We start from the raw sequence: 72,089 nt of genomic DNA on the forward strand, positions 1-72,089 counted from the left end.
GTCAACCACATAGACAGAAGTTTGCGATATCAGCTCTGCTCACATTTGGATCAGGGGCCTGTGCTTAGCAGCATCTTAACTTCTATCTAGTAGATATCAGTAGCAACTCTTTTCCAACCAAAATATCTCCTGACATTTTCAAATATCCTATAGGGAGCAAAACTTCCTCTACTGGAAATGGTTGCCTTGGAAGCTTATTCTGATGCTTTATCACTAAACTTCTCCTCCAAGTCTACTTTTCTCCAATTATGACTAAGCCTTAATAAATAACTAGCATGGCTCGTTAGCTGCATCCAAATCTCCATATAAATGGACACATACATGACTATCTATCTATCTTCCGTCTATTGTTAATTTAACTGAGTTCCTCTTACAGAGATGAATAGATCTTGAGGTGATGTTTATTTTTAAGTTTCTGTATATATAAAACTAAATAAAACTTGTGCCATGAAACTTTGGCTGAAAAATATGAAATGATAACAGAGACTGGCCTACATAGAAAGACATGCAGGGGGAAAAAGATACAAGAGTATCTATATCCATCTAAATTAAAATAGCATACAGTCTGTCCTGACTGCACAGATGTTATTAATTAGCTGATCTGGTACTGGTGAATATGTGAAGGATGTATTACCAATTACAGGCAAGAGGCATAAGTGGAAGCTCTGTTGGCTTGTATGGTTTTCTCCAAGGCCAAGGAAGCCAGAGAGGAGAGAGAAGTAGAATAAAAGTTGCCCGCCACAGGAAAGAACTGGGTGGCAGTAGGAGCCTGTTCGATTCTACTATGTCATGCTGTCCCTGAAAATCCTGTAATCACAGGACCAGGGAATTCTGAAGGACATCTGAGCAGGGTCTGTCCAGGAGGATGAGGACGCGGGATGATGACTCCTCATGAGGTTCCTGGCAGGCGTGAATACCAGTGATTGCCTTTTCATAGTCTTTTCTATTTCGATCATTTAGGATATAAATACAATCCCAGTTATCTTGATTCTCAACAAGTCATGGTTGGTAGGGGGGAAAATGTAACACAATGCTGTCTGAGTAATTAGCAGGGCAAGCACGAACCAATCACTGGGAAATCAGAGCTTCTTTGAGAAAGGCAAGTTGACTCTCTCCTCAGGAGGCAGATATTCTGATGCCGGCAGCTCCCAGGATCACGCTCACAGCAGTTTTACTAAGCATCCTGATGTCTCTGTTCTGTGGCCCAGAGTGTCCAAGACGCTTCCGAGAGTCAACTACAGGCACAATGGAGATGTTTTGGACTAGCCAATAAGGACAGTGTGTCTCAGAGGAAAGATTGTCATTCTTGGTCAATATTAAAGTTCTTTTCAGTGCCTCCCCCCGTCCTGTGCAGTCTTCATTAGCTGACATTCACTTAACCAAATTCTCTATTTACTGTCACTTCTGCTCATCTATTGCCCAAAATTGGATTGATGATTAGAGTGGAGTTGCTGTGGGATTTCAGCACACAGCAAATCACCCACAAAATTCAAATAAGGTTATGAAACTTTTAACCATTAATTAACAAAAAAAACCCTTTCATTTCTTTGTTACTAGAGTCAAAACCTTTGAACATTTGCTCCTCTAGAAGTTCCTGCAGGGCAGATAGGACCCTCTCAGTTATAATAAACTTCCTTTAATTTTCTTATTCATAGGTTTAGAAAGACCAAGATAAAAATCAAGTAACAGAGTTGTAGTAGTAAAGAAATATCTCTTGGTTCCTGTGTTCTCAAGGAGTTTCCTTATTGTCCCCTTCACAACATAATGAAGGGGACAAAGGACAACTGAGGGCCAAAATGACTCAGACCGTACCGCTGAGACAGAATATTAGATTTAAGGGCCTGATGTGCAGATGGAAGCCTTCCATATGCATGTGAGTAATTGTACAAATTTCTTATTGCTTATATTGATTTCAGTATCAGTAAAGAGAAGCTTAACCATAATTCCCAAAATAGATAAGTGGCAAGAATGTGTCCTTCATAACAAGAGTGGATATTAAATAGTAAATGGAAAGTACTGTTATGCTGCTGGCAAGGGAGAGCAAGGAAGAATGATCTATGACCCTCTGGGTTTAGAAGTGTAATCCTGACACATCCTTTACTCTTTTCTCCTGGAAACACTGGGAAACAAATGGGTGCAATAAGATTGGCTATTTGATTCATTTGAAGCTTGTGGCAATTTCTGGAGCTTGCCAAACAGATTAAGGATTAATGAAAGGGATATAGGAATATCTACAGAAGATCCATTTTTCCTTTTGTGCCATTTGAATTGGGGGCTGTACTGAGATTTTGGACACCCTGACTTAAAGAGGTTTCTTGTGAGAGACTTGACTTTCTTTTGGAAAGAAGGATAAACAATACCTTCTTTCACAGAAGAGTTTGGAGGGATGATTAATAATGAGTTGTTAAAGTTAAGCATTAATTGTGTAGTTGCAGCACAGGGTGGGGGAGAGTTTAATAGACATTAGTTCAATAGACATTAGCTTTTTGTTTGTTTGTTTTGGTGCCTGTCCTTTGGGCTTGAACTCAGGGCCTGGGCACTGTCCTTGAGATGTTTTTGATTAAGGCTAGCACGCTTGCACTTGAACCACAGCTCTACACTTGTTTTTTTTGTTTTTGTTTTTGGTGGTGGTTAACTGGAGATGAGAGTCTCACAGACTTACCTACCAGAGCTGGTTTTGAACTTCAATCCTTAGAACTTAACCTCCTGAATAGCTAGGATTACAACCACAGGTGCTTGGTCAGGTAGGCATTAGCTTTGAATACACACTTTCAGTGAATAATGAGAAATGTGTCACATTGTTATCATGTTGTTTACAAGAAGAAAACATGAATTTGATAATATGAAATAGAGGCATTTTCTTTGGCAAGAGATTCTCCAAAAATATGTTTTTGAAACAATCAGCCAGGCCATGCTTATTATACCTCTAATCCTGGCTACTTGGGAGGCTTAGATCTGAGGATTGTGGTTCAAAACCGGCCTAGGCAGGAAAGTCTATGAGACTCATATACCCAATTAACCACAAGAAAATCGGATCATGGAAGTATGCATACTGAACTGTAGCACAAAGTGGTAGAGTGCCAGTCTTGCTCAAAAGAACTCAGGAATAGAGTCTAGGCCCTGAGTTCAAGCTCCACAACCAACAAAAGAAAAACAACAACAACAACAACAAAACAAAAGAGAGACAGACACCAGAAATGAGTTAGCTGGAGGAAGCACAGTGTGCCTGTTTCTGTCAGTGAATGTGGCTTTCTGAACTCTGGAGCTTGGAAAGAAGGCAATGAAGGGTGAATTGTGATTGCTGCACAGCAAGAACTCAGGGAAGATTCACCATTAAATGCTGATCTAAAGAGGAAAAACGTTCAAGTCATTAATCTACATTATCTCTTTAGGACAGTAAGAGCAGACTAGAAATAAATAAGAAAGAAAATAATAAAAAGCAGAATCAGTGAAATTGAAAGAAAAAAATAAGGAAAATCTTGTTTTATTTTTTAAGTAATAAAATAAGCCCTATGCAAAAATGATGAAAAAGACAGAAAGAAGAAAGAATTGGAAGGAAGGAAGGAATGAAAGAAGGGAGAAAAGTAGAAACAAATCACTACTATCATAAATTAAAATAGAAAATTTGTACAAACTCTATAGACATTTAAAGAATAAGAGGACAGATAAGTAATGACTTTACATATATAAATCCAAACCCACAGAATTAATTGAATAATCTTTCAAGAATCACAAACTGATAAACTCATCCATGATGAAGTAAATAACCCACTCTCTTCATAGAACATAAGGAGAAGACATTTTATGTCTTTTTATGAAGCCAGCATTATGTTGATACAAGAAGCATGCAAAAACAATTTGATCAATTAGATCCACACACTTCATGGACATAGACCCAAACACTCACAACAAGATATTTCAGTATAATCATCAATAATCTCAAATTCTACACTATGTTAAAAATTGCAGTTTTTTTCTTAAGAATGCAAGATTTTTCCAGTATTATTTTTTTAATCAGTTATCAAATTGACAGGTTAAAAAGGATAAAAAGCACACAATCTTATTAAGTGATTCATTTAACTTTACAAGATTTTATAATTTTCAACACGTATTCGTAGTGAAAGCTTTCAAGATAAGAATCAAAGAGACTTCCTCAGACTGATAAAAGGTATCTAGCTAACATCCTACTCCAGGATGAAAATGTGCATACTTTCTGCTAAAGTAGGAGCAAGACAAAGACAATCAATTAATGAATAAACACAGATAGTGTTTATTCACTCAGCCATAAAAAGGAATAATTCAGTAATGTGAATGAATCTCAAATATGTTACATTTAGTGAAAGTTTGCCTTGAAAGTTTTCATATGTATACTATATTCAATGAATATTCAGATTTAATAAAAAGACAAACTGAAATAGATTGTCAGAGGTTATATATTGGATGACCACAAGGAATATAGCAAGAGGTAGTTTATTGTAGTACTAATTACATGAAATTGTACACCTGCTAAACATTACAGAAATGTACAATGTAAAGTAAATAAGTAGATAAATGTTTAAATCCTTGATAAATCTCATAGGCCCCCTGAATATTTTCCAGTGAATGATGGGAATTAACTCAGTTCAAATGCTTTGCAGAGAAGGAATCTCTCTCTCTCTCTCGCTCTCTCTCTCTCTCTCTCTCTCTCTCTCTCTCTCTCTCTCTCTCACACACACACACACACACACACACACACACACACACACACACACACTTTCTCTTCCCCTGTCAACCTGTTACTTGGAAATACTCTGTCAACCACTAGATGTGACTCTGTAAATTACCCATTTCCCGATGTTTGCATTCTAAGTCTTCATACTGAACTCAGGTGTCCTTCTCCTTTAAGGAAATTTCAGGCATCGAGGAGCAGGTGAAACTGTTTGGGGAACTCCTTCTAGTAGCTTTGAAATCATTTATTTAGGCAGCTGCTTATTTGCCCATGAACAACACAGCACCCATGGATGTCTGTTCAGAAACCTTCTGTTGTTCTTTGAATTGGCTTCAAAGCTCAGCTTTTACCCCCATGTCACAAAATGGCAGCTGGCAGAAAGCAGGGTTCCAGGTTTCCTTGCTCAAATGCTGCAGTGATGGATCCTCTATAAAAAACAACTCATTCTTTGAGAATATCCTAGAGTGGAAAAATGGTCATTTCTAAGCCAATAGAAGTTTCCAAGGGGAAGTGTGGAGGTGATTGCTGAACCAAACCATAGGGGGAAAAAATCATCTCCTATAATGTCTGCCTCAGAAGACATGGCCATGCAGGCAGTGGCCCACAAGTGTAATCGTAGCTACCTAGGGAGCTGACAGATGGAGACTGGTTTGAAGCCAGCCTGGTAAAGTCTGTTATACTCTTATCTCCAATTAATCACCCAAAACAAAACATTTTTTTTAAAGGAACAGACATGGAATTGTGGCTCAAGTGGTAGAGTGCTAGCCTTGAGGAAAAACAAAAACAAAAACAATCTCAGGGACAGTTTCCAGGCCTGAGTTCAAGCTCCAAGACTGGCACAAGAATAATTGAAATGAAATAAAGAAAAAGAAGACATGGTCATGATTTTAGAGCCTGCTAGAATATCTAATCTTTGTTCTAATCTAGCTAGTTTAAACTGGATGCTTTTCTATTTAAAATAGAGTTTTAGAAGTTACACAATTTGGTCTCTGGAAAGCACTATATAAATTGAGCTATTAAAATTAGAATGATTGCGGGACTGTCATTGACGGTGGGTGACAGTGCTGAGAAGATCTCGCTGAGAAGAAGAAAAAGAAGATAGGACGATTTCTAAACTCAGCCCTTAGTCTCTGGTCTTAGATCCTAGAATTAGCATTTCAGACAGAGACCAGGGGCAAGAGATTAAGGGCAAAAAGGAAGATGTAGCTCTCAGGGTGAGGCAGGGACTTACAGGGAAAAATGTGAATGGGTTGGTTTACAGGTATAAATGCTAAAGCAGATGAGATAGGGGATCCTGATAAAATTACCTTCAGATCAAAACTCCCCTTAGTTCTAATCTCCTGGGGTTTCTCAGCCATCCCTGCCATCATAATGTTCTGCTATCAGTGTCTCTGCTGGAGACAAGAGGTCTGAAACAATTACTGGTGGTCCTAGCAACATAGATTCCTCTTGGGGACTGTTTTCAGTGGTGGTGTTAGGCAAGACAGGGATTGTTGCTTTCTAGGAAGGCCCTCTACAACCTGATCCATGCCTCCAGCCCTTTTTTTGTACTGGCTGTATTTGAGAAAAGATCTTCCTTTTTGAACAGGCCGGCTTGGACCACAAATCTCCAATTTATGCTTGTCATTAAACTGGAATGACTGGCATACCATGCCATACCAAATTACTAGTTGACATGGGGGCCTGTAAAGCAGTCCCCACTTTCCCTGTCACTTGGACGACAGGTGTATCATTGTAACCAGCTTTTTAAAGACTTTTTTGTATATTTTTTTTGCACTACTTGGGATTGAACTCAAGCCTGCGTTGGGCTTGCTAGGCAGGTATTCTATCACTTAAGTCATATCCTTTAAACCTTTTTGTGACTTCTAATGATGACCCTCCAGGCAGTGTCAGGAGTGGGTAGGCCAGGCAGTTCCCTCTAAGTGTGTGCTTGATCCCAGGAGCACCATACCATAGTTCTGGAGCAAAGGAAAATGGGAAGAGAGGAGGTCATGCTTCTATTGTTCAATCAGGTGAATGAAAGTGGCATTTGCTCATTTCCAATGCAATATTTATTTCCAAATTCCTGGTTTTTGCCTCTCATATCCCACATCCCTGGTTTCTCTTGCCTCAGGACCAACTTAATCAGCTGCTACCATGATCACAAAGTGTATCACAATGATGGAAACATATGCCATGACAAGTGATGCTGCAATATCACATGACAGGGGGAAATGAGGTACTTCAAACTCATTATTTGCTAAAGTGAAACTTCAGTAATAGATTTTTGCTCATTAGATTCTGAAGTTTTAGCAATTCTGAGAGGTTGATAGGTTTTTATTGATTTAACAACTAAAAGGAGAAGTGTGTGTGTGTGTGTGTGTGTGTGTGTGTGTGTGTGTGTACCAGGCCTAGGGCATGAATTCAGGGCCTCGGTGCTGTTCCTAAGCTTTTGTGTTCAAAGCTAATGCTTTATTACTTTAGCCATAACTCCACTTCTGGCTCTTTCTCTTTTGTTTGCTCATTTTGATGGTTAATTGAAGATAAGAGTCTTACAGAATTTCTTGCCCTGTCTAGGTTTGAACCACAAACCTCAAATCTCAGCCTCCTGAGTAGTTAGGATTGCCAACTAGAAAATATTAAATACAGAAAGAATCACAAATCACATAAATAAGGAGACTAGAATATTTCTTGAATATTATGGTGGGGGGAATAAAAACCTTGCACAACAGTGGCTTCCAACCCTGGCAACCTATTAGAATCACCAAGTATGATTATAAAAGGCCTTGAATGTCGGCCTAGAGTCTGGGCCAACCATATAAAATCTTGGCATGGAAAGCAGGAGGCTTCAGTGCTCAGGCAAGGCCAGGGCCTGCCCTCTCCAGGTTGGTGCTGTCTTTTGATGAGCCAGAGAGGCTTCATACAAATGGATCAAATTTTTACAGTCCTCCCACTGAAGTGATGATATATTCTTTTGACTGCTAAAGGTCTATAAACCACATCTTACTGGGATCTAACCAAAGTAGTCCTTAGGTGATCTTGAGGGAGCTGAATTAATGTATTTCTGGTTGGGATGAGTAATTTCATATTTTCTGCCCAGTAGGAATTCCATTACTTCTAACACCCTGTTCGCTACCCATGAAGGAATTTTACATCCCCCAAGTCTAAGGCAAGGAACATCCTGAGAGATGGAGAAATTATGTAGAATAAAACAGAAAGCTTTATGATTCAAATAAAGTTTGGTAAAAGCAAAGAACTAGTGACTCCAGGGACTTGAAAGAAATAGAGTGCGAAAAGCAATTAGTCAACATTTAATTTGAAATTGAGTCTCTCTGTCTAGTTGGAAGAAATGTGCATCTTAAACATCTAAGATAACAGAGTTCTACCTTTGTTATCCTGAGTTTAAATGACCACAGTATCGGCCTGCACTCACCCCCACTCACTTTTGCCCCATCCTGGTCTTCTTAAGGAGTTATTCTTAATTCACTATACTCTACCACTTGAGCCATAGCTCCACTTCCGGCTTTTTGGGTGCTTTCTTGGACATACAAATCTCAAGGACTTTCCTGCCTAGGCTGGCTTCAAACCAGAATGCTCAAATCTCAGCCTCTAGAGTAGCTAAGATTTACAAGCATGAGACACTGGTGCCTGGCTATTTTAACATTATTTATTTATTTATTTATTTATTTATTTATTTATTTATTTATTTAGAGTGTGTGTGTGTGTGTGTGTGTGTGTGTGTGTGTATTTTGTATTGGTTATACTATAATACTTATCTGGCTAGGATATCCTTCAAGCTAAAATATAATTTAAGTTAGGCAAGACCCCATATTTATCACTAGAGGTTTCAATACTTGCAATCTTAGCTGAAACTTAAAACTTTGGAGATATTTCACCTCCCTACTGAACTAAATTATTCAGAATCATTAAGCTAGAGTTAGTGACAAATGGGTCCCCCAAACACCAGGTTCAAAACCACATCAAGAGATTGGCTGCCTCTTGCAGCCTTGTTGCAATCCCAGAAAGATAAATGAATTCAGAGAAAAAGGAGAAATATTAGCTTTCCTGTTTGTATAACATCAGGCTTCGGGCAAAGTGTACTTTCTGGATAATGCCTCATGCCTTCTAAAACAACAAACAAAAATGGTTTAGGACTATTGTGCCAACAGCAAATTCTACTTAAATCCACATAATATGTGATTCCTGAAAGCTCTCAGGTTCCTGAGTATAACCAGGGTTTTGTTTATGGCATCTTTAGTAGTAATGGTTTCTTTTTCTGTTTGTCACAAATTAGTCTCATATGGAAATGTATTTTTGATAAAAGTAAACAAACTATTTCACCCACAGGAAGGCTTTATCAGTGGAGTTAGAATTGCTGAGTGGAACTGAAAAATTACTCATACATAGAACTATCGCATTAGTGTAGCCATAATACAAACCCACTCACCCGGAAAACGGAAATTACTTTGGGCAGAAAGTCCTTCTGCTATGGGTAAAGGATGAACCTTTTTCTCATTTCAGCTTTCTTTTCCATTTGGCTTTAGTGCCCATATCTTTGTAAAGCTCTTCATTTATTTTTAAATCACCAAAATATAATGACTTCAGGTACCGTTTCCCAGAGTGGTTTTGTCCCCTATTCCATAACATTTCTATATGTCTGTACTTTTTGTAATAAAGGGCCAAGTACAAACTGAGTTACAGGGCAGTTTGTGAGACTGCAGGTGAACATTCTGTCCCCATCAACTGAGGAGTTGAGTGCTTTTCTCGTTGTAACGGTGGGTATGAGGTCTCTGGCTTACCACTGTGGATCTTAATTTTAGCCTATAGACTCAGTGTGTCTGACTACCTGAAGTCAGACTCCCCAGAAAAGTCTGGGTAAAGAGGCTATCACGTGGTTGGACATGGTAATACATGCCTGTAACTCCAGCACTATTCCCTACAATGTTTATCTTCTGTTATATAGATTGCCTATATAGAAAAAAGAACTGTTAAATCAAAGTTCAGTTGTTAGTTGGATTCATGCTTCTTGGCTTTTACTTCTGTTTCATTTTTTAAATAAAGAGGAATCTGCATAACACACACACACACACACACACACACACACACACACACACACACAATGGTCTACTTGTTAAAACAAGTCAGAAATCAGCGTGCCTAGAATAATCATTCCTGCACCTTTGAGTTCACTGGTATATAAAGTGGACTAACTTCCATATAATAGCAGGCTATACATTTCACACTGTAGCACATTCCTTTTATCGGAACTTTATGACTGCTTCCTAACCAGTTATAATTCATGTTTATAAAAGAGGTGCATAATGTTCTATCCTCTGGATATAGCCCAACTTATTTACTATTCCTCGTGGTGAGTACTCTGCCTTTACTTTCTTGCCAATATAATCAATATTGAAACAAACATTTCATAGGTATATGTTATATTTTTCTGCTTTTGTTTCTTCTATGTTAGATACTTAAGAATGGAATTGGTGAGACAATAGATATGTTTCCTTTCAATATTGGTAAACATCCCAACATTAATTTCCCCAAACATTGTGGAGATTGACCTCCACTAAGTGGGTTCGCAAAAAAAAAAATTGACGTGCAACATCTGAATATGACAGATACTTGGAAACTGCTCTTGCTGAAAACTACAGACTCTTTACTTGAACCTGCGTATATTACAAGGGGGAACTAAAAGTAGGAGAAAAGTTTAGCATCTCTGTCTTTATTTTCTATATTTGCTAAGAATTATTTTCTCTGTAACCACCTTGTAGACAGGTAGGAATTCAGGAAGGACGAGACTGATCAATAACATGTGACAAGTGTTAGAGCTAGCCCGCAGGCCACAGTGCCTTTCTTAGGGTGACAACATGACACCTGACCACCCTGAGATGACCAACTAGACTACATCTGTGATCAAAACTGCTTCATAAGCCTGAAGCTCATGGTGTGCATGTCCTGAAGATGGGCTGACGTACTGACGTACTGTTCCATGGTGTGCATCTCCCTTCTCTGTTCTTCATCATTATTTGTCTTTTGTTGGTATTTTGGGGGGAGGGATCAAACCTGACATGGTGGAATCCTCAGAGTTGAGCCTTTGGTGGAGAACTCCCAGTTACAGGAACTCATTGTCCAGGTTTGGAACAGGGGATATGTTGAATATACCTGGGACATCTTGCTGTGCAGCACCAAGAGTGCTTTCAGAGGATAATGATGCTATGTTGAAGAGTCACTTAAGTTAGTGTGAAGGATCTTCCACTGGCAAAATTGGGAAAAATTAAGCATCGAGCAAATGAACTGTAATTAACTGGAAGACATACAACTATGGCACACCATATGTAGGTACTGAAAATATGCATACACCTAAATCTAACATCTTATACCATATATATATGTATATACATGATATAATGGCATAAAATCTTCAAATAACCTTCAATTCTTTTTAGCAAAGACTAACAGGAACACTTGCCATTGAGAAAGTTATATTTCTTTTCCTCATTCACTGCAGCAAGAAAGAGGGCACACTGTGTAGAAACAGGACTGATAGGGCCAGGATGTGGGAAGGAGAAGAGATGGATGGTATTGGGATAAGAGGATGTAAGAAGGAACCTACATTTGGACTTGGATTGGATAGTTTGGGAGAAGGAGAATTTTATTTTAGATTAAATATCATCAGAAAGCAGAGACAGTTCTATAATTATTTCAATAAATCTTTTCTACAGAGAGAGCAAATGAGAATAAGGATAAAGCTATAATTTGTAAGGAAGCTGAAGTCACTCGTACTAATAAAGAGAAGGAGGCAATTGAGATTTCCTGGGCTGCATGGTGTCTCCTCTGTCCAACAAGAGAGTATCACCACTTGGCCGGAAGTAAGTGTGAGATGAGTTGGGATCAGAGCCTTCAATGGGAGTGTCAGATAGCTAATACTCTAGAAGAGAGAAAAAATGGAAAAAAAAGAGAAAGAAAAAAGAAGTCATATGAGTCACCAGTGAAGGTGAAAATTGGTTATTCAGCTGAAAGAATAAAGAATCTACCTTGCCTTCCCAGTAGAAGTCTATAACGATCTAATTCAGTAGTCCCAGTGACTGAGGAATAGCTTGTCAGAGAGACAAAAGACAGCAAGCTAATGTGGAACAAATGGCAAAACTAGATGTCCAATGATGGAAAAATAGGATCTGGAAAAGCTTATCAGTGAGCGCTAAAGCAACAAGGGGGAAATGCAGAAGCAGATATTGATAATGACACATCTCAGCCCAGAGACCATGGGGGACATTCCAGTCTAGAAAGTGAGCTCAGGTCAATGACACCTGGGCTGGGCAAGTGAGCCCCTAAGAGCAGATGGACAGACATGACAGACATGCTTCGTGGGGGATGCCTGCCACAGTGTGGAATCAGGTCATGCTTACTTCTAATATAGTTATACTATATATTTAATATTTTATTTCATTTTATTAAGATTTTATTTATAACTATATTTAAAATTATTAATTTATATTTAGCTTATATTAGTTATTTTAATAATATAAATAAATATCTTTTGATTCTTATTTAAGAATATTAGAGTCCATTACTCATGTAATATTTTGTCACTTGATTTTCTAATTAATAAGTCATCTATATTAATTGTGGTGTGTGTGTGTGTGTGTGTGTGTGTGTATTCCCATCCTAGGGCTTGAATTCGGGTCTATGCACGATGCACTATGCTTTTTGCTCAAGGCAAGTGCTCTACACATGAGCCACAGTTCTACCTCTACCTCTTTTGCTGGTTAATTAGAGGTATGAATTATGTGGACTTTCCTTTCTGGGATGGTTTGAACTGTGATCCTCAGCCTTCTGAATAGCTAGGATTTCACATATGAACCACCAGTGTCTAGCTTATTTTGATTTCTTCATATAGTTCTGTGCTTACATGGTACAACTCTACATTTTAAGATTTTTTTTGGTATAATTTGAATATCTTGCATCTCTTTCTCCTAAGTGAAATAGCTCAAGGATTTTCTGTTTCTGTTTTGTCTTTATAAGGTTTTGTTTTCCTTTAGTATATTTTTATTGTAATTATAGAAGGGTTACATTATATTAGCCAGATAGAAGGTGCATTACTTCACAAACATTGCTACCCTTTCTCATGATTTTGTCCCCATTTTCCTCCCTCCACCTTCTTCTCTCATCTTGTTTTCCCCCTTCCCTATCCTATTTCAAATAAACAAATAAACATATATACAATACATCAGATAACAAGGTAAATAACAAGGTAAGTTTATATGGTTTTAGTATAAGACTTTAATGAGATTGTGCTAGCTTCCTTGTGATCTAGAATGATCAGACCTTTAAAGATTAGGTGGAATCCAGTTGTTAAACCATCTGCATCTAGTTTCTTTTTAAAATAAAGGATCATTAATTATTGCTTACACTTTTATTGGTTTCTATTACTTTGTAGTCAATAATACATCTTCCTTTTTTATCGTGTTTCTTGTTATTTCTTTCCGTATCTTCCCTTTTCTTTGTCCTTTGAAAAAGGGCCTTATATGTAGCACAGGCTGGCTTTGAAATCTGCATTCCATCACCTCTTGAGCCTCTCAAGAGCTGAGGTTACAGGTGTGCACCCTCATGCTCAGCTCAATTTTAGTAGATTTGATTAGATTACAGGAGGAGAAAAAAGTCCATTTCCCTAGATTTTAAAATTTGTTACTGTAAACTTACACATTCAATTATCTTTTAATATGCACAATCTCTTCAGGATCCATGCTTCAATATAGTTTCTCCCTTCTCATTTATTATTTTTATTTTAGATTCAGTTACACTGGATAGATTATTTTATTGGTTTTCCCAAAGAATTAATTTTTGGTTTTATTTTTCTTTGTACTATTCTGTTTTCAATTCTATTGACTTGTTTTATTTACATTTATATAATATTTCATGATTGGTAGATTAAATTATCTTTTTCTTTAAAAATTCAGTTCTAAATTTTTCTTTGATTTCAATTTTATAACAGATTTTGTTATGAGATATTTGCACTTCAATTCCTTCTGGATAATGTTTAATCTTAGTTACAAGTTCTTTATTTCTAAGTTAATTTGGAAACACTACTATAGCTTTCATTTCTTCTAATGGATACTTTCAGGATTCAATGTTTATTTCTCTATGAACATACCAAAAATACTCTCTCCAAGATGTTATTAATTTTATGCTGCTCTATAATTTTTCCTCAAGTCAAGTTTGGGCCTCTTTCACTTTTACAAAATGTCTAGCAAAGAACTTAAGTCAGTTTCTTTCCCTTTTTTCCCTCTCTTTTCTCTCCTTCCTTCCTTCCTTCCTTCCTTCCTTCCTTCCTTTCTTCCTTCCTTCCTTCCTTTCTTCCTTCCTTCCTTCTTTCCCTCCTTTCCTTTCCTTTCCTTTCCTTTCCTTTCCTTTCCTTTCCTTTCCTTTCCTTTCTCTTTCTTTTTTGTGCCAGTATTAGCATTTGAACTCAGGACTTGGGTTCTGTACCTTAGCTTTTTCACTCCAGACTGCCACTCTACTACTTGGGCAACATTTCTACTTCTGACATTTTGGTGTAAATAGCCCTCTGCCTACTTGAAAACCCATCCATCACACTATGAATGGCACCACACGAAGTATAAGCAAAGGAAGAGTTAACACTGTTCAAAAAGAAATGTACTCATTACCTGACTTACATAAGTACAACTCCTCTATTCATCGCGTTCACATTACCAATTTAAAAAAAAAGTCAATTAAAACAAAATTCCTCCAAAAAACGTCCTCCTACCCAATGACTTCGCCAATATAGTCTTCCTAATATCCAATGTCTTTTCAACTCCAAGAAAAAGAACACTTTCTAGCAGATAGTATCATGACAGGGAAGTTTTGATATCAAAACCTGACAAGGACACTATGTGAAAGAAAATCACATGCCAATCTTGTGCATGAACTACATAAAAGAAATTTTATAAAAGCAGTAAGTTAAGTCCATTGGTAAAAAAAAGTGATTATGACATCAAGAAAAAGTGACATTTATCCCAGGGAGACAGGTATCTGAAATCACATTATCATGTCAATAGAGGCAAAAAGTGTTTTATAGAGTTCACAGTCTATATGTGATTTTTAAAAAAAAAAAACCCTCGGCCGGGAGTTTGGCCTAGTGGTAGAGTGCTTGTCTAGCATGCATGAAGACCCGGGTTCAATTTCTCGGTACCACATACATAGCAAAAAGCCGGAAGTGGTGCTGTGGCTCAAGTGGTAGAGTGCTAGCCTTGAGAAAGTCCAAGGACAATGCTCAACCCCTGAGCCCAAGCCCAGGACTGGCAAAAAAAAAAAAATCCCCTCTCAGATTAGATATAGAACATCATTAATTTAGGAAAAGGCATATGTGGAAAACTAGGAAATATTGTAAGAGCAAAGAAATAGTTTTATGTTATCTGTCCTTCTGATTGGATGTCCATTATAGTCAGAGTCAATTATTTAGAAATCCAATCCTTCCTCTCACTATGATCATGTCACTGTGTACATATGGAAATGGTCTTGAACTTTTCCTTTCCATTAGCCTAGTTACCTTTCCTGTGTCAACACAACACTTGATTAGAAAAAACTGGGGATTATGCATGCAGGCATATGCCTTCTCATAAAGTCTTTCTTTCCAGCTTTGAGACACCAACTGCTTTTCCAAAGGCAGATCACTCACAATCGCCCATGCCCATATTTTTTTTCTCATAGTTTTATTGTAATTAATAGAAGGGTTACATCATATTCACCAGATAGAAGGTACATGGTCCCCAGTCCCCCTCCCCCCCCACACAACTTGGTTTCCCCCCTTCCCTCTCCTATTTCAAATAAGCAATTAAGCATATATAAAATATATCAGGTAATAAGGTGAAATATTGTAACAATATGAGATAACCAAGAGACAGTAAAAGAGATGAGAGATAACATGGTACGTTAAGGACAACAATCATTAATTATATGGCTTTTGTTTCTTTATCCTGGAGGTCCTTACATTTAGCGTCATACTATATGGCCTTATGAATCTAGATTTTGTTCTATTGTGAATCTCTGCTAGGAGAACCCAAAGTTTCTACTGATTATGACAGATGAAGGAAACCATTGAGCCTATGTTCCTTTGAGTCTGGCTTACTTCACTTAATATGATTTTTTTCTAAGTCTTTCCATTTCCTTACAAATGCCACACCCATATTTCTTACCACAAGAGTTCAAATGGACCACTGGAAATGGCCAGAAGAGAAGAAACCCCACCCTACACCTCTCATGGCCCTACTTCATCAGAGCTCAGCTCCACCCCTCAGAATCTCTTCAGCTTACTTACTGGACTCTGAGGGAGTAAGTGGTAAAAATAAAATCCTCAGTTCTATTCACAATAGCCAGGCGATGGAAACAATCAACATGCCCTACTGCAGGTGAATGGATACAGGAAAAAAAATTATATATATATATATATATAATGGAATTGTACATAGCCATCAGACAAAATAAAATAATGGCATTTTCAGGGAAGTGGATGAATCTACAGCGAATCATGTTGAGTGAGACAAGTCAAGATCAAAGGAACAAAAGGCATATGGTATCCTTAATATGTGGATATTAGATCCAAACAGTACAAGAGTGAGGACTCAATATTTGCATACCCAATGCCATGGATATGGTACTGGAAATAAAAACACAACTACATAAACATAAAAATCTATGACTCTACAGACATAATGTTTTATTACATAGATTAACATATATCTATAACATACAAACCCTCAGCCTAATTTTAATTATGTTCTAAAATCTAAGTGCCAGTGATTGTATATAGAGATTCCCATCTTGAATACTTGTTTGTTAAATATGTCATTTGAAATATGATGTAAAAATCAATGTTAATAAATTCTTTAATAAAAAAACCAAAACCTCAGTTCAGGCTGAGGTTCTAGAAATAATGTCAACACTTCCCCAGGGAGCCACCCATCATCATCACAGCTGTCTTGCATTAGTTAAGTGGCTATAGAATCTGGAAACTTCTGCCAGTCACTTATTCCAGGATTTCCTGCTTCTGTCTCCATTTGGGCTGGGAAGAGGACATTGTTCAGATCTCTCCATACATGACTTATTCTTTTCATAATTTATAGCTGTCAGAAACGTTTTATGTACAACAATAGGCATGGAGAAAATGGTCATCTTATTCATGTTTAAATGTAATATCTAAAATGAAATCCTAAGCCACTGGATCTGACTTAACTCAATACCTAAACCCTACTGTCAAATAAAACTTGGAAACTGGTGCCCACTTTCCAGCTTCTGGGGTGATGGGGGTGGGATGGTGAAAAATCTCCTTCATTGAGGGAACATACACCTTTTTCAACCTCCAGATGGTATCTAAACCAGAAATGATGCATCAGCTCCCTAGAGATGGAATTTTCTTGAATCCCCATTTTGTTGGAGATGATAGAGACCAAGCCTCTGGAAGCTGCAGGACAGCCACACCGAATTTCCCCCATCTATACAACAGGAAACCAGTATCTTCCCTAGAGAAGTCAGCCTCCAAGTACGCAGAATGACTGTGGTTATTTCTACTTAAGGTTCTATTCTCAGGTAGATAAGCATTCTGCTGTTGTATTGAGTGGTGTGGCTAGAATCATGGGACTTAAGCAAATAATAATAAGATTGGAAAACACACTGTAACTGACCAAAAGATCACAAAATGATTTCAGACTCATCAGTCTGTGTCTGCCCAGAGGAGAGAATTGTAGCTATTATCAGAGTACTTTCAAATTTGAAAAAAAAATTTCCTGTAATTAGGATATTTCAGATAAATTTTTGAGTAATTTTGGTTCAAGTAGTCTTCATAATTGTCCTAGTTCTTTTTTGCATGAACTTTCAGATGCTGCTAAAATTACATGGCGAGATATGTAGTGTTGCCAATAAATTTGGATTTGGTTTTAGATAGCCAGGAAAGAACATACAAATTCAGGAAATTTTCCTTCTTCCACTTCTAACAAAATGCCCACAAATAAATAAGAATGGACAAACAAAAGGGACAGGGAAAAAATCCAGAGCTTCCAAACTAAAAGGCACAACCCATGAATATAACAGACAAAAAAAAGAAAAAGGAGGACAGAAAAGAGATAGAAAAGGGAGGAAAGAAAGAGAAGAAAAGAGAACCCAGATACATGATGGGAGAATTAAAGAAATAATAATAATAATAATAATAATATCTGAAATTAAACAATAAAATAATCACAAAGCTAATAGAATGAAAAAGTCAATAGAGACTTAAATAGCTTGAAAATTAGGAGTGCTTTGGGCTGCACATAGCAGAAAATCTGACTAACAATGATTTAAACATACAGAACTTCATTGTCGACTTAACCAGCCATCTAAAAGCAAAAAGTCCCGAGACTGGCTTATTCCTGTTTTGTGAATTATTTAGACCATTTTCATTTTTGCATTCTGCCAGCTGTTCGGTATATTTCTGCTATTACTCCTCATCACCCCAATATGGCTGCCATATCTTCACTAAAGAGCAAGCAGGGAGAGGGTAATAAAATACTGATGTAACAGATGCCTCTAATTTTGAATTTTCCTGACTTAGTGTAATGCTTTAGTAAGAGTAGGTTACTTAGTTGACAGTAAGCAGACCTGTGTAGAGGTAAAAGAATTATTATAATCCAACCGCTTGGCTGAAAACTCTGACAACAGAAATAAATTGGTCTGTCAGCAGGGAAGTAGGAGTAGCTACTAGGTAGTTGGCTGAAATAACAGTCATTGTTCACTTCAAAGTACTCAAATTTGTTATGGGAAACACTAGAAGAAATAGAAGATTTGCAAAAGAAGGGAGGACATGTTCACAGACATAGAGCAAAGGATAGAAACAAAGGGAGTGGTAAAACTCCATTGAAAAATCACAATTGAATTCACAATCCTAGTTCTGAGAAATTTTCCTACAGATATACCCTGTCCACATAAAAAATTACATATTTAAAAAGCTATTAGTTTCACTATCATTTAATGGCACTGGACTAGAAACAACCAATGTGCCCATTAAGTCACAACGTAATCATTTAATAGAGAAAATTAGAAATGTCTAAATGTGTAACAAATTACATATATACTGAAAATACTAGGTGCCAGTGGCTTATGCCTATAATCCTAACTACTCAGGAAGCTGAGATCTGAGGATCCTAGTTTGAAGCCAATCCAAGCAGGAAAGCCAAGGAGACTCATCTCCAATGAACTACCAAAAAGCCAGAAGTGAAGGTGTATCTCAAGGGTAGAGTGCCAGCCTTGAGCAAAGAAGCTAAGGCTTAGTGCCCAGCCCAGACTTGAAGCCTGAGTACTGGAACACATGGAGAAAAAAGTAGTACTTTTATTCTCCTAAATGGAAACTTGTCCAACATATAATATTAAATAGCAAAGATGATAACCTGTGGATGATGTGTTCTTGCTCTTTTAGAAAGGAAAAGATATAAGAAGATGTGTTCATTTTTGCTTTTATTCACATAAAGAAAGTCAACAAGGATCCACAAGAAATGAACTTCAAGCCTATTAGCTGTATGAGAGGCAGGAAATAACACAAATATTGGCAAGGATCACAAGGACATCTTTCAAGCTGCATCTTTAGATAAAATATTTTTGCCATTGAATTATGTACAGGTACTCACTGCCTAATATTAAAACTATGGTGCAAAATAAATATGAGTGCTATAAACTTACTACAAGGAAGTCTTAGATGATTTAAAAACTCATGCTATTGGTCATCTCAAGTTTTGTGTTTCTGACACAATGAATACATACTATCTTCTATCTTATATAACACAAAATAAACACGTGTTGTCCTCATACCTGTACCAACACCATTGGCTGTGATATTATTTCTAGCTCCACTGCCTTACCATTTCCACAGAGATAATGCTGCTTGGCTTATTGCCGCCATTGCAGCAAGAAAGTAGCCATAAATAATACATAACGGACTATGTTCTAATAAAACTTCATATAGAGCTGGACACTGATGGCTCGCACCTGTCATCTTAGCTATTCAGATGGTTGGGGTCTGAGAATCATAGTTGGAAGCCAGCCTAGGATAGAAAGTTTGTGAGACTCTTAAATTACCCATCAAAAGGCCAGAAGTGGAGCTGTGGCTTAACGTAGGACAGTGTTAGTCTTGAGTGTAAAAGGCTCAGGGATAGTGCTCAGGCCCCAAGTTCAAGTCCCAGGACCAGTACCGAAAGAAAAACAAACCAAAAAAAATCCTTCATTTTCAAAACAGATACTAATGAAGTAGTAAATAGGTCCTAATTTTCTAGCCCACAGTCTAAATTAGAGCAGGCCCCTCTAAAATTTGATTATAGTTCACCTGCATATAGGTATTTTTTCTGAGAAACTCATCTAGACTAAAGCCAGTCTGGGAATCACCTCACAAAACTGATCCTAACTCACCTACCAAAACAAAATCCAAATGGACAGAACTACTGCCAAACTTTTAACTGTTCCCCAGGAAGAAAAGGCACAAGAACTTTATAAGGATGAAAACATCCATCAAACAGTAATGACAAATTCACAATGTCTAACATCCTATCAAAAGTTATGAGGCACACACACACGAATAATGTAAGCTATCCGTGAAGAAAAATTACCCAGTCCAGATTATACATAATGGTCATTATTAGTGATATATCTTTAGCTGGGCATACTGATGCATGTCTGTAATCTCAGCACTTAAAAGTGGAGCCAAGGGGCTGGGAGTTAGCTAGTGACAGAGTGCTTTCATACCATGCACGAAGACCGGGGTTCGATTCCTCAGTACCACATACATAACAGTCAGAAGCGGTGCAGTGGCTCAAGTGGTAGAGCTCTAGCCTTGAGAAAGCCCAAGAACAGTGCAAGCCCCAAGACTGACAAAAAAAAGTGGAGCCAGGAAGATTGTGAGTTTGAGGCCAGCAAGATCTATCTCAAAACACAAACAATAATAACATATTCAAAAGCTAGTACAACACATGTATGTATTCAAACATGGAGGACATAAGAGCACACTGAAATTTTAAAGATGAAAATTGCTTGTCAGAGGTGCAAAATCATTGGATAAGTTCAATGGTGGTCACATCCTTTAGCAGCAATGATTAGTAAACTCAAAGACATAACAATGCAACCTTTCACAAAGCTGGGCCACTGTGGCTCAATCAATATATGACTTATGCATTCATCTCCTAAAAATTTTCCTAGAAGAACAAAGGCTTAAGCCTATGTTACCCCTTCCCATGTTTTCTCCCACTTTCCATCCCTCCCTCCCAGGTTGTAGAGTTCATTTCCAACATATTGTCTTGTGAATATTGCTGTTACACTGGTTCATCCTTTGTCCTTGTCCATCCTTGTCTATCTTGTTTTTCTCCTTCTCTTCCCTGATTCAAATAAGCAAATAAATGTATGTACAATGCACCAGGTACCAAAGTAAAATAAAGCAACAACAGAGGATAAACCATAAGTGAAAGAAAAAAGAAAAAGAAAAAAAGAGTAAAGAAATATCTTCACATAGAATATGAAAAACTCCCTATCCTGGAGTTCATTTCACTTAGCCTCTTCCTATATGGCCATATACACATAGCTTTTGAGATATTGTGATCCTCTGCTAGGAACCAACACAGATGCCCTTCAGTAGAACAAAAAAATGTGGTATATATACACAATGGAATGCTATGCTGTCATCTGAAAGAATGACATTTCCCTATTTGTAAGGAAATGGAAAGACTTGGAAAAATTCATATTAAGCAAACTAAGCCAGTCCCAAAAGAACAGAGGCTGTCTGGTTTCCCTCATTTGTAATAATTAATATATGATGACTTATAAATGAGTGTTTGTAATAGTCTGATCTGGAAACAGCCCCAAGTGCGTAAGCACCTAAAACATTTATAAAATTTGAATCATGTCATATCGTAACAGCAATCCTCCCCACAATAAAAAAAAGAGAAAGAGTTGTCAATCTATGCTTTGACAAGGCTGGATATAAATATAACAATGCTGAGTGAAAGAAGGCAAATCAAGAGGAGTCATTGTGGAATTATAATTGGCACAATTCCAGATAGGTCAAACAAGACTGCAGTGGCAGGAAGTAGATCAGTGGAGGAAGGAGATAAATAGAGGCAGAAGAGGGAATTTCAAAGTTACACTGGAAATTTTGCTGGGCATTGTGCATATGTTCATTGTCTTGAGTTGGTGATAATGTTGTCACAACACAGACCCATATATATATATATATATATATATATATATATATATACACACACACACACACACACACAAATATATGCCACTATAAGTGTTAAACATTTGTATTTTAGTGTGTTTTAATGGGATTTCACAAATATTCTGGAAAGAACTAACTGATTAACAAAATAAACTTGATTTGAGTAACAATTGGTTTTGTTTTCTGGGGGAGGGACTGGGTTCTGTTTTCTTCTCCAAACCCAGGCAAATTTATAGATTGTGGGAAGATAACAGAGAACTACAAACTGATTAAACAAAGTCCTGAGAGACAATATTCAGAGCCCAATGATACACCATGCGGCATGGACTAGAGAGAAAAAGCAGTTTGCTCCCTGGTTTTATTCTCCGGCTGCTGAACTCTGAGGAGAACTTATTCTTAAATACCAGTAATATTCACTTAAAGTAAGCTAATCGAATTTCCCCACTGTTCCCTATTCGAGAATGATGCAGCTCCTCAGCAATAATATCTCTCAAATTCGATGACTCCTTCTAAGTCCAGTTTTTACGTGATAAGAATCTGTGATACACTTAACATACACGATTATTTCATTCAACAGTGGAGTGTGCTTTTCTCCTTGTGAAGAAGTGGCTCCTGGATAAAGGTTTTATTCTTTTACCAAAGGCTTTCATGTAAGAACCCATGAAAGCTCAGTTGCCTAGCCCAAAGGGATGTTGATCTTAAAAAAAAAAAAAAAAAAACTATCATTTAATTATACGCAAACACACAGACATGGAGTCTCTGTCAGTCTATCTCCCTCCTTCCCACTCTGCGCCCCTCCACAAAAAAAAAAAAAACAAAAAAAAACCCAAGTGTCCCTTTAGCAGAATCATTTTAGCCTTAAAAGATGCCAACGTTTTGCTTTCCCTACGGTACCATTTTATTGAGAAAGATTGGAGCTTCCAAAGGCATGGACTCGGGTATCTTTCATATTCCTTCCACAGGTTTACCGAGGCGCACGCCTTAGCGCTGGCCCTTTTCCACCTTTCATGTCAGTCAGAATCCATACACTGAGTCAATGGTGCTTGACTTCAGAAGGGCCGGCAGACTGGGAGACCCTGTTGTTCCTCTCACCATTGCCACGGGGGCCAAACGTTTTTCCGAGATCCTGGAGAAAAGGTGTTTCCCACCTCGTGATGTGTTCCCCCTCGGGGGAGTCTGGAGCTGCAGCACTCTGTCAGGCCATCAACCCAGCTTGGTAGCATCTGATATTTGGAGAGTGGAGCGGGGCTGGGGAGTGGACCGAATCTCCTAGACTCAGAAGCCGGTTGTGGGTCCTGGCTAGACTGGGAGTGCCACCCCGGAACTCAGACTTCGGGGTGCTGCCTCTCACCTGCACGAAGGGCGGGAAACCCCCCCGTGAACCCAGAGGTCTCGCTGTGAAAGCACTCGGCTGTGCCCGATCGTGGGTGTGATGGAGATGTTCTGCCCTGGACCAGGTTGGAGAACCCGCGCTCCGTGCGCCTTACCACCGGGCCCGGATCCCGGGGCGCGGAGCCATCCCAGCTGCGCCCGCCGACGTGAGCCAGGCAGACTAGACGAGCGCGACTGGGAGCGCGCCGCCCGCCTCTACTGCCCCAGGTTCCCCCCTCCTCCCGGCAGAGCCCCGGGCGGGGGAGGCGGGGTGCGGGTGGCTCCCGAGGCGTACATCGTGTAGCTGTGACTCCGACCCCACCCCCGTTCGGGGGCGGGAAGTGGCGGGGCGGGGGGAGTCACCAGAGCGTGACAGCCCGAGGCCCCTCCTGCAGCGCACAGGGAGCTCCATAAAAGCCCGGCTGCCACTGGCTCTCGGCACCCTGGCAGCTGCCATCACCCCTCGGAGAGGCTCACCCACCGCAGAGCCCACGCAGCCCGCCACGCCCGTCCGCCAGCCAAGGTGAGTGCCGCGCCCCGCTGCGAGCAGGGCTGGAAGTGAGGGGGCCAGGAGGGGGGTATTTGGAGGTGGGGCCCTGGAGCTTCGCACCCTGTGCTCCCCTTCTCTGGGCACCTGGCTTCCTCGGATTGTCAGTTTGTCCATCTTCAGACCCTCCTGACTGTGCGGGACCTCTGGGTTACTTTTGGAGACTATGGAGGGGATGCTGGGACCCCTGTTCCGGGGTGGAGGGTGGGGGTCCCCAGATCTTCCCGCTGAAACTCAGACAGAGGTGTGGGGCGCGGGAAAGAAGGTTCCCAGCGGCGCCCCGGAGCGAGGGATCCCGCACCCTCGAACCTCCAGCATGTTGAGGATGCGAAGTGAGTCTGGATGGTTCGGGAGCGGTTCTCTGACCCCTTCCCGGGGATCCCAGCCTCGACCTTGCAGCCACGCAGACCAAAAGTGACCGCCAAGAAAGTTTTCCACTCTGCGAAGGGCTCCGGGACCCGGGGAGAGAACCCGCTGGCGGGGCCTCCCACCCGCTGCCTCTCGCGGCGAGTTGTTAGGAGCAAGTTGGGACAGAGTTGAGGGGGGATTGCAGGCGGAGTGGAGGAGTGGAGTCAGGGCGGATGGCGCCCCCGCCCTGGCACGGGGCTCCCCGCGCCATCACCCTCGGTGGGACTGGGTGGAGAGCAGACTGGGGGTCAGGACGGTCGGGAGAGGGTGGGTTTCCTCCGAATCCCCTGCCGTCCCCACACCCACGGAGCCTTCTGTGCCTGCAGATGCTAGGTAACAGGCGGCTGGGGCTGTCCGGACTGACCATCGCCCTGGTCCTGCTGGCGTGCTTGGGCGCGCTGGCCGCGGCGTACCCCTCCAAGCCCGACAACCCCGGCGAGGACGCGCCGGCAGAGGACATGGCCAGATACTACTCGGCGCTGCGGCACTACATCAACCTCATCACCCGGCAGAGGTGGGTGCGGCCCGCGGGCCCAACGGGGGAGCAAGCGGCGCCCAGGCTCACCTGCTGGTCCTGTGGCCTCTCAGGCGGCAGGGACCTTTCCTTCTGCTCCCCTCTCTCCCAGATCAAGACCCTGCGATGCACACACTGAACTCAAAGTGGGCGAGCCCCTCCGAAAGTCCTGATGCTCACTTGCAAGTTCCCCGGGCTGCCTGTGTGGCATCTCTCCATCCATCCCACACCACCTTCTCTGTTGTTTTTTTTTTGGGGGGGGGGGGGGATTGTTCTGGTATTTATTCACTTATTTAGAGAAGTTGGAGATTTGTCTAACAACTTGGAAGGGAGGAAAATACCCCGAGAAGGGAGTAGGAGTGTAGTTGGAAAATGAAGTGGGGAGAAAAGGAATCTGATGTCTAGGAAAACAGAATACCAGCAAAGAAAACCAAAGCAAGGGGAACAGTCGGCTTGCCAAAGACATAGCAGATCCAGGGCAAACTGAACAACAGTAGGCCGGGATAAGACAAATTTCTTTCTTTTATTTCTTTTCCTCGGTATATCAGTGTTTGGCAATCTCAGTCCCATATTTGAAAATCCTTATCTCAGTCACTAGAGACAACATGAAAACAGTTGTCCTAAAACGTAGACTTCCCCTATTTTATGGTGGGTAAGTTTTGAACAGAATGTGACCACTTATGAAAACGCTCACACTTGTCTAGTAATGCAAGGACCAACTCCAGGATCGTATGGAACCTGAACAGTGATAAATCATTTATCATTTTATTTGGAAAGATAGAAAGTCACCCAAAATGCTGTGCTCAACATCAAAGAGCAAGTCAAAAACCCAAATCCACAGTAATTTAGAAAAAAAGTAATTTTTTCTCATCGATTCATTTTAACTTTAACTCACTTAATACCATATTTTAATTAGTAATATCAAATGAGCCTAAGAACCTATAAAAGATGAGCAATTCTGAATTAGTAATGTTATGTTCTGTTTTAGCTATCTGTTGTAAAATACTAGGATTTACGTGGGAGATGTTAAACAATAGTTTTACTGTTTCCAAGACAGAAAGTTGTTGGAGATGTTGCAAAGAGGGGGATTTTATACTTCTAAAATTATGCTCCCTTTCTGTTTTGTTAAGAAGCTTTGTAGCATCCCCAGAAGCCTCAAAAGAGTCTTAATTTATAAAGAATTAGGTGATATTGGTTTATAACACCTTGAAATCTGATCATTTTAACAACGGCAAGCAAAGTATTTTAAATCCTAGTAGATTTCCTGGAAAGTTAATTGCTTTTAATTTTTGCCTATGCTATCACTCAGCCAGAGAAAAGAACAAATGAACACATGATTCCTCCCTCCCTCCTGCCCCCCACGCCATGGAAGATGTTTGATAGTAATTTAGCTCTAGAATAAAATATAGCAGAACTCATTTTTTTGCAAAGATAATTACTAAAAAGGGTTTTAACTGTATAAAAGTTTTGAATTTCAAAATGCTTTCCCAGGCATTTCATTTAGTCTTTACCTCAAAGCTGTGAGTGACTACTTATCTCCTTTGTACAAATATACAGACCTTGAAACTAAGTATTTTTCATGAAAGCCTTTTAAGGGTTATAGAACTAGAGCTCTACATGGAAAATCTTTGGATGTGGTCACCGTCACTACCAGTCGATGTGTTACAACATCTTTAAATCTTTATTGAGGGAAAATAAAGGGCAAGATTTTCTTGAGTTTCATAGGAAGTGATTCAGTTAGATGGGAATGGGCTGGACCTGAGGCTGTCACTTGTTTTATCTTCATGTAAATTCCTTCTTAGAAACTATCAGAAGCTCTTTGCTCTTCTCTGTTGTGCCCATGAGGACTTCCTACCAGAGATGCCCACACATGCTTTGAAAAATCACTGTGTCATTTGTGGTTGTTTTTATTTGCCAAGTGTGGATTTCTAGATTTCATTTTCTTCTTTCTTCCTCTATTCAGTCTATGGTGACTTTTGATTTTTCTTTTGGAATTGTCCTGGGGCTTGAATCCAAGGCCCAGGGGTTATCCCTGAGCTATTTTGTTCAAGTCTAGTGCTCTAAGACTTGAGCTACAACTCCACTTCTGGCTTTTTTGAGTAGTTAATTGGAGATAAGAATTTCATGGACTTCCTTCGAACCCTGGAGCCTTAGATCTCAGCCTCCTGAATAGCTCTATCTGTTTTTAGTATTCTACTTGTTCTAAGTGCTCCCAGTTTACTGCTTTTGAAAACTACAGTCTAAGATGTGAGCGTGTGTGTGTGTGTGTGTGTGTGTGTGTGTGTGTGTGTGCTTGAACTTAGGACTGGGCACTGTCCCTTAGCATTTTTACTTCAAAGCTAACTGTCTATTACTTGAGCCACAGTTCTTTTTGCTGGTTACTTGGAGATAAGAGTGTCATGGACTTTCCTGCCTGGGCTGGCTTTGGACTGAGATCCTCAGATCTTAGCCTCATGAATAGGTAGGATGATAGGTGTAAGCCAACAGTGCTAAGCAGTTTTCTTATAGGACTTCTCTAAATCTGTCATTCTAGGCTGGGGGTGACTTTATGCTGCCTAGGACATGTGTAAATATTTGGAGACATTTTTGTTTGTCACAGAGCTGGGTGCTATTGACAGCACTATATAGAAAGACAATGATGCTATGAAACATCCTAGAATTCCCAGCCCCATCCCCTTCAGCAGTGGGTTGCCTAGTTCCGCATGCCAGCAGTGCCAAGGTTGAGAAACTCAGTCCTGCACTAGTGTTTCTTTACTCTTCATTTCTATTCAATCACCTAGGGGAGCTTTTAAACTATACTGATTGGCCTCTTCCCCTGACAATTAAATCAGATACTCTGAGGTGGGCCTCAGCTATAAAGTGTTTTTAAAGCTCCCTGGGTTATTTTAATGAGAAACCAGATTTGAGACTCAAGCTTTCAAGTTAAAGGATTGTGGAAAGGAAAAAAAAATACAGAATTAATTAGAGAAAGAAGTGAGCCTTTGGTGTCCTAGATGTCCATTTATGACTATGCAAATCCTCCGATTCCTGAGGTAGACTCTTTACTAGTAAATTAGAGACAGTTCTTAACTCAGTAGAGCATAAATGAATTAAGAGTGTTACGATGAGGAAATCAGCTGAGGAACAGAATAACTCATCAGCAGCCTAGCCTACAATGTAAAACCACAGCTCAAAAAGCTAAGGAAATCTTACAAATGAAGAATAGCCAGTGGGAGATGACAGTAGGTGGTTGGTTTGGCTTCCCTTGAGTCTCAGCAAAGAAGCAAAAATAGGGATTCTTTCCAAAACATCGAAATTGAGTTGTGCTTGATTAAAGTCAGAATATGCCCTTTGCCAACTTTGTTCAGCTATTGTGCCCATTAGCTAATCCATCAATGCCTGGCTAAGTTTCCATTTGTAAACAAAGTAACCGCTGAGAGCAATATTTTCCTGAGAAAGAGGACAGCAATATAATTTAGCGGAATTGTCAAACACTGTTAGCCATGTCAAGGATCCTATCCTCAAAGGCAGATGGCACCTTGCACACACAGCTATTTTCTCTATCTCATCCTGCCAGAGGACGAAAGGAAAGACACTTAAACATTTTCTTTATGCTCATAGAGTATGTTGAAATCATGGCCTTAGGGAAAGCTTCTAGCTTTTTCTGCTTCAAAGAAATATAGAAAATGTAAAACCCAGGACTTAGTTGGTACGGCTACGTTTCTACTGTAGCAACTTCCATTGTGCATTCCTTTGTTTCCCTCAACACATTGTGATTCACATTCACAATGGATTTTCATAAACACTCTGATTTAAGCAAGGGCTATGATTTTATTTTTATGAATGAGAAAAAAGATTCAAAGACACAGGTGGATTTTGAATATCATCATGTTGGGTTTCTTTTTTTCCTCCTAAGGCTGTTTCTGGAATATCATTTGCTCTCCTTGTTAAAGTTTAAACTGCTATGTGTCATAGAACTATAGCCAATCAACTAATTATGAAAACATTGTAAGTCAGACTTCAGTATTTTAATTGCCTTTCATGTAGTTTTCAATGAATTTCTATGTATGTATTATTGGTGATTTTTCTAAAGGGCAAATTTTTGGTTAGGAATTTTGGTTGAGTCTCAATCATCTGCTAAATTCTTACACATGCAAGCCAATTCAAATACATGAACAATTTAAAATCACACTATGGTAATATGTCTGATGATGTATGTTTCATATGCCAAGATTACATGTTAGCAGATGAACACTGACAAATAGCTTTTAGGTTTAACATCTCAAATAGGAAACTTTTTTCTTTTTATTCTAAAGGTTTCCATATTCCAAACTTTGAAAGATATCTTCTTTTCTATTTTTTTCATTATTTTCAGATATGGAAAGCGTTCCAGCCCTGAGACAGTGATTTCAGACCTCTTAATGAGAGAAAGCCCAGAAAACGCCCCCAGAACTCGGTATGCTAAGGCTGGTGGTGGGGACCTACTGCAGAGCTCTAAGGTCTGTGGGGGGAGTCAGGAAACACAGGTGGATTGCTGGTGGGAGGCATTGGGTAGAGAAATCTACACAATGTGGGAAGAATTGATAGGAACAGGAATGGGAATGGACTTTTCTGTAGCCTTGGAGGCTTTCTCGGAGTATAGCATTTCGTTGGGAAGAGGTACCCACCAAAATTGAGATATTCATCATGGGACCAGGATGATCTTAGAGCCTCTTGGATGAGAAAGGAGTGGACTGAAGGGTTCCTAATGCGCCTCTATGTTCATATCCACCAACCCCAGCTATTCTTGTCCTTACCTCCTCCCTCTCCCACAGTAGAGTCACAGTGCACCAGGGCCACTAATGTTCCCCACAGAACCTGAGAACTAAGTTCCCCAGAAGAGGTCACTAGCATACTTGTTCAGTGAGCGTGACTGGGAAGTTGCTCTTTGTGGAGTTTCTCTCTGTGGAGAATCCACGTGTGACAAGTGAAGGCTGATCATCACCTCTCTTCAATTCCCTTTTAAATAACCGGTCCACAAAGCGGAAGGCACGGCATTGACAGATTTGTTTTCTTAGGGGTGGGGTTGGGGACAAACATTTAAACTGGACTAAATGTCCAGTATCCTTGTCCCTGAAGGAACCAGTTCTAATATAATGCAAGAGAAACAGGTAGATAATTATAAGGATTGTTTCTTAAACTAAGCAGCAAGTGCATCTTTGCGGTTCATGGATGCACACATACGATGTTTGCCACAGGAAGAAGGTGAGCATTGGCTTTTTCTCTTGAGGAAAAGAATGTCCAGACCTGCTGAGAACTCCACTACTGCTTTTGTTTTGTGGCCTCCACTAATCCAGTTAGTGCTTGAAATAAAGCTAATTGCACCCCGATTGGCAGACTCAATTATGTACACTTAGAAGGATACAAAATTTGATAGCCTTGAAGTTGCCTGCAAGTACTGGTTTTTGGTTGGTTTGTTTTAAAAGGCCCTTTATAGTCTGTTAAATAGTAGCTCCCTACATTAAAATTGGAGGAAAATAACAAAAGCACATTCAGAATCGAGTAACACTAGTTTCCTTGTTACAGTTTCATGTGATATATATGTATATATATATATATATGTACCATTCCTTCTAAATGCTTCCTCAGAGATTAGCCCAAGGGACTCCTTTTCACAGTGAAAGCCGCTAAGCTGGGTGTCTTTGTGCATCCTGTACTGTTTCCCTCCCCCATTTCCTACCTGGCCTCTTATTTAGAGTGCCAATGGGAGGTTTCCCATAGTTTCTGCTCATCTTACAGTTCAGAATTGAATGTGTCACTTTTCTGAGCCTCCCAGGAAGAAGGCCAGCTTCTCTTACACATGTTGCTTATTATGTCTTACAGACTTGAAGAACCTTCCATGTGGTGATCAGAAATGAAACTCCTGCTCCAGGCTCCACCCATTTTCAACCCACACTTCATCCTGTAAAACCAGAGTCTGCCTGTCCTACCATGCATGCAGCCCTTAGGCTGACTTTTCCAACATTTCCCTTTGTCATCATTGTATATAAGCGTGTGTTTAAATAAACTGCCATGCATTCGCAAGTGTATTCTGCTGTTTAAATAATCTGTGATTGCAATAGAGAGGATTAATTTATGAACTTGTAACTTTCCACGAGTAGCAGATTCAGGATTTGTTTCACAAGTATTATTAAAGCAATGCTTGTGAAAGACATAAGATTATGAATATTTATGATGACCAAAACTCTATAGATGTGGCTGTACACAACATACAAAGGTAGAAATATTTAGAGATATTAACTGAGGAATTTCTTTTTTTTTTTTTTGCCAGTCCTGGGCTTGAGCTCAGGGCCTGAGCACTGTCCTTGGACTTTCTCAAGGCTATAGAGCTCTACCACTTGAGCCTCAGCACCACTTCCGGCTTTTTTCTATATATGTGGTACCGAGGAATCGAACCCGGGTCTTCATGCATGCTAGGCAAGCACTTTAACCACTAGGCCAAACTCCCGGCCCCTAACTGAGGAATTTCTATTTGGGATTTTGTGTGTGTGTGTGTGTGTGTGTGTGTGTGTGTGTGTGTGTGTGTGTGTGTGTGTGTAGGTACTGGGGCTTCTACTGGGGACCTGAGCACTCTCCCTTAGCTGTTTTGCTCAAAGCTGATACTCTACAACTTGAGCTACACCTCCATTTCCAATTTTTTGCTAGCCAATTGAAAATAAGAGTCTCATAGACATTCCTGTCCAGGCTGGTTTTGAACTTTGACCTTTAGCTTCCTGAGTAGCTATGATTACAGGCATGAGCGAGCCGTGGTTATCTAGCTTAGAAACATTTTTCAGCTCCTTCATTCATCCTTGTTAATCTTGAAAACAGATGTCCGACGGAACATTCAATATAATCTCCTCCATGTACCCATCTAATATAGTCTCCACTAGCCACATATGGGTTTTGAGTACTTGGTATAATAATGCAAGTAAGAAACAAAGTTTTATACTTTATCCATTTTGATGAATTTGAATAATCACATGTCAGTATTGGGTACCACATCAAATAACTGAGGTTCAGCTATTTAGGCCATCAGTCATACCTGAGGCAAACGTGTACTGAATGAGATAGAAACCTACTCACACATTATGAGCTAGGCCAACTTACTCAGCTAAAAATTAGTCTCCTTTCTCCTCTAAACACTGAATTGAATAGTTTAAAATTAATAGTAGATTTCTATATGCAATTTCTACATTGAAGAAAACGAGTCTTTTCCCATGCTAAAACTTTGTACAACCCTATTAAGAATATACCCAAATATTTTATGTAGCATGTTAAAATTATTTGTAGAACTTAAGAATAACAACAAACAGTTACAATCCACCTACTGACAGAAAAAAATTCTGTTGTCAATTTTGAAACGATATAACCATCATAAGTGTATTTATAAAAATTATTATGTCTCTCCCTCTGTCTCTGTGTCTCTGTGTCTGTCTTTCTCTCTGGCTCTCTGACTCTTGTCATCAGTTAAGCACCTGGGTGCTGTCTCTGAGCTCTTCAGCTCTACCACTTGAGCCCCAGCACCACTATCTCTCTCTCTCTCTCTCTCTCTCTCTCTCTCTCTCTCTCTCTCTCTCTCTCTCTCTCTCTCTCTCTCTCTCTGTGAGTGTAATGTGAAGGGAATAAACTGACTTTCAGGTGCTGACTGAGATCTGCCCTTGGGCACAGCAGGTCTTTGCTACCTAGGTGGGTTTCATTGGAGCCAGTGGCAGGGGAGACATTTATGTGTGTGACCGTTTTATCCCAAACTTCAGTGTTTAGAAAGTTATTACCAGAATTTAAAATCATACTCCACGAAAACTTGCTCTGTTTCTTCCTCGCCACTACAGAGCATAGACCTCTTCCAGAGAGGGCACAGTCTTCATTAGCGATAATGGGGACTGTGCATCCCAGGTGGTCTTTGTCCCTGAAGGCTGGGTGGGAGAGGAGCAGGAGGCCAGAAAGGGTTGGGTGGCCTGGTGGCTCTGACCTGGGGGTGGGGATGGGGACTCCCTGACTGTATATTTATAATGTATAATAGATCCCATACTTCACTGCCTGTTAAAAACAAAATCCTTGAAGGATCAAGACGTAATGTACCCACTGCCTGAATGTAACTGTAAACCCCTCTGTAGATCACTCCAACAATAAAATTTAAAACATTTAAAAAAAAAAGAAAATCCCCAAAGGAGTCCCCATGCTGGTGGCTCCTGCCGCAAATCTTAGCTACTTTGGATGCTGAGATTTGAGGCTCACTGTTCAAAGCCAGTTAAGGCAGGAAAATAAGCCAAGTAGCAGGCAAGACCCTGAGTTCAAATCCTAGTACACACACACACACACACACACACACACACACACGCACACACACACACACCACCCTCAATGGTGGTAGAGTCATCATTTATTATCATTCTTTATTAGCTTGCTTTATTTGGAGATATTATAATAGTAATATACAAAAAAGTTAATTCAAAGATCAGTTGGTAACATAGATCTGAGGAATATCTATTACCCTACATAAAAGTTTCAGTTATATGTGATAGAACAAAGAGCAATAATAAACATGAGCCATTGAACAATATACACGAGCCATCATCTAGGAATTCCATTTAAAAAATTAGTCTCTTATCCCTACCAAACATAAATGCCTGAGAAGTGTACCATTTCTCTCACATTCGCCCTGGTCTCAAGGTCTCTGCTCCTCACTAGACATAGAATGGAACCTTTCCACCTCCTCCTCAACCTGTGGTCCCTGAGTTCTCTGGGCTTCATCTTCATTGAACTTCTTAGTTCTCATTCACGAAATGGAGATAGTTCCTGCCTGGCTTTCCACGTGCATCTACATTAAGATCAATATTTATTAAGATAAGCTAATAAAGTTATCTTTAACTTATCTTAAGCTAACAAATAATAGAAAGGAGGATAAAGTTGTTGATGGATTGAATTATTAATTCCTAATAAATAAGAATTAATTCTGAGATACGTAATGATAGTAAACTTAAAACCAAATTTCAATGGCTTCCTATTATGGCATTTCTCAAGCATTTTCATCCTCTTGACCATCCTTGGAATAGGCTTGAAACTAGGTAACTAGCCAGGTACTAGGAATTCCAACCTCCAGAATAGTTAAGATTATAAGCATGAACAACCAGGGCTTAGCTTAGTTAACATATTTTGATGATCTTGTATATATTAGACATTGTGTTAAGCCCTGGACATACATAAATCAATTACAGATCCTTACAGAATTATTGTGCAAGTATGGAGAGAGATTGCAATGCATTCTGGTACTGTTAAAATGGAAGTGATAAATTTTGCAACATAGGTGCATTGCCTTTTGTAATTTTCTGGCAAGGGGCTGTGCCTAACGAATCAACTGTCAAGAAGGAGACCAAGTGACTAGTGAGCAAACAGCAAAGCTGGACCCTGAGTCAGAGTGCCTGGCTGAGGGATGAACCTCCAAGATTTCCCCTATTCCATACCAAATTCAATCTCCTGCTGAAGAATAATAGTGATAGAGTTAATAGAAAACAGCAGTCAACCTGGTACATTGTCTAAATGTTTATTTGTTTATTTGAAATAGGGAAGGGAATGGGAAAAACAGATGATTGGTTGGGGGGAGGGAAAGTGGGAGAAAAAATATGGGAAGGGGTATCAATGTTTAAGAAGTAATGTACCCACTACCTGACGAAACCCCTCTATACATCACCCAACAACAAAATAGAATTTTTAAAAAAAGGAAAAAGAAAAAGAAAACAAGCAGTCAGTGAATTGGGGCCAATACAACCTGCAGATAGCTGGATAAGCTGAGAAACCCAACCACAAAAGAATGAGGAAGTAAGAATGGAGCCCTAAATCTTCAGCACTGAGATCTTATAAGAAACAGAAAGGAAATAGGGAGCTGGTGGCTTCTGCCTTTAATCCTAGCTGTTCAGGAGGCTGAGATCTGAGGAGTGACGATTCAAGCCAGCTCAGGGAGAAAAGTCCATGTGACTGTTATCTCCAGTCAACTATTCAGAAAAGGCTAGGAGTGGAGCTGTGGCTCAAGTAGAAGAGCACTTGCTTTGAGCCAAAAAAGCTTCAAAGGCAGGCCCTGAGTTCATGAAAGAAGAAAGGAAGAAAGAGATAAAGGAAGGAAGGAAGGAAGAGAGAGAGAAAAAGGAGATTAGAAATCCAATTTTATGGAGTCCACATCTCGCTGTTTAACCCAAGGTAATGCTCTGTGGAAGAATAGAGATGTCAATGGTAGGCTGAGTTCTGTCTTCCTGTAGATGTGTATGTCATGTGCACGCATCCTTTCCCATATTTCTTCTCAAATAAACTTTCCTATCACCTTTTCTGTGTTACCATCTTACTTGAATCTTTTCTGTCCAGGTATAAGGACTGGAGGTCAACTAGCTGTCCTAAAGTTCCTTCTACATATCGGGTGCATTGGTCAGGAATTTAGGATTATGTGTTTTGCTGAGTGGCTTTATCAAATGCTAACAGCAGGGAAAAAGTCTCTAGAGCAAACTCCCAAATAACCCATAGACATTTGCTGACCATTTGCTTTCTCCATAAAGGGGATAACAGGTGTATGCCACTGTGCCCAGCCATTTGTTGAGCTAGAGTCTTGCAAATTTTCATACCCAGGCTGGTCTCACACTTCAATACCCCAGCCTCTACCTTTCAGTTCATTAGTACTAATTAGCCTTGAGCCACCATGCCTAGTTTAGAACTGTTTGGGGTTTTATTTTTTACATTTTAACTGCACTTTATCATTTCAAGACTTTTCCCCTTTCTAGGATTAGGAGGAAATAGTAAAAAAAAAAAAGAAATGAAAGTCACTTTACTAGGTTCTTTTACACTTTTACCTCCTGGAGCCCTGCTCCTTAGGTGAAGTAAAAATGGATGGGTATCTACTCCTACCTGCAGCCATATGTGGCTTCTTCACAAACCATCATGACAGGAAAGTGGATGGGATGGCATCTAATCCTCCCTCTTGTTCTCTTGTTTCCCTCCCTCCCTCCCTCCCTCCCTCCCTCCCTCCCTCCCTTCCTTCCTTCCTATCTTTTTCTTTCCCCTCTTTTTTCTTATTTTCTTTTCTTGATTGTTTTGTTTTTAGAGACAGGGTTTCCTTGTATAGCCCAGGTTGGTCTGTAACTCACCATATAACTCAGGGGGCCAGGCTGGCCTTGAACTTGCAGCAAGCCTTTGCTTTAGTCTCCCAAGTGTAACACACAAACTTATTACTTTTATTGGATAGAAAATGATCCCTTTCTCCTTCATGCAAAACATTAGAATCAGTTACAATGGTATTAAGATGCAACAACATTTTCTAGTATCATAAAGGAAAACAGTATTTTGAATGAAATATTTTGATGGAATGTTCCTTTATTGTGGTTCTGGATAAAAGAGGATTGTGATATTGTCACAACTAAAATTATTGCCTTTTCTTCTGCCTATTAGGACAATTAGCACAGTGTGAAATCACACTGAAACCTTTTCCCTTTTTAAAAATTGAAATGAAGTAACATAATTAATCCTATGAGTCATATGGCTCATTTTTTTAGTGTGCTAAGTAATAATCACCAAGCTAAACTCATTCTCATGCTGCCAACTGAAATGTGCAGAGTGATGTGTGGGCTGACAGTTAACTTGTTGCTCAACACATAGTAGGTGTTCAGCAAGAGATGGTTAAGTCTGAAATAGATTTGATGGCCAGAATTTATCTCAGGGAAGCCGTAATATATGCAATGTTTGGCAAACAAACTTGCCAAGTTCTTTGCGAGAGCATAGCAGCATTTTTCTATTAACGATGCCTTAGAATATTTATTCTATATGGCCTTATGTATCTAGGTTTTGCTCTATTGTAAATCTCTACTAGGAGAGCCTAAGAGATTGAGACAAATGAGGGAAACCATTGAGCCTATGATCCTTTGAGTCTGGCTTACTTCACTTAATGTGATTTTTTTTCTAAGTCTTTCCATTTCCTTACAAATGGGGTGATATCATTCTTTCTGACAGCAGCATAGAATTGCATTGTGTATAAATACCACATCTTGTTGATTCACTCATCAACTGAGGGACATCTGGGTTGGTTCCATATCTTTGCTATGGTAAATAGTGCTGAAATGAACAATCATTTTGCTAGTGGATTTAGTATGTTCTTGTTTCTAGACTAGTGGGTAAATGCCAAGTAGCGGGATTTCTGGGTCATAGTATGACACTAAATGAAAGGAACTCCAGGATATAGAAACAAAAGCCATATAATGAGTGATTGTTGTCCTTAATGTACTATGTTATCTCTCATCTCTTTTGCTGTCCCCTAGTTATCTCATATTGTTACAGTATTTTACCTTGTTATCTGATATATTGTATATATGTTTATTTGGTTATTTGAAATAGGATAAGGATGGGGGGAAAAAGGTGAGGGGTGAGATGTGGGGAGGGAAATGGGGACCAAGACACGAGAAAGGGTATCAATGTTTATGAAGTAATGCATCTTCTATCTGGTGAATATAATGTAACCCTTCTATTAATTGCAATAAAAATACATGAAAAAAGAATATTTATTTTAATATGTGTATCTTCCTATTATTGCCAATTCTTTTTAAAATCAATCTACCCACTAAATGAAATAGTCTATGGAATTTAATGCATGAAGAAGAATAATAAGCAATGCTGGCAGCATGTATATCAGAGTCATTCTTTCCAACAGAATGGATTATTGACCAGATTAAAATGGAACAAGCTGATCTCTGATAGGTTTCTAGAATCTCAAGAGGTTATCAATTCTGCAAAGTGCCTGCTGAATATTCTCTCTGTGGTAGATACTCTGCTAAGTTCTATAGATGATAAAATGTGAGAGTCGATATCTCTTCTCTTAAATTTATGAGTAATGATACGATAAAACAGACCATGAGCGAGCAGTATGTGAGTAGAAGCCTAAAGCAAGGGCTTTGGAAGAATAAAGGAGGCTGAAACCATTTACATAAGCGAGTGGGAAGTGAGAAGTGTTATGGGAATTTGGAGGTGGTGAATGAAAACTGCTCTTCATTTCTGTGGCTGTCAATCAAGGTGGTTATTAATGAAACTAATGTCTAGAAACAAGGCTGAACAGGTGTCACAGAGAGCTCCAGTTGGGATTTTGAACTCTCTGCATTAGGGAGATAGTGGTTGGCCAACGATCTCAGGATAAGCATTACTTTTCTGCGCTGATGTGTATGGGTGAGGTGGGATAAGGAGAACAGCTGTGAAGGGATAAGACAACTTCTGATCTTCTCTTATTGTCCATACCTCCACTCTGGAAATGAGGGGCTCGTTGTGAATGATAACATGAGGGAAATACTTAAAGCTCAAGGCATCAGGTTTTTGAAACAGATGACATGGTGAGCACTGGTAGTGCTCTCCTGAAGTATAAGGGACAAAGTTGTGGCAGAGGAGATGGTTCTCTTCTTCTCTTGACATAACAGACCTAAACTCTTTCACAGGAGGGGGCCAGATAACTGTCAGTGCTCAAGCGTCATGCCCAGCAGTGTAGCTGGAGAAACTGGCACCTGGAAGAGCAGGGTTCTTGCAGACGGCTGCAGCAGTTGGGTCAGGATGCAAGTGGTCAGTTCTGGACTGTCTGCTATTTCCCAAGGTGATTTCAGGCCTAGCTCCAAGTTCTACATCCTAGGAGCCCCTTAGTTTCAAGCAAACTGTGATAGTTGGTCACACCACTGAGGAATCAATTTTTATCTTTTTGTGTAGGTATGCTTGTGTCAGTACTGGGGTTTGAACGCAGAGACTGGGCACTTTCTCTTAACCTTCCTATTGATGACTGGTACTCTACCATTTGAGTCATAGCTCCACTCCGGATTTTTGCTGGTTAATTGGAGATAAGATTCTTATAGACCTTCTTGCCTGGTCTGGCTTCCAACCATGATTCTCAGATCTCAACCCCCTGAGTAACCAGCATTACAGTGTGCATCTGGTTTATGATCTTATTTTAAGGGGAAAATAGCTCCTTTCAAGCGAGCATCTTAGTTGGAAGCTACATCTTCATCAGAATATAAATGTTCAATGCATGCTATTTTCCTAATTGATCTAACAGCACACTCCTCTCTTTAGATAATTGTAAAATGCAATTTCAAAATATGCCCACAGTGGAGAAACATCAACTGTGAAGACATTAAGAATGTTTTGAATTTCTAGACCAGCCAGCTTCATATTCTAACATTCTGAATACATTGGTTCTGTGAATGCACAAATATTTAATTTCATGGATAATTAACTCTTTATAAGAAAAGCGATTTCAACTTGAAATTTTTTGAAATTATAAGGAACTTTTAGTTTCCTTTTTTGTTATAAGAAAAAAATATAAAAAAGCAAACATTTGCTGAGAAACTGGCCCTTTTCTTCTTTCTTTTAGTCTTTACTTTTACTGTTTACACTCAGTGTTAGAGTGTTTACACACAGACATTGCTGACTGCATTTCACAAATGAGAAAACAGGAAAAATAGGAGGAGTGAGGTTGAGTATTCAACTGATGGTTGAGTGTTCAACTGATGGTTGAGTGTTACAGGTGGAATTTCAACCCAAGCCAGTCTATCTGCCCTTTCCCTAAATTCTTTCCCTTATATCTTTTTCATTTCCAACAGAGATTTAAATCATTGCCTGTAACATGTACTATCAGAGAGACATGATGTATAGAGAAATGCCAAGATGAAAACCCTGATGTTAGAAAGATCTGAAACTCTGTCGTTATGAATGGTTCTCACTCATCCTCCAAAAGACATTTGGCCTAAAAGTGTCTAATACTAACACAGATTGCTTTATCTTTTAACCTTTTCTATTTGCCTATGTCTTCCACTGGTTTACCTTCAATCTTTATGAACTATTAAGTTCTGGTTGCATCACCTAAAACAAAATACAGATAATTAAGAACAAGTGCAAACTATATTTATTATGATTACCGATATACTCAGATCTACCATCTTATTTTGTTCTTTCTGCTTACCATGCATCTTATTTACCCTTTCTTCTTCTTTGTTTTCTTCTACTGAGCAAAGCAACTGTCTTATTCTTCTTTTTCCCTTACTAGTTTGGAAATTATGTTTTGAAGAAAATAAGAACAGAATGTGGCCAGCTCCAATGACTCTTTCTAGACAATTTATTTGATTGTCCTTTCAGGTAAGGCATTATAATCTCCTTTTAAACACACACACACACACACACACACACACACACACACTCACACACACACACACCTGCAGAGTCAATGTTTGCTTGTGTTTTTCCATGGTTTTTGATCTTTTAGTTCATTAAATATGTATTCCTTCTCATTGGATTTAAGTATCTTCTCTCTAAAACACATAGTACTTCTTGTTTTTTTAAATAGAGGTCTAATATTTTTCTGGAAATGTCTTTATTATGCCTTGACTCTTGAATGACACTTCAGCTTGATACAATCCTCTATACCCACAGTTAGCTTCTCTCAACATTCTGAAGTTAGCATTCTATTGACTCTCAGTCTTCTCTTGATTTTGAGACGTCTGGTATCATTTAAATAGTCCTTTAATCTATGTTTAATCTTTCTATTATAATTGATTGTCTATCTTTTTCCTCTATGATAGCTTTTAAGAATTTGTCTTTGTCATGATGGCTCAAATTTCCTAATGGTATATTTACATATAGTATTTCTTTTAGTTATTCTTGCAGAAATTTATTTTATCTACTCACAGCCACTATCCCTTTTATTTATTTTTTATATATATTTATTGTAATTAATAAAAGGGTTACATTATATTCACCAGATAGAAGGTGTATTACTTCACAAACATTGATACCCTTTCTCATGTCTTGGTCCCAATTTCCCTCCCCCGCCCCCACACCTCATCTTGTTTTCCACTATCCCTTTTAATGTTACCCTATGTGGTTTCCCAACTCTCTTGTTCTTGAAATTCTGTTAAATAAACATTCTCATTATATAATTATATGTTCCTGTTCCAAATAGTTCAGCCTTTTTCATATTTTCTTCTTTATTTTGTTGGTTGTGGGACTTGAACTGTAGGTCTGGGTGCTATCCCTAAGTTCTTAAGCTCAAACTGAAGCTCAAGCACTCTACAACTTGAGCTACAGGAGATTAAGATTAATCGGAGATAAGAATCTCATGTACATTTGTGACCTGGCTGGCTTTGAACCACAATCTTCAGATCTCAGCCTCCTGAGTAGCTAGGATTTCAGGTATGAGCCACCAATGCCTGGCTTACATTTTCCTCTTACTTATCCATGTTGCATCCTTAGTCAAATATCTCTCCTGATTTCTATCTTTCCCTTCAACAGGTGATGGGGGCTTTGTAATCTAGTGTATTCTGCATATTGTTATTCTTGCTCATTTTCAAGTTCATATTTTTACCACATTTTAGATAGTTTTGTATTCATAGTTGCAAGTGGTCCAAAGGAATTGATAACCATTTGAATTAATTCCTTGGGTTGGTTGCTTCTGGATTGTGAATTTCAGCAGAAATCTACCTCAATTAACCTTATATGATGCACAAGCCAGGATTTTAATATTTTCTGTGGGGAAGTTTCCCCCCTCTTCCAGAGTCTGAGCACAGTCTGCTGAGCCCATGGGCAAAGTATCTTTTGCTCCATTGTTTTACTATTAGCTATGTCTGCAATGAAGAGATGTTTGAGGAGCCTGTGTTTATTCTGAGATCTCAGTTGCATCCCCATCTCACTTGGATTAAGAGCCTAATATACCACCCTCACATAAGTGTTACAATCTAAGTTTCTAGGTTATTTGGAATAATTCTTAGCACTGTCTTAAAGAGGATAAAGCATGAGCACAGTTCTATTTTCTTCCCCTTTCATTTGCCGATCCTGAGCTTGAACTCAGGACCTGGGGACTATCGTTGAATTTTGGTGCTTTACTACTTGAGCCACAGCTCTACATCTGAATTTTTGTTAGTTAATTGGTGAACAAAGTCTGGTAGGCTTTCCTTCCCTGGCTGGCTGTGAACAGCAATCCTCAGATCTCAGCCTCCTGAGTAGCTAGGATTATAGGCATGAGCTACTTGTGACTGGCTTGTATTTATCTTTCAACTTCTGATATTTTAAATAGTTCATCTCTTTGTATAGGCTCTACCTGGCACTATTTTTTTTTGTTGTTGGTCATGGGGCTTGAACTCTGGGCCTGGGTGCTGTCCCTGAGCTCTTCAGCTCAAGGCTACCACCCTACCCCTTGAGCAACAGCCCCAAATCCCCTTTTCTAGTGATTAATTGGAGACAAGAGTCTCATGTTCTTTAGTGCCCAGGCTGGCTTTGAACCATAAATCCTCATATCTCAGCCTCCTGAGTAGCTAGGATTACAGGAATGAGCCACTGCACCCGGCTCTCCCTTTCATTCTTAGTGGTGTATTTTGTCTAGAATTTCTGGTTCTTATTCACAAACTTAGTTCTTTTTTTTCCTCTAAAGCTCAGAATTAAACCCAGGGCCTGGTGCATGCTAGAAGGTAATCTTTTACTTGAGCCACACCCCTAACTCATCATTGCTCTTGACTTTTACGTAATTGGATATTATAGACACATTGCTCATTGGTATGCATTATGTGTGGATAAAATGGCAGTCACAATGTCTCCCACACTCATAAAAAAGTTGTACAAATCTATTCAGATAAATGTACCAGAAAGATACATTTGTATCTGGCATTAAAGGGTATGGAAGGCTCACATAAATTTATGCCACAAGTAAGTAAGGAAACCACAGAGCAGTGAGGAAATCAACTCATATAAAAAAAAGAGTTTGTAAAAGAGTGAAAAATAGGTTATTTAGAGTTACATTCTTGCTCTGTTGCTTAGTTCTGGATGACTAGAACAAGACGCAGTCTCTTTCTCCCTTAGCTTCAAATTCTGAGAAAACAAATAATGATCTTGACTTTGCACTGCTGTCAGAACTAAATTAGGGAATGCATAAAACACCTGGCAAAACACCTAGCACAAAGTGAGCGCTCAATAAATTGTAGCTCCCTTTTCCCAATGAGAAAGAAAATGTAAGTGCCTATGTGCCCAATACTACTAATTAGAGAGCATTTTCTTAAAAAAAAAAAAAAAGACACATTACCACCTAGTTTAGGAACATAATGAGTCCAGCTTTTAGGAAGCTAGAATCATTAAGAATCCAACTTGGGGGGTCCATAAAAATGCAGACCTTGATATATCCATCATTCATAGCCCCCAACATATTGATGAGTGTATGATTATGAGATGTCTCTAACACAGTTGGTTCTCACTATGTTTTAGGGGGTTTTTTTTTGCCAGTCCTGGGCTTGAGCTCAGGTCCTGAGCATTATCCTTAGACTTTCTTAAGGCTAGAGCTCTACCACTTGAGCCTCAGCACCGTTTCCGGCTTTTTTTTCTATGTATGTGATACCAAGGAATCGAACCCCGGTCTTCGTGCATGCTAGGCAAGCACTCTACCACTAGGCCAAACTCCCGGCCTGTGGTTCTAACTATGTTTGGAAGATCATTAACACCTGTGGAATCTGATTTCATCATAAAGACACAACTTCCGTATTGAAATCTGCACATCTGATGGAGCTTTAGGGTGGCTGTGCTGTTGATGCGCTTTGGGTATCACAGAATAGGCTCTCTTTGCCTTCCTGTCATCTTTAGAACTGCCTCACTCCCCTTGCTTGTCCATGCATTCATTGAGAATATTTTGCTTCAACTTCTCAACACTAGGATTTGAGAAAGTGGTCCTTCAGAGCATGCAATCTTTCTAGGCAATCTAGATTAAACAGGACACTAGGTGTGATAACTGAATGTAATGGCCATCCCCACGATCCATGCTTGATGCTGTTTCTTGTTTAAACAGTGGGTTAAGAAGATGTGATAAATACAAGAGACCTTTCATTATGATTGTCCATTTGTTCCAAAGTGATGGTGGCATGGGGTTTGATGAGAGGGTTGGGGGGTGGGAGGGTACAGTGTCTCTGACACCATTTCTTTATGCTGGTGGTCCTTGGATTTGAACTCAAAGCCTGGGTGCTGTCCCTGAGTTTTTGCACTCATGGTAAACACTTTACCACTTGAGCAATAGCTTCACTTTTGGCTTTTTGGTTGTTAATTGCAACTAAGAGTCTCTTGGATTTTCCTGCCCAGGCTAGCCTCTCAGAGCTTGACCTCCTGAATAGGGTTATAGGCATGAGCCTTACCAATCTTCTTTCATTCACAGTGATTTGTACAATCTCATTTCCTCTGCCTCAATCCGTGGTCTCATTGTTTCCCCCCACACACAGTTACTCCAATTATTTTCTTTGTCTCATCCTAAACCATTCAGTTTACATGTGGTACCCACACACAGGTCCTGTCCTTGCACAATCTGTTTTTCCTTAGTAGAATCTTACTCCAGTGCAATGTGGTGAGTGCATTAAAATGATGAAATGTTCCAGTGGTTTTGTGAGAAGGACCCTGCTCGTGCTTCTAGCTTTCTTTTGTCTTCTCCCGTACTGAGCTCTAGCTCTGCTACACTGCTGTCTCTCTGCTTATAGTAGCCTCCTCCATTGGATTCATTCCCATGCAATCAGAAGCCATAGGCCACCTGACACCTTGGGGAAACCATTTGGCTGCCCTTTTTTCTCTCCACAGCACCTTTCCTGGTGACTTTGTTGATTTAGATCACAGGATTGCCTCACCAGAAGGTGGCCTCCACTGCAACACCAGCAATTAGCACTGTGCCTAGGCCTGAAACAGCTGTCAATGTCTGTCAGAGGCTGGAGGACAGAGGCAGGAACTGCCCAAGGTCTGTGGCATACACAAGAACACTCACATACATCAGTCTTTCCAACTTGCAATTTGGTTATGATTCAGATCCAGGGCCAGAAATGATTTTCAAGTGGAAGCACTCTAATTTAGCCTATAAATATACTCTCTATCTATAGAAAGTCACTTGGGGTAAAATATGCAGCATCCGTTGTTTATAATAGCTTATAACTCCTAAAAATAGATGTTATGATTGAATGCACTGACCGGAAGGGTACCCAAAAAACAGCCCGTGGGCAGGAGCTGTGCATTGTGCAAATAGGGGTGTGATCGCGGTGTGCTAATCACAGAAAGTGAACCTAAGGCCAAAAGCCCTTATGGGACTAGGCATGCTTGCAGGCATGTGAATGAGCATAGGTTGGTGTGAATGGATTCCTGCCACACTAAACTAGGGTTACCTCTGCAGCATGGGCTGGGAAAGGAGGAAAGAAAGTACTTCACAGATGTTGTAGCTGTTGATGTATAGAAATGAATATGTGTTTCTTTATTCAATGATCAGATCCAGTGACAAGTACATTGTGGTCATATCAGAGCCTCAAATATCAAAATCCTGTGTACTTACATGCCAGAAATCTTAGTGTGCCTAAGAACCACCTGGAGGTTTGTTCAAAACCTCATTAATAGACCGTAGCATTTCATACCTGGCATGTAGAGGGCCTGAGAGTATGTTTTGAACACAGTTTCAGGTGCTGCTGCTGCTGCTGCTGCTGCTGATCCATGAACCTGGTTTTACAGCACTGCTTTATCCAACTTCCCCAAAGAAAGATGGCAGAAGATTACTGTGGCTCATGCCTATAATCATAGCTCCTTGGAGGTTCCTAGCTGCTATGGGAGGATCATGGTTCAAGGCCAGTCCAGACAAAACATTTGTGAGATCTCCCATCTCAACAAAATAAGCTGTGCATGATGGTATATAGCCATAATTCCTGTTACTCAAGAAGCACAGCTTGGGAGAATCATTATTTGAAGCTAAAAGTTAAAAGAGTGAGACCTCCTTTACCCCCTTCACATATGCAATTCAACCAGTAAACTGGGCACTGTTAAGTACATCTGTAATCCCAGCTATATAGCATGCAAGGACTGGAGGATTGTAGTTCAAGGCTTCCCTGGACAAAACCACACCATTTTATCTAAAAACCCCCTATCTGGAAAAAGGGCTTTGAGGTGTTGGCTCAAGCAGTTGAACACCTGCCTGGCCAACATAAGGTTTTGAGTTCAGAGCTCTGTAAATAGCAAAAGAAGACAAGAGAGGGCCCAGGAGTGTGGCCTGGCTTTAGAGTGCTTGCCTAGCATGCGTGAAGCCCTGGGTTCCAGCCTTTTCTGTATAGGTGATACCAAAATGATGGTAGCATGAGATTTGATTGGGGAAGGGGGGCTTACAGAGTCTCTGACACCATTTTTTTCTTTGATGCTGGTGATCCTTGGATTGGAACTCCAAAAAGCTACTCAAAAAGCAGGAAGTGATTCTGTGGCTCAAGTGGCAGAGCACTAGCCTTGAATACCAGAGGCTGAGGGACAGCATCCAGGGCCTGAATCCAAGCCTCTGGACCAGCAAAAAACAAAAGAACAACAGCAATGACAAACAAAACAAGGACTTTGTCCTAGCTACACAGGATACTGAGATGAGAGGATTGTAGTCCAAAGGCAGTCTGGGCAGGACAGTCTATGACACACACACACACACACACACACACACACACACACACACGATGACAATGAGTTGAAAAGCAGTTCATGGTGCCATCCAAGCTCCCAGTAGGAACCAGATGGGGATCTGAGAGGAGTTGAATACAAGGATTATTTATGATGTTGTGGGCAGGGCTTAAGACAACCAGCAAGGGAGAGTGAAAACTTCAGGGCCAGTACAGCCCAGAGAATGGTTATGGGATCTCTGAAATGGTAACTGCATGAAGGAAAGTGCTATCGGAGTAGTGCCCACCCTCACAGGCCTTCCACACATTGATTGCCCTCCAGTACTCCCCACAGTTGTACCAAGCAGAATACTAAGGGTAGGGAGTGCTTCAGAGAGCCCAGGCAGGCAGCATCCTCAGCATGGAGCATGGAGCTGAGCAGGAGATGAGCATCTACTCAATACCCAATGTATTTCTTACATTTTACATGTCATGATTGTACAAAACTGGCATATGATTTCAAATATTTCTAAATGTTTCTAAAATAACCTTTAACAAGTATAAAGTAAAAATTCTAAGTGACAGAAAGTCAGCTTTTACTTAACTATGGCATTTCCAAATCCTAATATAGCTGACCAATTCCTCTCTCAAATCATTCTCTCAAATTAATTCTGAGGAGCTCACAGATCTAAACACAAAAGATAGAGTAATACAATCAACACTGGAAAATACTTTCTGAATTGTAGGTATGCAGAAATTTAACAGGAACAACAAGCAATAACAAAGGAAAACCTAGATAAAACAAACTACATGAAAATTGGGTTTCTCAAAAAAGGAATCTAAAGAGAGTGAAATGTGTAAGGCACAGTGAGAGAGATTAAATGCAACACACACACATGCATGCATGCCCATGTCTACATCATCTATATATAACTTAGATCCAGAACATAAGGGATTCTATAGAGCAACAGAACTGGCAAATAACCCAATGAAAAATAACAACATTTCAACAGATGACAAAGTGAATAATCTTCATTAGCATGTGATGGTCTTAGAAACCCCACAATGAAAATAAACTCACAATAAAATTCAGGATTAAACCCACCAGAATAGCTAAAAGTCAGAAGATGAGCATGACTATAATTACTACTGGTATATTGCCAGAATCTCTTTAGAAAACCAGTGTTATGTTGTAACATTACATACCAACATTGTTGGGTTCCACAATTCCATCTTAAACAAATATGTGCATATGCAGTCAGAAGACCTGAACAGAGGCAGGTACGTGTGGTTCACACACATAATCCTAACTACTCAGGAAGCTGAGCTCTGAGGGTCATGGTTCGAAGTCAGCCCGGAAAAAGGAAAGTCCATTGGACACTTACCTCCAATTAACCACCAAAAAGCCAGAAATGGACCTGTGATTCAAGTGTTGGAGTACAAGCCTTGAGCAAAAGCATCAGATAAAAGCACGAGGTCCTAACTTCAAGCCCTAGTACTACAAACACAAAAAATAACATTAGCACAATAATTCTCACCAGAGAGATTCTGAATATTCTAAACCAGAACTGACCTAAGACCCAAGGACGACTAGTTAGCCATTAAATCAGTGACCTACCAACATACACAACTAGGTGGATAATAGATTTGTGTTCAGAACCAGGCAAGAAGAGCCAATGGTTTCCAAGTCAGGGTGTTGTGTGCTTTGGAGAAGAGAGAGTCGGATTCATGTGGGACTAGTCATTGTTCTGTATTTTGATCCGCGTGGTTCTTTAATTCGTGTGCTTGCTTAGGGCTAATTAATGGAAGTATTTTATGGTTTGCTTTTAAAAGTTAACTGAGAACCTGGAAGATGGCGCCAAGACAATAGGGACGCTGCCTAGCTTAGCTCTCTCCCACAAAAAGAGAAAACCAGGGAGTCCCACGAGCCAACTACCTTAAGAAATACACAACAACAAACTCAAAAAGCAACGGAGAAGGACTCAAACTGGAAAAGAAATCCAGATAAAGCTTACATCCAACTTTCCCAAACAATTCAGAACGCGAGGACCCCTCCCCTACCCCTCGTCGCCGGCTCCAAGCTGCAAAAAGCCACGGCAGACAGCGCCGGGCCAGGCAGCCCCGACCGCCACAGAAACCAGCATAGACCAGGCCAGCGAGCAGCAGAAGCAGCGAAGCCCAGACACGGAACCAGAACAGCAAGCAACGGAACCCAGACGCGGACCACAGGTGGTGGAGGAGACCCGAGGGGAGTGAAAGACTCCCCAACATCGTGGAGCAACAACAGACGAACGCAGAGGCGTGAGTAGTGCAGCGGGTCCCCAAACCCATCAGGAAAGCAGAGCTGGTGCCAAGCAATAGAACTTAACTCAAACCCCTCCACCCCGCCCGAGAAAGACTGGCAGGAGCGGGGAGGGGGGGCAAGGAATTTAGAATCCTGACCCTTCCCTCAACAGCCCCCTCCCCCAGGCCAAAGACCCAGCACCCCACCAAGGGAGGTGGAGGTGTCCCAGCTCCCACCCGCCCACCAGGTTCTTCTCCCAGGCCACTGGGTCTGGAGAGTGGAGGGCGCTGAGACCCTGCCTTACAACAGCGGGTGGGGTGTGCCAGAAAATAGGAGCCACCATCTGTCCCCCTCAAATCTTGAGCCGGGCATCCTCCAGCTGGGAATCCTGAGCAAGACAGCACCGAGGGGCCCCCCACAGTCACAGACTCTCTGACAAAGCAGCAGGGAACTGAAGGGCCAACCAGCAGTCACTCTCGCCTTCTGAGAATTAGAAAGGCACAGCTCCGCCCTTGAAGCCCACGTCCTCAGCTGGGCCTCGCCCCTGGGAACACAGCGGACACCTGCTGGTCCTGCTGAGAGCCCCTGGAAACTCCCAAACTCCAGACCCTTGGCCAGGGCCTGCCCCTAGAAGCAGCACAGGAAAACCAACCATCCACCCAGCACACTGAGACTGAAGCTCGCAGATCCATCCCACTGTCCACTGTGAGGCCACTGGTTGGGCTGAGAGCTAGTCGTGCAGCAGCACACAGCCTCTGGGAACAGGCTGAACACCTGCAAAAACTGCAAACTCTGACCTAGTCAGCACAGGAATCAATTTGGCTGAGAACCACAGGTATTCACATATTCCCAGAACCACCGGTCCCAATCCAAGTAAAGACCGCTACCTACTGACCGCAGAGCGAACTACAACAACAGTTCTCGATGCTGAGGAGAGCGCAGAGACGAATTATGACATATATAAATAATTAAAGTCCCACGCAAAGACCAAAAGGTAACAAGAGCAAAGGGACGAGAGAGATGTCACCATCCCAAGAAATGACACCTGAAGAGACACGAAACATGATCTATTCAAGCAGATGATTGTGAACATGACTAAAAAGATTAAAACAGAACTCCAAAAACAATTCCAGGAACATAAGCAGGAAATCACCAAAGAGCTCTTCAAATTCAAAAGAGAAATGGAAGAAAAGATTAATACCCTCAGAGCAGACATGATCAGCTCAGTGTCCACACTTCAAGCAAAAATGGAAGCATTAAGCAGCAGATTGACGGAGATGGAGAATAGAACATCAGAAACGGAAGATAAAACACATGAGCTGGAACAGAGAACCACCACCTTGGAAAAATCAGTCAGAATCTACCAGAGAGAGCTCCAGGAACTGGCAGATGCAGCAAAGAAGTCTAATCTTCATATAATAGGGATTGAGGAGGGGGCCAAATTTCAGGACAAAGGTATGCAACCTTTATTCACCAAAATCATAGCAGAGAACTTCCCCAACTTCAAAAGGGAAAATATTCACATTATTGAAGGTTTCAGGACCCCGAAAAAGCAAGATCCTAGAAGGAACTCATCTAGACATATCATAGTAAAGACACTAGACCCAAATACCAAGGAATTGATCTTAAATGCTGAAAAAACAAAGATGGAGCTATATTATAATGGGTAGAAAATTCGAATTACAGCAGATCTCTCCATGAAAACCCTAAATGCAAGAAAAGCTTGGAAAAACATCATTGATGTCCTGAAGACCAACAACTGCCAACCCAGACTGATATATCCAGCAAAACTAGCATTTACATTTGAGGGAGAAACAAGAATATTTCACTCCAAAGAGAAGCTTTATGAATACGTGCACACTAAACCAGTGTTACAAAGAATACTAATTAATTGAGAACAAATTGTACAACATCAAGAACCTCTATCAAGAAGCAAACATCTATAATTCACTAAACACAAAAGGGAAAAAAAGAGAGAAAGAAACCTAGAAGTAAAAATAAATAATGACGATGGACACTGACCACTTCTCCATAATCTCCCTAAATGTGAACAGGCTGAACAATCCAATCAAAAGACACAGAGCAGCAGACTGGATCAAGAAACACCACCTATCCATATGGGCCTCCAAGAGACACACCTCACTGCCAAAGACAGAAACAAATTCCAAGTGAAAGGATGGAAAGGAATTTTCCACTCCAATGCACCATGCAAAAAAGCAGGAGTAGCAATCTTAATCTCCGACAAAATTAACTTCTCAGTAAAATCAGTACATAAAGATAGAGACGGCCATTATATATTAGTAAGGGGTACAATCCATGCCCATAATATTACAGTTATAAACATCTACTCCCCCAACACGGGAGCACCCAAATTCGTCAAACTCTTTTAGAATTACAGAACAACATAGACTCAAACACAATCATAGTGGGAGACTTCAATACACCACTCTCAACAAATGACAGGTCAACTCAACAAAAGTTAAGCAAAGACACCATCGACTTAAATGACACCGTAGCCCAGCTGGGCTTAACAGATATACACAGAGCCTTCCACCCAACGGCGAAACTTTTTACATTTTTCTCAGCAGCACATGGAACACACTCCAAAATAGGTCATATAATAGTTCATACAGAAAACTTAAGCAGATACAAGAGGTCTGATATAATCCCATGCATTCTATCAGACCACAGTGGAGTCAGACTAATTCTGAACAATGCAGTCAAAGTCAAAAAACATTCAATCACATGGAAACTGAACAACACCCTTCTGAATAACTCCTGGTTAACAGATCAGATCAGAAATGAAATTAAAAACTTCCTTGAATGTAATGACAATCAAGAAACATCACAAAGGAACTTATGGGACACAGCAAAGGCAGTTCTAAGAGGCAAATTTATCGCACTAGGAGCACATATTAAAAAGACAGAAGAAGAGCATGTAAATAACCTTAAAAAAACTGAAACACCTAGAGGAGCAAGAAAAAGTTAATTCTAAAACAACTAGAAGGACAGAAATAACAAAAATAAAATCAGAAATTTCAGAGATTGAAATAAGATCTACTATAAACAAAATTGATAAATCAAAAAGTTGGTTCTTTGAAAGAATCAACAAAATAGACAGACCCCTGGCAAGATTAATCAAAAAAAGGAAAGGGGAGACTCCAATAAACAAGATTAGCGACCCCACGGGAACAATCACAACTGATTCCCAAGAAATCTAGTCCATAATGAATAAGTACTACCAGGGCCTATATTCAAAGAAACAAGAAAATCTAGTAGAAATGGATGATTTCTTAAATAAATATAGGGATCCACATAGGGAAAGAAGAAATTAAACTATCCTTATTCACAGACGACATGATCCTCTACTTGAGTGACCCAACAAACTCCACTCCCAAACTTCTAGAATTAATAAACCACTTTAGCAAAGTGGCAAGATATAAAATTAATCTTCAGAAGTCAGTAGCCTTCTTGTACATCAACAATACACAAACAGAAGGCCAAATCAAGAAAATGAGCCCATTCGCAATAGCCCCCAAAAGAATAAAATACTTAGGAATATACTTAACCAAAGATGTAAAGGAATTATTCAATGAAAACTATAAAAGCATAATGAAAGAAATTAAAGAGGACACTAGGAAATGGAAAGACATCCCATGCTCATGGCTAGGGAGAACCAACATAGTGAAAATGGCTGTACTGCCAAAATTGATATACAAATTCAATGCAATCCCCATAAAAATCCCAAAGACATTCTTTATGGAAATAGAAGATATAATACAAAGATTCATATGGAACAAGAAAAGACCTAGAATAGCCAAAACAATTCTAGGCAAAAAGAGCAATGCTGGTGGTATTACAATACCAGACTTGAAACTCTACTATAGAGCCATAATAACAAAAACTGCTTGGTACTGGCATAAAAACACCAGAAGACCAGTGGAACAGAAAAGAAGACCCAGAAATAGAACCACATAACTATAGGCAACTTGTATTTGACAAAGGAACCAAAGATATACAATGGACCAAACACAGTCTATTCAATTATTGGTGCTGGCAAAACTGGGCAGCCACATGCAGAAAACTAAAAATTGACCCTAGCCTTTCGCCATGCACAAGCATTAACTCAAAGTGGATCAAACACCTCAACATCAGACCGGAAACCGTGAAATTGCTACATGATAAAGTAGGAGAGACACTGGAATGCATAGGCACAGGCAAAAGATTTCTGAACAGAATCCCAGGGTCATAACAGATTGGATAGAGACTCGATAAATGGGACTACCTAAAAATAAAAAGTTTCTGTACAGATAAAAACATAATTGCAAAAGTAGAGAGACAGCCAACCAACTGGGGAAAGATATTCACCAACAATACATCTGACAAATGCTTCATACCTAGTATCTACAGGGAACTCAAGAAACTAATCCCCCCAAAACCCAATAAACCATTCACTAAATGGGCAAAGGAACTAAAGAGAGACTTATCAGAAGAAGAGATTAAAATGGCAGAAAAGCGTATGAGAAAATGTTCATCATCTATGGCCATAAAGGAAATGCAAATAAAAACAACCCTAAGATACCACTTTACCCTAACAAGAATGGCCAAGATTTTCAACTCAGACAATGACAGTTGCTGGTGGGGTTGTGGAGAAAAAGGAACCCTACTACACTGCTGGTGAGAATGTAGACTAGTTCAGCCACTCTGGAAAGCAGTGTGGAGGTTCCTTAAAGAACTGAAAACAGACCTTCCCTATGATCCCGCCATAACATTTCTGGTCATCTATCCTGAACAGCATGACCCAGGATATTATATAGACTCCTGCTCAGCTATGTTCATCTCTGCACTATTCACAATAGCCAGGCAATGGAAACAACCCAGATGCCCTACTGCAGATGAATGGATACAGAAAATGTGGTATATATACACAATGGAATTCTACATAGCCAACAGACAAGATAAAATAATGGCATTCGCAGGGAAATGGATGAATCTAGAGCGAATCATGTTGAGTGAGACAAGTCAAGACCTAAGGAACAAAAGGCGCATGGTATCCTTAATAGGCGGCTATTAAATCCAAAGATTTAATCCAAGATTGAGTGAGGACTCAATAATTGCATATCCAAAGCTATGGACATGGTAATGGAAATACAAACATAACTATATAGACATAAAAATCTCTGACTCTATAGACATAATGTTCTATTTCATAAATTGATATGTTTCTATGACATACAAACCCTTAGCCTAATTTTGATTAAGTTCTAAATACTAAGTCCCAGAGATTGTAATTAGAGGTTCCCTCATTGAACACCTGTTTGTTAAACTTGTCATTTAAAATATGATGTAAACATAAGGTATATGATGAATGATTGTTGTTCTTAAGGTACTATGTTATCTCTCATCACTTTTGCTTTCCCTTGGTTATCTCATATTGTTACACTATCTCACTTTGTTACCTGATATATCAGACATATTTGTATTTGGTTATCTGAAATTGGATAGGGAACGGGGGAAAACAAGATGAAGGGTGGGGGTGGGGGGAGGGAAATGGGGACCAAGACATGTGAAAGGGTATCAATGTATGGGAATTAATGCACCATCTATCTGGCAAATATTATGTAACCCTTCTATTAATTACAATAAAAAATATATGAAAAAAAGTTAACTGAGGGCCTGGAGTTTGGCCTATTGCTAAAGTGCTTGACTAGCATGCATGGAGCTCTGAGTTTGATTCCTCGGTACCACATACACAGAAAAAAAGCCAGAAGTGGTGCTAAGGCTCAAGTGGTAGAGCTCTAGCCTTGAGAAAGCCCAAGGACAGTGCTCAGGCACTGAGCTCAAGCCCAAGGATTGGCAAAAAAGAAAAACAAACAACAACAACAACATTTAATTAAAACAGCATTTAATATAAGAGCTGTAAAAGAAAGCCTGAAAGTATACAGAAGAAGTAGGGTAGAATCTGACTTGGATTGATGTGTGTGGAAGTTTCTATTTTAGCCCCCTGAGCGTTGATGATAATGGATTATCAAAAGTTGCTTTCCAATCCAAATCTGGAAATCATGTCCTAAAAAGAAATAGTTAAGGACTTTAAATTTTACCCTATCATCCTTGTCCCTTTCCATCATGGCAGAAATTAAAGCTCTATTAAAAAGTGAATTCATTTACTATGACTTAAATTGACTGGCTTATCTGTCGGAGCCAGCACTGCCTTTCACAGCCCTTCACAGACCAGCAAAAGCACGCGAAACACTTTGTTCTCCACTGGTTCTGAGGTCTAAACAGCTCACACAGGAATAAAACATTCCATTGTACAAATTATGGGTATGGCGAATATAAAATCAATAGAGCCAAATTATGTACTTTAACCATTTTTAAATAATGTTTTATACCTAATAGCGTAATTTAAGGAACTCAAGAAAGCAACAAAAATCTCTTACCTGTCTTATTAGACTAATGCAGCTGCATTTTCTCAGGACATTGCTCAGGAGAAAGGAACAGTGGCAGCAATGGGACAGGCGAAGATTCCAAAACTCAACATTTTTCCTTCAGGCCAACCAAGACAGCATCCTCTGTGTGTGTGTGTGTGTGTGTGTGTGTGGCCTTGCACTTGTTAGGAAAGCACTCTACCACTTATACCATGCCCTTAGCCTTTTTCACTTTAGTCATTTTTTCAGGTAGGGTCTCACATTTTTCCTTCAGGTCAACCGAGACCATGCTCCTGCTACTTGTGATTTGCTGAATACTTAGGATTTCCAGGCATGACCAACCAAAGTCCAGTTTATTGATTGAGCTGGACTCTCACTACCTTTTGGCTCTGGGCTGACCTTGAAGTGAAAAGCTTTGCCTTCAAAGTAGCTGGGGTTGCTCATGTCACCACTCCTAGTCTCCCAGAGCTTTGTATCTTGATCAGATTTTTTTTCCTTTTGATCAGCAGTAAAATGAATGAAAATACTGTACTACTTAGCTCCAATCACATGGTCACTGGGATATGGCCTTGGGGTTTCAGGTCATTGGAAATTACATTGGTTCAGTAGCTACCTCCCAGTGCCATGTGATTGTCAGTTACTTGTGAATGGACTTTCTGGTCAGCAGGCTAATTTGGGGGCTTCAGGACCCAGCAGTAGAGGACGTCTAGCTGACCATGAGCTCTTTCAGAGCTGGCCGAGGTTGACCTGGCTGCATGATCATACATACAGTGACTCAGGATTTTTTAACAACATTTTGTTAAAATGTTATTTTTCTCCATTTTTATTATAAAGATGATATACAGAGGAGGTACAGCTTATATTAGCCAGGAAATGAGCACATTTCTTTTTGGGAAACATCACCCCTTCCTTGTTTTTTCCCAGTTTTTCTCTCCCATCCCCACACACATTGTATAGTTGATTGTCAACATCTAGTGAGTATCACTGCTGCATCTGTTATCCTTCCATTTCTGTGCCCTCATCGTAACTTCCCAAATTAAAAACAAATTTACAGAACAAATATGTGAATCAAGAATATGGAGGAAAAAATTAAATGCTCTTTGTTGCGTCATTGTTAGCCAAGATGTATTCATCTCCTACCTTTGCCCATTTTTGTCAGTAAAACTGTGTGATTAAGGAAATATCAGAGTAAGGCCTTAAAAATCCAAGCCTCCACTATGAACAAAAGAAGCTTCAAAAAGAAACAGAGGAGATGCCAGCTTCATTTTATTTTTCCCCATAGAGCTAGTTCCAATAATCTATTTTGATAAAATGCAAAATGGAGAAGTCACAATATCAATGTTGCTTTTGTATATTCAAAGACTGTAACCAATGTCTTTTTCTCTATCAAAAATTTGTCCATGAAAAATAACAGGAACAAAGTTTTGTAAGAGTGCTGACCAGAAACTGTTACCATGACCTGTGGAAATAATGATACCATTAGTAAGAAAGGCACTAGCCTTCCCCCAAGATTCATTCCCTTCCCTTCCCCAGTTTTATTCTGTTCTGTTCTGTTTATCTCAGGAAGCTAAGTACCACAGAATGCATGGCCCAGGCAGCATTGTGCATGGACCTATTGGTTCTGGCCAATTGTAAACATGAAATTGGATGAAAATAAGCAAACCACTCAGCAAAAAAATGGAGAGGCCTTCATTCTTCTTGCAGAGCCCACATGGCTGTACCTGAGAATGAACACTCACTCACTCACTGGCTTAGCAGGAATTCACTCTTGTGGCCTCCTCAACCCCAGGGCCACATGCAGAGTAGTTTCTGTACTCTGCTACTAACTCTGTTCTATATCCCTAGCATCTCAATATTTGTAACAAGTTAAAATCAGTAAAACTTTATTCCATAAAATCAGAAAAGGAAAGAACTTGAAATCCTTGCATTTTTGACTCAATTTCTTGCTTTTAATTTTAGAAACTCAAGAGTCCTGCACCATTTATATAAATACATAAAAGTAAAACCCAGTGCAAATTGAAAAGTATGGATGAAGGAAGGATTTATGAAATGAGTACAGTAGATTCTTCATAAACCTGCATATATTAGAGCAGGCACCCAATAAGGAAATTTGCATACAGAAAAGTGCATATTTTAGGGAGCCATTGGGACCCCCAAAATGCTTTCAGGGCATGTCATGTAAAGAAGACTGGTAGACATGGTATGCTGCTACATGAAAGCTCTTAGAAATTATAGCACTTCCTTTTCTGACACAACTTCCTCCACCCTTTGACAATAACCAACCACTCAATTGCTTTGCCCTTGGAAGACCTGTTTAAAAAGTGAACAGCCAGACTGTCTCATTTTGAGAAGGTGCAAATCTTGTGACTGGGTGAGAGGAATCATGAAGAAACCACCCTCTGTTCCTGGAGTTGACATCTCTGCCTGTCTCTTCCTGTTCTCCCCAGGGTTTGCCAACCATAGGCTTTGTTGCAGCTCGGAATCACCCTTGGTCTGCTGAGCTGTTGGGATGTTCAGTGGAATGAGGAGGCATTCTGTCTGCTCTGTTCTGTATCGGTGGCAACACACTGTAATGGCAATTTTCCAGTGTGAAGTTTTATTAGTTGCTGAGACACTGATGTCTTGATTTACATATGTTCTGAACTGGACTAGCTGTTGAAATGAAAATGTTAATTAGCATTAAAACTGCTTATTAATTTGCATATTCTGTTAATTAACTTTCTCTTCAAGAGTGACCAGATTTAGAAAAATGGAAGTGAGAGAACTGTGGAACCCCAGGAGGAAAAATATTTTAAAGGCTTTTTTTTCCCCCCAATTTCCTTTCTAACTCTGAATCTCCTCCACCTGAGAGACAGGGAGTCCTGCTTTCCATCCATCCACTTCTAGTGCCTGATTTTTTTGGGTGGAGGGCAGAAAATGTATAACTATCACTTGTGTCTTTTTCTTCATTTTCCATAATCACTTTAGGAGGTGAGCATTATTTTCCTACTATATAACTTGAAATTGAGATTCAGAAAGTTTGAGAAAGTGGTTTTAAGAGTAAATATGACAACTTCAGATTCAGCTCTAACATGTAGGAACATAGAAATCATTCCTCTCCTCTTCCTCCTCCTCCTCCTCCTCCTCCTTCATCAGCTCTCTCTCTCATTTCCTTCCTTCCTTCCTTCCTTCCTTCCTTCCTTCCTTCCTTCCTTCCTTCCTTCCTTCCTTCCTTCTTTCCTTCCTGCCTTCCTCTCTTCCTTCCATTTTTTCAGGATATAGGGCTTGAATGCTGAGCCTCGGCATTGTTCCTGAGCTCTTCACCTCAAGGCTAATGCTGTACCGCTTGAGCCACTTCCAGTACCACTTCCAGTTTTCTGGTGGTTAATTGGAGATCAAAGTCTCACAGACTTTCATGTCTGGGCTGGCTTTGAACTGTAATCCTCAGGTCTCAGTCTCCTGAGTAGCTAGGATTACAGAAGTGAGCCACTGGCACCTGGCTCTCCTTTCCTTTCTTGGCAGTACAGGAGTTAGAACTCAGAGTTAGTGTTCTCTTTACAGGTCTTACTTCATTAGTCAATCAAAGTCACAGAAGAATCCCCGCCCCACCCAATCTGAACAGATGGGTCAATGCAAAGAATACAACAGATGAGCTTTACATCTATGAATCCATTGGGTTCTCAAGATGAAGAGGAGAGAAAGAGCCCCTCATTTCTCTATAAGTAGGAAAAAAAAGTAATCATTTTGAACTGTGCCCAGATCATCCTCCAGAAATCCTCATAGTCAGTGCCTGGATCCTCTTCTAGGAAGAGGGAAGTTTGCTTCTTTTCCTCCAGCTCCTTCTGGCTCCCATGTTTTGCCTAAGAGGGTAGAGGTCAGCAGAGACCAGAACATCAAGAATATAGACTGGGAACACTGCAGCTAAGAAAGGTAAAGTCTTCAGATAGCCTGCTCTAGATTCAGCTTGTTCATTCTAATGATTGTCGACAATTTCAGTGTAGATGAAACACCACAAATCCTGCAATTCATTTGGAAGGATTTCTCATCATGACAAGCTTTTTGTCACCACAAAATACTGCAATAAATACCTTACACAGATCTCATTAAATAGGCAGATATAACTTGTTTCCCTGCCAAATCCCATGAAATGCATGATGAATGGATTATTTCAAAGGCATAAATCTACAAGGAGAATGGGAGAGGTGAACATTTGGCAGACTTTATGAAGTTAAAAGAGAACCAATATGCCTCTGGTCCACATCAAGGCCAGAAGAGCACTGAGCACATGCAATGTTGAAAGAGTAGAACTGCCTTATTTTCTGTAGAAGAAAAAGAAGAATTGGTTTGTTTTCTGTTGGAGAAACCATGAGATTCTCAGATGCCATCCCAATTTCAACCTAAAGTCTCCTTCCAATTAAATAAAAGGTATAAATGACATTTTTATTTCCAAAATAGAATGCCCAGAAGTTCCTTGCATTTCAGAAAGGTGCTAGAGTGGTTGCTGTATTAAATAAGAGACGAACTGTTCCTATGGATGGAAGACATTCTTGACCTTCCCCTTGCCCTCTTTTCATTGCCTCATTGATGTGCAAGTGAGTGATATTTCATTTCTACAACTTTAGATCTCACTGGATTTGATCTCAGCACATCTGTATCTCCTCAACAATAATCTACCACATTACATGCACTCTGGGTACCTGCAGAACTGTGTTGACTGCAGAACTGAATTGACATATAAATAAGTACACACACCATATATATATATATATATATGATTACTTGATATACATTTCCAGTGTATAATGATCCATTTGCTGATCAAACCAGAGAAATTTTGCATTTCTATCTCATTTATCATTTCTTTTTCTCTTTTTTGTTTTCCAGTGTTAGTACTGAAGCTTGAATTCAAGGCTTAGCTTTTCAGATGAAGGCTCACACTCTACCATTTGAACCATGTGGTTTTTTGCTGGTTAATTGAAGATAACAGTCTCATGGACTTTCCCTCTTGCCTGACTTCAAACTGTGACATTCAGATGTCAGCCTCCTGAGTAGGTGGTATTGTAGGTGTGGCCCACTGAAGCCTGGCTTCATTTATCACTTGTTTGTGCTGGGAAACTTCAAACTCCTCTCATAATTTATATATAGGGACAGAGATAGATATAAATATATAGTTTATATATAGATACATAGAGATATAGATATAGATAAATAGATATAATTATTACAAACTTTTCTTTTTTCCATATATTTTTATTGTAACTAATAGAAGGGTTACATTGTATTCACCAGACAGAAGGTGCATTACTTCACATACATTGATACCCTTTCTCATGTCTTGGTCCCCATTTCCCTCCCCCCAACCCCGCCCCTCATCTTGTTTTTCCCCCTTCCCTATCCGATTTCAAATCACCAAATACACATTTATCCAATATATCAGATAACAAGGTGAAATACTGTCACAATATGAGATAACCAAGGGACAACAAAAGAGATGAGAAATAACATAGTACATTAAGGACAACAATCACTCATTATATGGCTTTTGTTTCTATATCCTGGAGGTCCTTTCATTTAGCCTATATGGCCTTATGCATCTAGGTTTTGCTCTATTGTAAATCTCTGCTAGGAGAGCCCAAGTTTTCTACTGATTATGACAAATGAGGGAAACCATTGAGCCTAAGTTCCTTTGAGTCTGGCTTACTTCACTTCATATGATTTTTTCTAAGTCTTTTCATTTCCTTACAAATGGGGCGATGTCATTCTTTCTGACAGCAGCCTAGAATCCCATTGTGTATAAATATCATATCTTGTTGATCCACTCATCAACTGAGGGGCATCTGGGTTGGTTTCATATCTTTGCTATGGTCAATAGTACTGCAATGAACATCGTTGTGCTAGTGGACTTAGTATGTCCTTGTTTCTGGACAATTGGGTAAGTGCCAAGTAGTGGAATTGCACAAACTGTAATTTCCATACGGTGCTACAGAACAGTAGAGTTGCTTCTCCTGTGAACTATATTTTAGTACCTGTTATCATCCCTTTCTCTGTCTCACCTTTCTACATCCTGTCTCTAGTTACCAGTAGTCTCCATTTTACTTCTTGATAATCAGTTTTGCTTTTACTAATAAGTAAGAATAGGCCTGACTTTTTTCATTTGACATAATGTCTTCTCTCATATTGTCACAAACTATTTCATGATTACTTTATAGCTAAATAATATTCCACTAGGTCACATTTTCTTTAGTTACTCCATGCACATCTTGGGTGATTCTGTGTCATCACTAATGGTGGACAGTACCATCATAAATATGGCAGCTATCTCTTTGCTATATTGATTACATTTCCTTTGGATATAGACATATATACCCAGTAGCAGGACCAGTGAATTATCTAACTGTGGGATCTTCTATCTATTGCTGTTAAAATCCTTCTTGTGAGATGTGTCCCATAGCTCCAGCCTGTCACAATGTCTTTGTGTCCTAATTGTATCAGCCACTGTCTTTGCAATCCTTTCCAGACTCCTTTCATCCACAAATTAGATCAATGTGCCCTCTAAACTTTCAGTTAAGGCATGCATAGAAATGCTGTGCCCACCCAAGACTTCATCCATCAATGCCACCAACTATTCTCTAACTCTCTTGGGAAATTCTCCCGAAGCTAAAATCAGATATGTGAACAAATACATATAATGTTATTAATACAGTGTATCTGGTTCCTCTGTAGCTTATGAACAATATGCAATTTTCAGCCCAAATAAAGAAACAAAATGTTTGAATACAGTAAGCAGGTGATGCAATCTCTCAGCCTCAGTTCATGAGAACAGTTCTGTTCTAAAGAAAAAGCTCAAGCGAACAGTACCTCTAGTTGTCATAACTTGAAGCAGTATTTAGGGTCTCTGTGTCTATGAGGTGATCAGTACTCTGAACTAGCATGGAAGAACACTGCTCTCTTCAGCTGAGTATCAGTGAAGTAGGTGGTGCAATTTTAGTGGTTCTGTAAGAAAAATAGATGCATCTGTGTGTGTGTGTGTGTGTGTGCGCGCGTGCACGCACGCGCGTGTGCGCATGTGTACAGTACTAGCCTTGAACTTGGGACTTCACAGACTTCCTTGGCTTTTCTGCTCAACGCTAGTGCTGTATCACTTGAACCACAGTTCCACAGTCTTTTGCTGGATAATCACAGATAACAGTCTCAGACTTTCCTAGGTGGGCTGGTTTCAAATTGTGATCCTCAGATCTCACCCTCCTGAGAGCTCTGATTACAGATGTGAGCCATCAGGCCCTGCACTGTGTGAATCTTTTAATATCAGAATCAAACAATGGGGCAGGATATTCTCACTCTAGGGATGAGTGTGAACCAATTCAGTGAATAGCACTCTTTCATCTCATCATCTGATGGAATAGGAAGAGCTAGCACTAAGTATTACAGCCTTCCCTCTCTCCTCCTCTATCCAAAATAGAATTTGTCTAACGTACATATGCATATCCTTAGTACAACCATTTTAGAAAAGGGTTAAATATGTAAACATCAGTCAGGCATGGTAGCATGCTCCAACAATCCCAGCACTCAGGAGACTGATGCATAAGTATTTAGAACTCTTGCCAACTTGGAGGCCTAATCCCTCAAAATGAGGTTGGGACGTTACACTGTCAAAGCCCAAGCTCCCACTTCAGCATCAGGCTGAGTCCATCATAATCCAGACCTGTTACAGTCCAGCTGCATGGCTGTTCTTGATGTCTGCTCTGTGCTTTGTACCTGATGTGTACCACTGTCAAGAAACTAAGGGGTCAATAGAAAGCAGGGGTTTCAGTCTCTTAATATTAAAAATGCCAGAGAGCTGGGTGCTAGTGGCTCACACCAGCTAATAATCCTTCCTACTCAGGAAGCTGAGGTCTGAGGATGGAAGTTTAAAACCAGCTAACCCTCAAAAAAGGCAGAAGTAAAGCTATGGCTTTAGTGGTAGAGTGCTAACCTTGAGAACAAAAGCTCAGGAATAGTGCTCAGGCCCAGAGTTCAAGCCCCAGGACTGGCACCAAAAATAAAAAAGCCAAAGCGAGTGATGTAATATTAAAAATACTAAAACTTATCCCATTGCTTCTATTGGCCACAACTTCTAGGCAGGAGGAAAATTCACTTTAAGTAAAGAGGGATAGGGGAGCTTATCTTCCATAGCAGGAGTGGCCAAAGAAAAACAAACAAATAACAAAAACAGGTGTGCCAGGAATGAGACGCTCAGTGCCACATTGGTGTGTTTGCCAAAACTCTGACAGGGATGAGAGGAAGGAGACTTCTGTGAGAACTAATTACACAGCTCCTTAACTGGCCTTGACCCAGAGAGAGGTAGACTTGATTGGTCTTTCAAGGTACTCATTACCATGGAGGAGGATAGCAGAAGGGCCTTGAGCCAGGGCCTGAATCAGATACAGATTCAACAGTAACCCAGACTCCAGCCCCTGGCAGAGATGAGGTAGCTGCGAGAGACGTAGGATACTGACCAATCAGTGCCTATCTGTAGGTGAAAACTTGGACCCTGTGGTCTTTAACTAAACGATGAAATCACTTCAGTTCAATAATTTACAGAATTAAATTGTGCTCATATTCAAGAGCTTTTTAGTGGGAGTAATACAATTAAATGATCAATGTTTCAGCAAAGCATTTTTAAAACTTTCTTAAGTCAATTTGACCTTTATAGAAAAATCATTTCATGGATTAATTTTTCCTTAAAACCACATAAAAGAATTGAAACCAAACCATCCTTGTAATTCTTCACTTTGCCAATATTAACTTCTATATATTTAAACCCTAGCAGAAGACTGTACTAAATCAAAATGCACATTTATAAATATATAAATATATAAATCTACTTATCTATGCCCTTTATATGTGGATATATATGAGTATATATCTGTACCCATATATACATATAAATGCTCATGTGTATTCAGGGCTCATCACTGTACTTTAGTGGCTTCTAGCACTTATCGATCTCATAACATCAGAACAGACACTTTTTTTCTTTTTCCATTTTTGCCTCAAGGTATTTAATCTTGCACTGGAGGACATCAGTTACCAAAACTGACTGCAGAGCGCTTTGGGGCTGAATTAAAAGTGTACCAAAGTAAACAATTGTGTCATTTATATTTGTTAGAGGGTGGTCACCATCTGACTTTCTCTGCTTGTGCTTTAGGGACCTGAAGTTATCAGGCAATTTTTCCAGTGGAAGAGTCTAATCAAATTGTCATCTTCTGTCTAAGCCATTTTGTTGCAACACTATCTTTCTTCTCTAGAAGCATCATGGGAATTTGAAAGAGAGTATTACATTTGTTTTACTGGGGTTGCTTTTTGGCTGACTAAGAGAAAAATTAACTTTGTATACATTCACAGATTAAAATATTAAAAATGTAAAACATACTTGCTCCCGGATCTAGAAGAGCCAGGTCTAGATCATGGGTTGTCAAAACAGAATTACTGAGACAGGAGCATAGGAAGTAGCAAGATGTATTAGGACTGGTACAAGAGAGATAGCAGACAGAGAGGCAAGGGGCATGTTGCTTTTGGGGCTGTTCCTGCTCTTTCTCAGCAACTCCTGGGCTAGTATGGGTTTGAATAAACGTTTCTGTGGGATTAGTGGGGATTTTGTTGGCAGGGTGGCTTTTTGTGACTCTCTTGATTGGCTCTGTCTTTTTTCAGACTCTGGTTTTTTGAGGGTCTGGGAACAGCTTGAGCACTTGGTTTTCATATTTGTATTCCATCCAGCCCATTTCTCAGACTTGACTCACTTGCTTATCCCATCTGGTTATTCCCTGCCTCCTTCTCTCCCTCCCTCTCTCCCATCCTCCTCTCTCCCTTTCTTTCTTTGTCTTTTTTGGTTTTGTATTGGGGGCTTGAAATAAAAACTTGAGTGCTGTTCCTTAGCTCTTTTGCTCAAGGCTGGCACTCTCTCACTCGAGGAATAGCTCCACTTTTGGATTTTTGATGGTTAACTGCAAAACAAAAGTCTCCTGGACTTTCCTGCCCAGGCTAGTTTCAAAGAATGATTCTCAAATCTCAGCCTCCTGAGCAGCTATGATTACAAGCATGAGCAACTGGTGCCTCGATTTTGTTATTTTTGCTGTTTGCTTAGTTTTGTTTTGTTTAGCTTCTGTCAAGGATCCCATGGATTCCACCTGGACCTTGATATTTCTGTCTGCTCTCTTCCCTTCAATGGAGGCCTGTTCCATGTGCAACATCTTTCATTACTGTTTCCAGTGTTGCCAAAAAGAAACAGATATAGACAGCATGAGTAATATCTTCAAGGATGTGAGGACAGAGCCAGGTTGGCACCCAGCCTCTCTAATTAAAGCATTGGTGTACTGCCATCTTTCTTTTAGAACAATCCACCTAGAAAATAGGGAGAATATTACTGAACTTTGACCAGTGAGCATGCAATCCAGAGAATGAACTGGATGAAAGGTGGTATGCTTTCAACTCTGGTTGTGTCATTATCTTATCACATGCTGGACTCTTTTTTTTTTTCCCCTATGGGTTTTACATTCACTTCAACTCAGCAAACCAGGAAGGAGTTATTTAGCAGAGATTTCTTCCATGGTGGCCACATATGGGAAATTAAAAACAAAGCACTTAGTGTAAAAAGGCATTTAGTTCACCTCCTGTGCTCTTAACATCTTTCTAAAACATATGTGGATCTTTTATTCACAGTGAGAGTGGCTATAAATCACTTTTTGATAATTTCAGCTTTTCTCATCAGAGGATTCATCTTGTTCAGATTTTCTCTCCCTTCTTTTTCCTCCTAAAGGGAACATGACAAGACATTTTTCCTCTCGCTACTCTGTAAAATACGTAAACTCTCTAAAACAGCTATGCACAACAGGTGCTGTAGATGATTGGCAATAGGCTTCACCTGGTTGGTGTAGCAGTTATTTGCTTTATGTGCCATTAGTCAGGCAGTTTGCTCAGAAACTCACTGGACATTCTTTCCAGAGGGCAGCTGACCATGAGCGAATTGAGCATGTGTGACCCAGGCTGATGTGATAATGGGTTCCATCAATCAAATACTAAATTCATCCTCCAGCTTCCAATTCAGTAAAAATGTCATACACCTTGTTGCAAAAACATAGTTGATATTTCAGTTTCTTGATCTGATCAAACTTGCAAGTTGAGAGCTGGAAGAGAGGATTTTATTCAAGAGACCTTCTGTCATTTACTCTAGCTTTCCAAGCTTAGAAGGAACTGGAACTCTACCAAGAAAAGAAGGACTTCCACATCATAACCTTTCATCTCTAGACCTGTTAACGGCGGGTGACTGATCAAAGAGCATTGATTGGGTTGAAGTACTTTCTGAATCCATTAAATCTACCAATGGCATTCGCCTGGCTAGGTACTGTCTACCTATAGGAATTATAAAAAAAAATGAGTATGACTTGCTTCCTCTCTCTGAGGAAGGAGGTACCCAGGTGACAGAAATAGTCAGACTGCAACCAGCATGCAAAGTCTCATGAGAACACAGTCATTCTTGTTTCATTTGTGATTATGGCTGCTTTGAGATGTAATGGCAAAGCTGTCTTGTTTTCATAGAAACCAAATGGCCTACAAAACTCAAAATATTTATTACAGGGGCCTTACTGGAAACATTTTCTTAAAGCCTGACTTAGTCCCTCATCACGAAGAGCAATGGCTAGAAAGTACTGGTTGGTGCATGGGTTAGCTCAGGCTAGTGCCATCAGTTACAAAACAGAATCAGAGTCATGGGGAGAGTCTCGAGGCTCTCTCCAAAGGCTATGCCTCACACTCAGAAAATCTCCATGGCTTACGAAGGTATTTGGAATTGAAGTCCTGGTCTGGAATGAAGCCACATGAGATGAAGAGAAGGAAAAGTGGCTCATTCCTGCCCAGGTTCCGTGGTGACCTGTGAATTATACATTTCTTCTTCATCAGCAGTGATGTTCCTACTTCAGACTTCATCAGCTACTGGGCAAGTTATAGAAGAAAGTAGAAGAGATTCGACATGAATCTTTCTTTTGTTGCTGTTATTGTTTTGCCAGTCCTAGGCTTGAGCTCAGGGTCTGAGCCCTGTCCTTGGCTTTTCTCCAGACTAGAACCCTACCACTTGAGCCACAGCACCACTTCCAGCTTTTTCTATGTAAGTGGTACCAAGGAATTGAATCTGGGTCTTCATGCATGCTAGGCTAGTGCTCTACCACTAGGCCAAACTCCTGGCCCTACATAAATCTTTCTGATCAGGAATTACCCTTTGTACAGCCATTGCTGACATGAGTTCATAGCTCACAGTAGAGAAGAAGAGCAGAATGAAGAAAGTATGGATAATCATTTTGTTTGGTTTTGTTTTTGTGCTGGTGCTGAGGCTCGAACTCAGGTGTTGACTCTCAGTGTTCTTGCTCCAGGCTGGTACAGCTCCACTTCCAGCTTTGTTGTGGTTAATTGGAGATGAGTCTTTGGACTCATCTTGGACTTGCAGTTTCCCACCCAGGTTGGCTTTGAAACATGATCCTCAGACCTCAGACTCCTGAGTAGATAGGATTACAGGCGTGTGCCCCCAGTACTGGGTGATGATGCTTTTTCAATTTGCTAGTGAACATGTTGAACATGCCTCAGTATGACTCTTTGCATTCTGCTTTTAATGATATAGAAACAATCTTTTCTAATTAGGAACTTTCCCAAACCAATGATGTTCTCCTGGTTTGGACAATTTTTATGATTCATATCTGTCTTGACAGTTGCTAAAGAGAAAGCCTAGAAATTGAATAGATGTCATCTCTGGTTGGATCTTTCATAAGGCTGCTCAATCAACTTTTAACTAACTTGACATAACGTTTAGCACTTGTCCAATCTATGACTTCCTGCTTAAATAAAGGCCTGGATGGCTAGATGGGATCATCATTTTTATATTTAGGCCCTAGATATCAACTTTCAATTTCAACTTATGGCATAAGTTCATTTCACAAATAATAGAACCCCCAGGATTGTGACTTCTCTGCTGATTGGCATCACAGGTATGGCACACCAAATAAGTTCACTCTAGTTAAATATTATCTTTTGTGAATGGACTTAACACCATTAGCACTTAACATTGATTGAATACCTAATGTAGAACAGGAAATGGCTAATTGTTCTACATGAAGGATTTAATTTAATCATTACCACAGCATACAAGGGTGGTTGATTAGTATTTTTGTCTTACGTATTTGAAGTACACTCAAAGAAGTTAACTAATTCATCTGAGTTCCTGTATGTATTTATTAGCCAAGGCAATATAATTTAACTCTGAAGCCACTTAGCTGCCAGTACAACAATCTACTTCAACAGTGTAGGTTACAAAGGGTTTATTATCGTCTCAGAAGACAGACTGCCTGGGTCGAATGTTACAATGGGCTTATTCAAAGCAATTCTTAAGCTAGGAGGTAGGGACTCTTGGCATGTTTTGAATAGTTCAAGGATGCTGACAGACATTTTTATGCAAAGGAGTATGTAAGTAAGTGTGTGTCTGTGTGTTTGTCTCTGTGTGTGTGTGTTTCCAGGAAGAATTTCATCAACGTCTACTTCACAATAAAATGCTAAGAATAATTTATTTTCTTAAACATTCAGTTGCTGATTACCATGTTAAAATAAAATGTACTAAATTATTTTATGAGAATGATAACTTAAAATTCATTTATTCACTTGATCAAATTATGCAAGGGAGATTCTGGAAAGTGGGGCTGTGTTCTTTCTGATGTTGGCATTTGTTTTGTTAACCTGGCACAAGAATGACTCTTATGTCTTTCCTTATTAGGGATCCAGAATCTATGTAATGCATTAATTACAAAAAATTCAATAAAAAATAATAATGCTAAATATATAGGCTGAATTACTTACAAAAATCAGAGACATCCTTACTAAACAATAAAAAAGATCTACGTGACATCTTATGGCTGCCTTAATGTTCTCAAAGGACTCAATCTTTGAAATTTTTTTAAAGTTTTTAGCAATAGAAATGAGATTTGTTTTTATACTAGAAACTCGGGACATTATTAGTTACTCAAGATTCTTTAAGCTTCAAGCAATAGGAACTCAATCTTAAATAATACCAGAAATGGATTCACACAGCAGACAGAGTCCAGGCAGATTTTGCTTTAGTCTGGGGATAAAACAATGTGTCAGGGTTCCTATTCAACGGCTCTTGCTTCATAGTGTGAAATGGCCCTAAACTTTGATCATGCTGATTCAGCAATACCAATGGAAAAAGAAGCTTCTCAATCTCTCATGAGAGAAGTTGTTTGGATTGGCTTGGGTTAGATATGCTTAGTTTCAAACCGATAGCACTGTATCTATAAACAAGAAGACAAAACACCCAAGATCAGAATCCTTTGCCTGCTCTTGGACCTGTTTGGTAGAAGGCAATGTTCCACTCACACACCCATCATCTCTTCTAGTATGGAAGGATCCTGTTCTCATTAGAGAGGTGATAGGGACTCCTGATGGGTCACAGCCACAGCTGCCCATCCTATCGATGTATTTGCTCCTAGGAAATGGCCTATTAGTCTATTCATTTATTTAATCTATTATTCAGGAGCATGAAGATGTGGTATTTTACACCATGGAATTCTATGCTGCCATCAGAAAGAATGACATTGTTCCATTTGTAAGGAAATAGAAAGACTTGGAAAAAATCATATTAAATGAAGTAAGCCAGATCCAAAGAAACATAGGCTCCATGGTTTCTCTCATTTGTAACAATTAGTATAGATTTAGGATTCTCCTAACGGAGGATCATAATAACTCAAAAGCTATGTACATATGACCATATAGGATGAGGCTAATCAAAATGAACTCCAGGATATGGAAATAAGAGGTTTATTTTTGAGATAGTTGTTCTTAAATGTAGTATGTGAACCTATTTCTTTTTTTTCTTTTCTCCTTAAGGTTTATATCATGTTATTACTGTATCTGACTTTGGTACCTGGTATATTGTATATATGTTTATTTGTGTATTTGAAAATATGAAGATAAGGGGAAAACAAGATGAGTGGGAGGGGTTTGGGGAAGGAAAATGGGATAAAAACATGGGAAGGGATAAAAATGTTCAAGAAGTAATGTACCCACTACCTGATGAATGTAACTGCAACCCCTTTGTACATTGCCCCAACAATAAAATAAAATTTAAAATCTATTATTCAATGATAAATCTCCCTGAGTATATGCTAGTCCTATGCATTGAATACAGGTAAACAAAATAGACAAGGATCCTATCCTCATGGAGATTACATGGGAAAGAGAGTAAAAACAAGCAAAGCAAATAAGGTATAAAATATCAGAACGAAAGAAGTAATGTTGAAAGGGGTAAAATTGGTCAAAACATATTGTTTTCATAAACTACATTGTTAAATGGAAACTCCTTTGTACACCTTCTTAAAGATAATTTTAAAAATATACAGAAATAAAAGATAAGAGAGGAGAATCATATGTCAGAAGGGAAAGTTTCACAAACTATATTGGGTAGCTAGAAAAAAAAAACTTGAACTAAGTAAAAGAGGTGATGCTATAGCTGTCCAGGAAATGAGAGGCTACCATAAAGAAACATGTACAGGCCATGAAGACATCATGAAGACACAAGCATAGGTTTGCTTGAGGGTCAGAGGAGCTGAAATTGAGATCTCAATGGAACAAAGAGTACATGAGTTCAGAGAACCCATGGTAGGCTTTATTGGTAGTTTTCCTTTGAGTGAAAGGATAAGCCACAGGAACATATTTATTTAAGTACCCAAAATTGAGAGACAGATCCTAGTTCTGCTAGGGCAAGTCACTTGTTTTCTGATGGTTTTCCATTTATGAGATCAGACTGATGTGGAGGCTCACCACAGGACAAGCAATGAAGTTTGGTTTTCTTTCATAAACTGAATGGTCTGCCCGCTCCCCAGCCCCTGCTAGCTCAGAATTTTCCCCCTATAAAACAAAACAATACAGTGTACAAAATTCAATGGAGTCCTAATAAGTTCTTTCAGCCTCATTAAATCCTTTGTAGAGTTTGGGAATCTTCAAGGGGCCAGCAGTTGCGAGTATGTTAAGCCAAGCCCTCAGGCATTTCCGTAACTAGATGTTCATAGAGGAAATCAAGATAGACCCACTTTATATTAGATTTCACTGGATAACAAAGAGCTTTTAGTGTGTTCTGGTGTATTTAATATGTAATATAATAAAAAGGACTTATGTGTCATGTCAAGAGGTAGAACATAAATGATTATGACAAGGGAAATGGAAGATCAGATGCTATAACCTCAGCTGACAGTAGAATCAGCATGATTAATGCTTTTGGCTAAAATAGCCAGCTCTCAAAAGTATCCTTCCAGCCTTCCAAGAGTTGGGAACATGAACTGTTTCATAATGAGAAATGACCATGTCAGTTTCCTGAGTGTCACAAAAATAAGGAACATTCTTGAATTTTCAGGAAGATTTTAGAAGAAAGCAACTTGACCAAGGTTAAGGGAGACTCTCAGGAAGACATCACACACACACACACACACACACACACACACACACAAAATGTTGTATCCAAGGTTTTAAAAGATCATCATCATAGCACTCACTCCTGATCAATGGTTCTAGAAACATATGTTACATGTTTTGTCATTAGCATCTTAGATCAGTGAATTCCTGTGCCTGATTTATGGTTTCAAGGAGGAGCAGATCATCAGAACTGACCACTTTGTGGATTATACTCTGACTCTGGTGAGTCTGTCCATTTCTGCCTTTATGGTCCCTTAAAAATAATAATAACAACAACTATAACAATAAGTGGTCTAGCCTCTGGTAGCCACTGCTGTACTCACAAGACTGAGATCTAAGGAGCAAGGTTCCAAGACAGCTCAGGCAGAGATTCTTATCTTCAATTATCTAACAAAAAACCCCCAAAGTAGTGATTGTAGCTCAATTGGTAGAGCTTCAGCCTTGAGTGGAAAAAGCCAAGAGAGAGAGCAAGGGCCCTGAGTTCAGGCCCCAGAACTTGTATAAAACAAACAAATACATAAATGGTGTCTTATGGCTAAATGGTTTAAAGAGAAATATAATCCAAGCATAGACGATATTTATTTTTATCGTATTACTTTAACAGAAATTCAAACATTTTTGAGGTCTCTTAAAATATCATAGACCCTGGGAACTGTGTGTATTGTGCTGAGTGAATAGAGGGTCTCTGAATGAACTTTGCAGACAGAGGCCATGTATCACAGCTGTCATAACCAGCA

General features: G+C 39.8%; 1 protein-coding gene across 1 annotated transcript; it reads left to right on the forward strand.

Annotated features, from left to right (window-relative positions):
* The first annotated feature begins 23,736 nt into the window (after positions 1-23,736).
* Npy (neuropeptide Y) lies at positions 23,737-30,810 on the forward strand. The gene is made up of 4 exons (XM_090332302.1): positions 23,737-23,817; positions 24,576-24,763; positions 29,118-29,198; positions 30,605-30,810. The coding sequence occupies exons 2-4, from the start codon at positions 24,576-24,578 to the stop codon at positions 30,627-30,629; spliced, it is 294 nt and encodes a 97-aa protein (XP_090188428.1). The 5' UTR covers positions 23,737-23,817; the 3' UTR covers positions 30,630-30,810.
* Positions 30,811-72,089: the final 41,279 nt, after the last annotated feature.

Source organism: Megascapheus bottae, chromosome 5, assembly GCF_031878675.1.
Source record: "Megascapheus bottae isolate mThoBot1 chromosome 5, mThoBot2.hap1, whole genome shotgun sequence".
NCBI classification, from domain to species: domain Eukaryota; kingdom Metazoa; phylum Chordata; class Mammalia; order Rodentia; family Geomyidae; genus Megascapheus; species Megascapheus bottae.

Bases quoted from the DNA above. Each gene is read 5' to 3' on its own strand.
- Npy (XM_090332302.1), top strand. From the start codon at position 24,576: ATGCTAGGTAACAGGCGGCTGGGGCTGTCCGGACTGACCATCGCCCTG. The intron at 24,764-29,117 runs GTGGGTGCGGCC...CATTATTTTCAG, and splicing joins AACCTCATCACCCGGCAGAG to ATATGGAAAGCGTTCCAGCC. The intron at 29,199-30,604 runs GTATGCTAAGGC...TATGTCTTACAG, and splicing joins GAAAACGCCCCCAGAACTCG to ACTTGAAGAACCTTCCATGT.